At 42.8% G+C, this 72,089-nt stretch overlaps 2 protein-coding genes across 2 annotated transcripts; one reads left to right on the top strand and one right to left on the bottom strand.

Moving 5' to 3' along the window:
* Positions 1-15,493: 15,493 nt before the first annotated feature.
* LOC103164259 (lipocalin Cav p 3.0101-like) lies at positions 15,494-24,034 on the bottom strand. Its single transcript, XM_027432698.1, has 5 exons — positions 23,922-24,034; positions 20,727-20,797; positions 19,564-19,674; positions 18,373-18,474; positions 15,494-15,558 (listed from the first exon to the last, which is right to left on the bottom strand). The coding sequence occupies exons 1-5, from the start codon at positions 24,032-24,034 to the stop codon at positions 15,494-15,496; spliced, it is 462 nt and encodes a 153-aa protein (XP_027288499.1).
* Positions 24,035-53,089: 29,055 nt separating this feature from the next.
* Anhx (anomalous homeobox) lies at positions 53,090-69,596 on the top strand. The gene is made up of 9 exons (XM_035449748.1): positions 53,090-53,338; positions 57,051-57,178; positions 62,066-62,189; positions 62,953-63,160; positions 63,451-63,571; positions 64,350-64,642; positions 67,165-67,279; positions 69,129-69,213; positions 69,471-69,596. Exons 1-9 carry the CDS (start codon positions 53,090-53,092, stop codon positions 69,594-69,596), a joined length of 1,449 nt encoding a protein of 482 aa, XP_035305639.1.
* The last annotated feature ends 2,493 nt before the right edge of the window (positions 69,597-72,089 follow it).

Genomic DNA, 72,089 nt, shown 5'->3' with positions numbered 1-72,089 from the left:
CCCTCCAAAGAGAATGGGCTCCAAAACACCAGTTCAAGCACTGGGGATAAATCCTGGTCTCACTGCCGGTAGCCTTACAGACTGCCCAAACACAAAACGGTCACCCACGTTCACAGGGCCCAGTTCAGTCACATGTAGGTTTGCCAGCCATCAGTCCATAGTTTGTGAGCTCCCACTAGCTCAGGACAGCTGTCTTTGTGGGTATCCCCCAAAAAGTCTTGACCCCTTTGCTCATATTATCGCTCCTCCCTCTCTTTGACTGGACTCTGGGAGTTTGGCCCCATGCTTAGATTTGGATCTCTGCATCTGCCTCCATCAGTTGCTTGATGAAGGTTCTGTGATGGTAATTCAGATAGTCATCAATCTGATTACAGGAGAAGGCCAGTTCAGGTACTCTCTCCACTAATGCTTAGGGTCTTAGCTGAGGTCATCTTTGTGGATTCCCAGGAATTTCCTTAGTGCCAGGTTTTTCACTAGCCCCATAATGATTTCCTCACTCAAGATATCTCTTTCCTTGCTCTCCATCTCTGTCCTTCCCCATCTCAACCATCCAGTTCCCTCATGTTCTCCTCCTTCCCTTCTCCCCTTCACTGCCCCTCATGCCTTCCCTTCTACCCCCCACTCCTCTCCCAACTTTCTCAGGAGACCTTGCCTATTTTCCTTTCCCAGGGGGAATCCATGTACGTCTCTTTTAAGGTTCTCCTTGTTAACTAGCTTCTCTGGGGTCACGGACTTTGGGATGGCTATCCTTTGCTCTACATCCATTATCCACTTATAAGTGAGTACATACCATGTTTATCTTTCTGGGTCTGGGTTACCTCACTCAGGATGTTTTTTCTAGTTCCATCTATTTGCCTGGGAATTTCATGATGTAACTGTTTTTTTTTTTTTTTTTGTTGTTTTGTTTTTTGGTTGGGTTTTTTTTTCTGCTGAGTAGTACGCCACTGTACGACATTTTCTTTTTTCCATTCTTTGGTTGAGGGGCATCTAGGTTGTTTCCAGGTTCTGACTATTATGAACAATGCTGCTATGAACACAGTTTAGCTAATGTCCTTGTATGGGAGTACATCATTTGGGTATATGCCCAAGAGTGGTATTGCTGGATCTTGAGGTAGATTGATTGCCGATTTTCTGAGAAACTGCCATGCTGAATTCCAAAGTGGTTTTACAAGTTTGCACTCCCACCAGCAATGGAGGAGTATTTCCCTTTCTCCACATCCTCTCCAGCATAAACTATCATTGGCGTTTTTGATCTTAGCCATTCTAAAAGGTACAAGATGGTATCTAAGAGTTGTTTTGATTTGCATTTCCCTGATGGCTAAAGATGTTGAGCACTTTCTTATGCATCTTTCCTCTATGTGAAATCGGCTCCCAAAGTCCACACCTATGCTAGGGATAAGTACTGAACTACAGGAGGTCCCATAGATTTCCGAGGTTTCCTCACTGAAACCCATGTGCTTGGGGTCTAGATCAGTCCCATGCTGGTATCCCAGCTATCAATTTGGGGAGCAAGAGTTTAGGTCAGCTGTTTCTGTGGGTTTCACCAGCCTGGTCTGGACCCCTTTGCTCTTCATTTGTCCTTCTCTGCATCTGGATTCCAGTTCAGTTCAGTGATTAGTTGTGGGTGTCGGCTTCTACTTCCACCAGCTGCTGGATGAGGGCTATCAGGTGGCATATAAGTAAGTCATCAATCTCATTATCAGGGGAGGGCATTTAAGGTAGCCTCTTCTCTGTTGTTTAGATTGTTAGCTGTTGGAACCCAGCCCCCATGGGGTCTCTAAGAGTTGTTTTCCAGCATAACCACAGGTACCTCCTGTTTTCCTGACCTCACCCCACTGGGATCAATATTATGTTGTGAACCCGTTAACCTGGGTTTTCGTAAGTTTTGTAAGTTTTCATAAGCATAATTTTGATCCATTGATGGATGCCAGAGGCGATCTGCGGCTGATTTTCCTGTAGCATCATACATGAGGAAATTTAGCACAGACAATGCATGGTATAGAATTCCTCCTCCTTAGGCAACCTGGTGGCTGCCCGCTCTCTGGAGGTCACCATATTGATGCTGAACTTAGTGCGGTCACCTGATCGGCATACCGCACTACAACCCAGAACTCCTGGACTCAAGCGATCCTCCAATCTCAGCCTCCCGAGTAGCTGGAACTACAGTTGTGCGCCACCGCGCCTGGCTTGTGGGCTAGCCTCATGTCTCGCTGCCGCTAAGAAGCGCGGAGGCAGGCGTTTCACTTCCCCAAGTCAGCAGCATGCTGCATCCCCAAAGGCCCAAAGGCCCAAAGGCCCAGCCGTCCCTGCCACTAGCCCGGGCTCGGTAGGCAGGTCCACGAGCGCTGGGCGGGACTAGGCCACAAGGGCTGTTCCAGTAGCACCGGTCTCGGGAATTAAGCACAAAATTGCTAGAAAGCTTTGCTACTATATCCAGACCCATTATCTGTTTTTATAACTTTTGGCATTCCCATGTAAGCAAAACATCTTAAACAGTGACTTATAACATGCCTGGTGGCTTCTCCTGTTTGTGGAATGGCACATTTTTAACTTGCCAAACTCTGTAATGTGAGTCACATCCATTCGCCATAAATGGTTGGGGAGCAGGCCTTGAGGATTTATCCTTAAATAAGCCATAGCCATATTGTGGACATATTCCACATTGTTTGATGATTTGACCAGCAGTCTCTCTGGTTAAGCCAAATTTCTTACTTAGACTTTTGCTATTATGAAGAAAGTTATAAGCCTGTCGAGCCTTTTCCATTTGAGGCAAATCAACTGATTTTGTTAATCAGATAATTCATTCCATTTGGCCAGTAATCAGGGAAAGGCCTATTTAATAGGTTCCCAGTGTGACCCATAAACATGATAATTCTCTTAGGTGAATATCATTTTGAATTTGCTTAAATAACATTTTGACTTGGCTATTACCAGATCCTGTGCATGGGACTGTTTCTGTTACCTCATAAGCCTTAAATACATAGTGACTGTCAGTATACAAATTAAATGAATTATTTACCAGGATTTAAAAGACCATTGTAACAGCTTGCAGTTTGATTATTTGAGATGAAGCCAGAGCTGTCTGCTCTATCTATTTCTTTCTATTTATAACCTATGTAAGTGACTCTCCCAATAGAACCATTGGTAAACATTAACATAGCATATTTTTATAGGACTGCTTTTTACAATTTTGGAAATACAAAGGGATGCATAGTGCAAATTTGTAAGGGGCCGTGGGCCCAAAACTATGTGGCTTAAAGCCCACCTTTGTAAGACTTTTAATGACCTTTAAGTTTGCGGTTTAAAGCCAGCTCTGTGAGCCTCCTGTAACATGTAATTAGATACGGTTTGGCCAAGTGGAACTGCTAACTGTTTCTGTTCCGAGAAAGGGTCTGGAGCTTTTCTGTTCGCTGTTCCAAGAAAGACCACTAGATATTCCGGCTGACAAGAAGAATGTTCCAGTCCCAGCAAATACCTGATGTTCCTTCTATTATTCCCCCCAATTCTATTGTTGCAGGGCTATTTAAGCCCACTTTAAGCCCCAGTAAATCGAGACCTTGACATTGCACAAACGGACTCTTGTCCTTTCTTGCGCCGCAAGGTCTCCTTTTCTCTCTCGCCCCCATGACCCCCTTAGGTGACAACCGCCTCGAGACCCGCAAATAACCTGGCCTGCTGGACGGGTCAAGTGGCGCCAAACGTGAGACTCGAGGTACGGTGGTCTCCGGACTGTGCCAAGAGAAGAAGAGACTAGTCGACCCAAAGTGGAGACGCCCTGCATCGCTCGTGCACAGGTCTGTCTCGAGGTAAGTACTGCTGTCCCATTATAGTCATGGGCAATACAGCCTCTAAGGAGGTCCTCTTTATCAGAGAAGTAAAGAGTAGTCTTAGGGAGAGAGGAATAAGAGTTAAAAAGAAAGATTTAGTTCATTTTTTGTTTTATTAATAAAGCTTGTCTATGTTTGATTTTAATGGGACCAGACATAGCTCCCCAGACCTGGGAAAAGGTTAGGAGAGATTTAGGTAAGATGTATGAGTTAACCCCCCCCCAAAAAATGTTCCTGAAGTTATTCTTAATTATTGGGCTCTTCTCAGGGATGTCATTCAGAGCCTTGAGCTCCTTGGTGAGAGGTCTCGCCTCTTGCTGACTGTTAAAGACTTCCTTCAGAAGTCGTGAATATTGTCATGTACAGAAGCCAATGACTGACCTTTCCCCATTCCCTCAGCCTGTGCTCTCACCCTCCTGGGGCTCTGCATACTTGCAAGCCAAGGAGGACTCACTGGTCTGCTCGTTGCTGGCAGCATTTCTTAGAGGCGGTCAAGCTTGGGGGCTGCAACTTACAGCCTTGGGAGATGCCACCATGATTGATGGCTAATTAATGTATATAAATGCTATTGATACAGCCAGACAGAAACTGTTTTTGAAACTTATAGAAAGGGCAACATATTTAAGCTTAGAATTGTTCAAATTTTGGATGCTCATATTTCAATGATTGACTATAAGCTACTATGTTAAAAATTTCAATTAGGATTTTTCTTTTCTACAAGCTGATCATAACCTAGGCAAAAGGAGAAATGTGAGACGTATGCAAGTTATGAATGAATGGTGTGGCCACACCTGGATGCGTGATGTGATTGTGAATTTATGAATGCGGATGAATGGAAATGCCTAAATTGCCTTGGATATGATTAGAGATATTTACATTGCCTCGGATATTGTTTAAAAATATCAAAATCACTTTAATAGAGTCAAAAAAAGCATCCAGTTAATTAGTCAATGTCTTAACAGGAAAAATTATGATTTGAGCCCTAGGAGATAGTCAATTAAAAAGTTAGCAAAAGTTTATAGCATTAGCTTGGAGATATGAGGAATCTATGATACTATAAAATTTGGCAGATGAGAGGATGTAGGTCTTACTAAAATTTTTATGGTTAAAAAAGGACATCTAAAAAATAAGGGTTGATGCATGAATTTGAGAAGGATTTATGAGAGGCCTCAAAAAAGAGCCAACCTGTTAGATTCACAGCTTGACAGGTCAGCTAACATGCAAGTGAGGTCTTATCAGCTTGTCAGCCTCAAAGATTAGATTAGAAAAGGCTACTCAAAAACTCTAAATAAATCTAGAGAACTGTTAAAGACATATGTTATATTCTAAAGAAATTGGGGCTTAATAGATAACAATTAGAAAAGATAATTTAAAAATCTTTTAAATGAGTTTTTTAGAAATTGTTATAAAATATTCATTGGTTAAGTATTTCTTTGGACATCTAATGATGATTTAAATCCTTTAAGTAAAATTCTATAAGGAAATAATGATCCAGATATACCTAAACAATTAACTAGAAAGGTAGACAAGTTCATATCTCTCATTCCCTGATGGGGACGCTGGAGAGACAACAATTCCATGATTACTCTATGCTGCCCTAAAAGAGGAGTGCTGTTTCTATGTTAACCATTCTGGAGTTATTAGGGATTCCATGGCCAAGCTCAGAGAAAGACTCAACCATCGGTGAAAGGAACGGGAGTTCCAACAAGGCTGGTTTAAAGGAATCTCCACCCTCTTAGGACCCCTACTTATTCTTTTACTGCTGCTTACTTTTGGGCTATACATTCTTAATCACCTACTCCGATTTATTAAAGAATGCTTATCCATAACCCAAGCCCTAGTTCTTAATCAGCAATATCAGGCTCTCAGGCAATAAGCAGGACCATGGGTTTTAGGATTAAAACCTCACAAAAAAAGATGGGGGAATGAAATATTTTAGTTTGCTGAGAGAAAAAGTTTTAAAAGATTTTAGTTCACAGAGAGAAAAAAGTTTCCCACAGGCCTTGGCCCACTACAAGGGGGTTGGCCCCAACCTCGGGCACATCCTATGGTTTAGACAGGGGCAATCGCCAAGACAATCCTCTTTGGGTCACACCTGGCTGGCCAACAGACCATCAAGGACTTCCCAGGGTACATTCTATGGTTTTTCCTTTGTAGAAAAGCAAGTCACACCTGGGTGACCACTCTAACATGAGATCATACTTTGTAATCAATCACTTTATGCCCCTTGTCTGTATGCTGATCTGTGGTTTTCTTCTGTATAAGGAGCCTGTAACCCTTGCTGGGATGTGCAGTTTTCCCGATATTGCTGACACCCGAATGCGTATTTGTTCAATGTTTTAGAAAGTATTTTAGAAGAGAACGAAGTATGATACATGTCTCCTACTCTAAGCAACAGTTTAATTGATGGTTTCAGAACAATGATTTATGGGTGATTGTCTTTGCTCAGTTTTCAGGAAGAATTAATAATCAGTTTCTAGCTCATGAACTGTTACAATTTGCACTAATGCATCTTTGTATTTCCAAAATTGTAAAAAGCAGTCCTATAAAAATATGCTATGTTAATTTTTTACCAATGGTTCTATTGGGAGAGTCACTTATATAGGTTATTAATAGAAAATAGAAAGAAATAGATAGGGCAGACAGCTCTGGCTTCAGCTCAAATAATTAAACTGCAAGCTGTTAAAATGGTCTTTTAAATCCTGGTAAATAATTCATTTAATTTATATACTGACAGTCACTATGTCTTCAAGGATCTTATGGCAATAGAGACAATTCCATACATAGGATCCAATATTAGATTAATTTGAGCAAATTCAAAATGTTATTCACCTAAGAGAATTATCATGTTTATGGGTCACATTGGGAACCTATTAAATAGGCCTTTCACTGATTACTGGCCAAATGGAATGAATTAACTGATTAACAAAATCAGTTGATTTGCCTCAAATAGAAAAAGCTTGACAGGCTTGTAACTTTCTTCATCATGATAGCAGTCTAAGTAAGAAATTTGGCTTAACCAGAGAGACTGCTGGTCAAATCATCAAACAATGTAAAATAGGTCCACAATATGGCTATGGCTAATTTAAGGATGAATCCTCAAGGCCTGCTCCCCAACCATTTATGGCGAATAGATGTGACTCACATTACAGAGTTTGGCAAGTTAAAAATATGCCACTCCACAAACAGGAGAAGCCACCAGGCATGTTATAAGTCACTGTTTAAGATGTTTTGCTTACATGGGAATGCCAAAAGTTATAAAAACAGATAATGGGTCTGGATATACTAACAAAGCTTTCCAGCAATTTTGTGTTTAATTCCTGAGACCGGTGCTACCGGTGCTACCGGGACAGCCCTTGTGGCCTAGTCCCGCCCAGCGTGCATGGACCTGCCTGCCGAGCCTGTAGCAGCAGCGGGGATGGCTGGGCCTTTGGGGATGCAGCATGCCACTGACTTGGGGGAGTGAAACGCCTGCCTCCGTGCTTCTGTAGCAGTGGCCAGACATGAGGCTAGCCCACAAGCCAGGCAGTGGTGGGGCATGCCTTAGTCAACTGAGGATAGCCTCTGGCATCCATCAATGGCTCAAAATTATACTCAAGCCTTATGGAAAGATCCCCTAACTTACAAATGGCACAGACCAGATCCAGTCCTCATTTGTGGAAAAGGACATGCATGGAATTTTGATACTCAGGCCAATGATGCTAGATGGTTGCCTAAATGCCTTTTAAAACTAAATAATCCACCCAGGGGAAGCCCCTGAGAAGCCTTCTAATTCTGCTTAATTCTAGATAAAAGATGCTGTCTTTTTGGCTACTTGTGTGTTCCCACCTTCAATTGCCATTGCCTCTGGAAGCCCTTATCAGATCTACAACTACACCTGGATGATCCCCAACCAAGCCAGTGATGCTGCCAATGCTTCCACAACTATTACTACCACCCCCTCCTATTCCCCCCTGATAGTTGATTTATGTGCTTTAGCCTTAGGGGCCTCTCCAGACTAGGGAACCCCTGACCATTTTTACCTTATTTTCTCCTTAATTAACCCTACTGTTTAGGCCCTTCATCAAGCCAACCACTCCCTTATAAAGGACTGTTAGGTCTGTTATTCTTCCACCCCTCCCCTTTATCAGGGAATTGCAGGCACTTACTAATTCCTACCTTGCCTGTTCTACTAGATTAACTCCTTAAATTGTCACCTCTACCTTTTCAAAAACTAACCAGATTCATTAAGTCTCAGATTGACGCCATCCTCAAAAAACTGGTTTTAGTCCACTACCACCGCCTAGAGGCATTAGATTCTGAGATGCCTGACGACTATAAAAACCCCCACAGTCCTAAAGGACTGGAATTCTCAGGCCTTAAATCCATGGTAAATGCTTCTGCCTTAGCCTTACAGTCCCTTAATAATTCTCGCTATCAGGAATGCTGGATTTGCTTTTCCCCTAGGCCGCCCTTCTATGAGGACATGCTAACTTTCAAAAATCTTCTCTTCACTAATGAGACATCCTCAATAAGATGGTATTCCGTGAATCATGAGGGCTTGACCTTAAGTCAGGTCTCAGGCAAAGGCTTCTGTATTAGAGGACCTGAACTCCATTTCCCAGAACCCTTACAGCCAATGTGCAGCCAAACTATCATTATTAGCCAATCATCTACATATGTAGCTGCACCTGATGGAACTTATTTTGCTTGCTCTCAGGGACTCACCACCTTTTTTCCACCTTTCAGTTTCTAGAGAGTAAAGATTATTGCATTTTGGTACAGCTTTTGCCCCGCCTAACAGCACAGGTCCCGGAGGAGCTGCTCCCTAGCTGGGAGGAAAGGCCCCGTCATAGGAGAGAGCCCATTTCAGCCATCACCTTAGCTGTCATGCTGGGCTTAAGGGCAGCTGGAGCCGGAACAGGAATAGCTTCCCTAATAACTTCCAAACAGCAATATGCACATTTGACTCAATTGTCCCAAGCAGTAGATAAAGATATAAAAGAACTAGAAAAGGACTCCAAAATCTAAGGAACTCTCTGGTCTCCCTGTCAGAAGTGGTACTGCAAAACAGGAGAGGACTGGATTTAATTTTCCTCAAAGAAGGTGGACTCTGTGCAGCTCTTAAAGAAGAGTGCTGTTTTTACAAAGATAAAACTGGGTTAGTAAAAGATAGTATAGAAAAAATAAAGAAAAATCTAGAGGAGAGAAAGAAACAAAGAGAGCAACAAGAGTTGGTTTTCAACCTCCCCCTGGCTTTCTACTTTGCTACCATTTCTCCTGCGACCTCTTATAGGACTATTGCTGCTGATTTCTTTTGGCCCGTGGGCTCTCCAAAAAATGACTCACTTTATAAAAGGTCAGATAGATTCACTTCTCCCTAAAGATTTTGTCTCCGTACAGTATCACCGGATCCAGAACCCAGGTGATGAGCAGGGTGGCGAGCAGAGCGAACCAGGCAACCCCTTGGGCCATCAAGAGAGGCTTAATTTTTCTAGACTGTTAAAGGTCTAGTCACAGGCTTTAGAGCCATACTTGCCATCCCTAGGCATGCAACACTAGTAGCCCCGGGTACAAATGGCCGCCTCAACGACGGGCAACTTCCTTCCCTCCTTGACTAACCTAAGACATGGGACCACCTGGATGGCGGGTTTTTATCACCAGAAGACGGGTAAAGTCAGTGAGGTGGCAAGGTCGAACTAACCTAAGACAGAGACGGCCATGAACAAAGACCCCCTAAGAATGCTACCTGTGGCCTAGTCCTCACCTCCCTCCTTTGTAAAGGAAAAAATAAGGGGGAGATGTAAGGGGCCGTGGGCCCAAAACTATGCGGCTTAAAGCCCACCTTTGTAAGACTTTTAATGACCTTTAAGTTTGCGGCTTAAAGCCAGCTTTGTGAGCCTCCTGTAACATGTAATTAGATACGGTTTGGCCAAGTGGAACTGCTAACTGTTTCTGTTCCGAGAAAGGGTCTGGAGCTTTTCTGTTCGCTGTTCCAAGAAAGACCACTAGATGTTCCTGCTGACAAGAAGAATGTTCCAGTCCCAGCAAATACCTGATGTTCCTTCTATTATTCCCCCCAATTCTATTGTTGCAGGGCTATTTAAGCCCACTTTAAGCCCCAGTAAATCGAGACCTTGACATTGCACAGACGGACTCTTGTCCTTTCTTGCGCCGCAAGGTCTCCTTTTCTCTCTCATCCCCATGACCCCCTTAGGTGACAACCCCCTCGAGACCCGCAAATAACCTGGCCTGCTGGACGGGTCACAAATTGTAACAGTCCATGAGCTAGAAATTGATTATCAATTCTTCCTGAAAATTGAGCAAAGGCAATCGCCTATGACTCACTTTAATTTTCTAGATTTTCCTTTTTTAACCATAAAATTTTAGTAAGACCTGTATCCTCTCATCTGCCAAATTTTACAGAATCATCCATAGAATCCTCATGCCTCTAAGCTAACGCTATAGGCTTTTGCTAACTTTTTGATTGACTGCCTCCTAGGGCTCAAATCATAATTTCTCCTGTTAAGACATTGACTGACTGACTGGATGCTCTTTTTGACCATATTAAAGTGATTTTGATATTTTAAAACTATATCCGAGGCAATATAAATATCTCTAATCATATCCAAGGCAATTTAGGTGTTTCCATTCATCCACATTCATAAATTCACAATCACACCATGCATCCAGGTGTGGCCACACCGTTCATTCATAACTTGCGTACGTCTCACATTTTTCCTTTTGCCTAGGTTATGATCAGTTTGTAGAAAAGAAAAATCCCTAATTGAAATTTCTAACATAGTAGCTTATAGTCAATCATTGAAATATGAGCATCCAAAATTTGAACATTTCTAAGCTTAAATATGTTGCCTTTTCTTTTCTATAAGTCTCAAAAACAGTCTGGCTGTTTCAATAGCATTTATATATATTAATTAGCCATCAACCGTGACGGCATCTCCCAAGGCTGTAAGTTGCAGCCCCCAAGCTTGACCACCTCTAAGAAATGCTGCTGGCATTTCTTGCTGTGGGCAGCTTGCAAGTCCCCCGCTGTGGGTGAAGTAACTCTCCCAACCTTTTTCCAGGTCTGGGGAGCTATGTCTGGCCCCGTTAAAATCAACCATAGACAAGCTTTATCAATAAAACAGAAAAAAAATGAACTAAATCTTTCTTTTTGACTCTTATTTCTTTTTATCTTCTCCTTTTTAACTCTTACTCCTTTTTATCTTTCTTTTTAACTCTTACTCCTTTCTCCCTGCGGGCTACCTTAACTTCTGTTATGAATTTCAATTCTTTACCCATAGCATGGCCCATGGCATTGGGACGGCAATGATTGGTACCTTACCTCCACCTGGAGAGAGCTCGAGTCTGGCTGTCTGCAGGATCCTCTTTGTCCTGGGCTGTCTTTCCGCCGTCCAACAGCTTAAGGGTACTTTGGGTCCCCTATTCCAGTGCCACTTGACCCATCCCGTGAGTCCAGTCAGTCATTCAGGGTTCCGAAGGGGCTGCCTGAAAGAGTCATGGGCAACAGAAAGGAAAGAGACCAAGCGGCGCAAAAGAGGGGACCAGAGTCCATCTATGCAATGTCAAGGTCTCGATTTATTGGGGCTCAGAGTGGGCTTATATAGCCCTGCAATGAGGAAGTTAGGCAAGCGGGGCGGAATAGCAGGAAGGAATGTCTGGTATTTGCCTGGGCTGGGACATTCTTGCGATATCTTCGAAACAGCAGGCAGAAAGGCCCCATTCCTTTTCTTGGAACAGCAGTCGTTAGCAGTCCCACTTGGCCAAATTGTGTCTAATTACAGGTTACAGGAGGCTCACAGAGCTGGCTTTAAGCTGCAAACTTTAAAGGTCATTAGAGACTTACAAAGATGGGCTAAAGCCCATAGTTAAAAAAACCCCATAGTTTAGGGCCCAGGACCCCTTACACATCCCTTCATGATAAAGATCTTGGAGAGAACAGGAATAACAGGAACATATCTAAACATGATAAAAGTAATAAACACCAAACCAATAGCCAACATCAAACTGAATGTAGAGAAACTCAAAGTGATTCCTCTAAAATCAGGAACAATACAAGGCTGTTCACTCTTCCCATATCTCGTCAATATTGTACTTGAAGTTCTAGCTAGAGCAATAAGACAAGACAAGGAAACCAAAGGGATACAAATTATAAAGGAAGAAGTTAAACTTTCACTGTTTACAGAATCTACAGATTCAACGAAATCCCTATAAAAATCCCAACACAGTTCCTCACAGACCTTGAAAGAACTATACTCAACTTTATATGGAAAAACAAAAAAAACACAGGATAGCCAAAACAGCTCTTTACAATAAAGGATCTTCTGGAGTCATCACCATCCCCGACTTCAAGCTCTACTAGAGAGCCATAGTTCTGAAAACAGCTTGGTATTGGCACAAAAATAGACAGATAGACCAATGGAATCAAATTGAAAACCCTGATATTAATCCACATCCCTATGAACACCTTATTTTTGACAAAGATGCTAAATATATACAATGGAAAAAAGATAGCATCTTCAACAAATGGTGCTGGCACAATTGGATTCGTACATGCAGAAGACTGCAGATAGACAGATCCATACCTGTCACCATGCATGAAACTTAAGTACAAATGGATCAAAGATCTCTCCATAAATCCAGCCACACTGAATCTTCTAGAAGAGAAAGTGGGAATTACCCTTGAACAAATTGGCGCAGGAGACTGATTCCTGAACATCACAGACACTGGGCTCTGCGATTAATAAGTGGGACCTCCTGAAACTGAGATGATTTGTAAGGCAAAGGACACAGTCAGTAAGACAAAACGACCACCCACAGAATGGGAAAAGATCTTCACCAACCCAACATCTGACAGAGGGCTGTCTCCAAAATATACAATGAACTCAAGAAGCTAGCCACCACAACACCAAACAATGAAATTAAAAAGTGGGGTACAGAACTAAATAGAGAATTCTCAACAGAGGAATCTGAAATGGCTGAAAGACTCTTAAGAAAGTGCTCAAAACCCTTGGCCATCAGAGAAATGCAACTCAAAACAACTCTTAGATACCACCTCACACCTGTCAGAATGGCTAAAATCAAAAACACCAATGACAATCTATGCTGGAGAGGATGTGGAGAAAAAGGAACACTCCTCCATTGCTGGTGGGAGTGCAAACTTGTAAGACACTTTGGAAATCAGTATGGTGGTTGCTCAGAAAAATGTGAATCAGTCTACCCCAAGATCCAGCCATTCCTTTCTTGGGTATATACCCAAATAGTGCATGTTCATACAACAAGGACATATGTTCAACCATGTTCATAGCAGCATTGTTTGTAATAGCCAGAACCTGGAAGTAACCTAGATGCCTAGACAAACATGGTATGTACTCACTCATTTATGAATTTTAGACATAGAGCAAAGGCTTACCAGCCTACAATCCTCTTTACCAAAGAAACTAGGAAACATGAAGGACTCTAAGGGAAAAATGCATGAACCCCAGGAATGGGAAGTGGCAGGAACTCCTGAGCTAATTGGGAGCATGAGGGTAGGGGAGAGGGAGCTGCCAGAATGAGAGAAGAGGAGAGGAGAGGAGGAAATGGGGGAGCAGAAATATTGAGTTGCGGGAAGAATAGAGGAGAGAGAGCAGGATGAGAGATACCATATTAGAGGGAACTATTACAGGTCCAAGGAGAGATCTGGCACTAGGGAGATTTCCAGAGACCTACAAGGATGACATGAACTGACAATATAGGCAATGGTAGAGACGATACCCTAAATGCCCTTCCCCTAAAATGAGATTGATGACTACTTTTTATGCCATCCTACAGCCGTCATCCAGTGGCTGATGGAAGCAGAGGCAGACATTCACAGATACACACTTAACAGAACTCTGGAACTTAGTTGCAGAGAGGGAGGAATGAAGATCAAAGGGGTCAGTACCAGGCTGGTGAAACCCACAGAAACAGCTGGCCTGAACACGGGGGAGCACATTGACCCCAGACTGCTGTCTGGGAGGCCAGTACAGGACTGATCCAGACCCCTGAACATGGATGTCAATGAGGAGGCCTCTGCACTCTAGGGGGGCCCTGGTAGTGGATTAGTATTTTTCCCTGGTGTAAGAAGGGACTTTAAGAGCCCATTCTACATGAAGGGATCCACTCTTGGCCTGGACACATGGGGGAGGGCCTAGTCCCGGCCCAGGATGATGTGGTGGTCTTTGGGGAGCCCCTGTTGAGGGCCCTACCCTGCTTGGGGAGTGGAGGGTAGATGGGGTGCAGGGTAGGTTGGGGGTGGGGGAGGAGGAGTGGGGGTGAGGGGAGGGAGAGGGAGAGGGAGAAGGGATTTACATGTGAAACAAGCTTGTTAAAAATAAAGTTTTAAAATAAAAAAGAGAAAAAAATAAAACTTGAGTACTTATAAATTAGATAAATGTATCTTTGTTCATTTATTATATTTGGATTCATATAATGAGTATAATGCCTATAGTACACCAGGAATTACAGAAATATTGACTTAACAGATTGATTTCACATATGTATACTGAAATACGACAGCAACCTTTTCAGGCAGAATACATCATTTAAAGTCTCTATAGAGAAATGCATTTTCAAAGGCTCTTTATAAAACTTCAGTCCAATAGATGAACAATTATCATAAATACTGCATTCATTGGTCATAGTAAATGATTGGGCAAAATTAACATTCAACACATAATTGACTTATAACTGTTCAAAATGCTGAGAATATGCAAATGCAGGTGCTTAGAAAAATATAGAACACCTACAGCAACCATCCTCCACATCCTCAGACACTCATGGAACATTCTAGAAGCTTGTAAGGGGCAGAGGAGAGAGAGGACTGCTGTGATGTGTTGGCCTCTGGGTTAGACATGGCTCAGAGACTCATGAACTCAAAGTGGCTTCAGTTATGTGCATGAGGTCAAACCATGCAATTATACCAATATGTGTGGGGAAGGGCTCATGAGGCCCACTCCCACTTCAGAAGCCTTAGGTGGTTGGCAGCTGCTAGCAAGCACTGACTAAGCCATCTCCCCAACCCCATAATTATTCTTTTTTTTGCATTTTTTATTAAATTATTAATATTTTCACATGTACTTTCCCTCTCCCTCTCCCTCCCCCCACCCCCATTCCTTCTCCCCCAGGCAGGGTAGGGCCCCCAACCAGGGCTCCACCAAGTCCACCAAATCTTCCTGTGCTGGGCCTAGGCCCCTCCCCATGTGTTCAGAGACAGAGCGAATCCCTTCAAGTGGGATGGGCTCTCGAAGTCCCTCCCACCCACCAGGGCAAAACGCCAGTCCACCTCCAGAGGCTCCCAGGAGTGCAGGGGCCTCCCCATTGGCATCCATGATCAGGGGGCTGGATTAGTCCTGTACTGTCCTCCCAAAGAGCATCTGGGGTCGATATGCTTTCCCTTTTTCAGGCCAAATAATTATTCTTTTAAATAAAATTCTCATATTTGACAATAGACACTGATCTTTTTAGTGGTTGTGTGTGGCTAAGTATTTCTAAGCACTGAATATTTTAAGAGCACGCTTCCAAGATGTGTGTATGCATATAGTATCAATTTAATCAGGAAGTGAGGAACATCATAAAGGGATACATGCAGAAATGAAAGGAAACAATAAATCAGGGCTTATGTCTTCATAGGATAGTAAAAACAATTAGATAGATGAGTCAATTGCCATGGAGAATTCCCTATTGCAAATATTCTTGATCTTATCATTATCTGTGGAGATGAAAAGGAAAAAGTTTAAGTTAGGTGAGCTGTTTTTTTTGCCTTATCTAATAGTTTATTGATGGACACAGGCTGCTTTCACGCCTTGGCTATGAATAGGGTTTCTATGAAGGTGGGGTTACAGAGAAGTAACTCAAGGCAGCAGTTCCATCCCTTTGCACTCTTGAGATCAAACATCTGACAGGAAGCAACTTAATGCAAGAAGAATTCATCTGGTCTCATGGTTCCAGGGTATTGGTCTATCATGATGGCAAGGCATGATGGTGGGTGGGGCCTCATACCTGTAATGTCAGGGCCTTCTTGTCCACATCTCACATTGCCCAGGAAACAGACTGAAATCTGCCTGGAACCTGAGCCAGGATATAGTCCTTAAGATCTGACTCACTTCCTCTGGCTAGGACCCATCTCCTAAAAGTTCCACAGCTTGGCAAAACAACATGTAGGTGAGCTGTTTTTAGCAGCATACTGTACTTAACTTTTCAAATGAAGACCTGAACCAAGTTGGACCAATCATCATTCCCTGGTGGAATTGGTGGGGATCATAAGGCCTTATCCCTTCTGATTCATCTGTCTTATAGACAGTTAAAAGTTGCTGTGTGGTTAAGGATACTCACTCACAAGGCCCTGTCCATTCCTGAGAAGCTATAGGCAGTTAATGGTTGCTGGGAAGAGGGGACAGAGACTATTTACAGTGGTGTAGGTACTGATGAAGGGCCTATACTCCTGTGAATAAGTCTGTACACATGTGTTTGCAGGCAATCTTAATTAAAATTATTGGATCACCAGAAACTTAACTTTATATATAATATAAAGCATAATATATAATATATAATAAAAATTAATATAGAATACGTTTATATATATAATATATATATAATGTGTAAGAAAGTAGAATGTAGTCTCATCAGTTGGGATGAGGAAGATGACAAGTGTGGATGAGAGGGGTGTAAGGGAGTTGGAATATGATCACAATATATGATATATGTATGAAAATGCCATTATGGGACTCATTGCTATATATAAATGATATATTCTATTAAATGTAATAGAGTGAAGTCATGTCAAGGTCACTTCATGGGATACCATCTGTGTAAATCAGGCATGAATGTTAATTTGAGTAATTTAATGGAAAATTATATTAATTTTGCAAAATTCTGCATAACCTGAGGCAGGTGAGAGAACTGGTCCTGAGGTCAGAAGGGAAGGAGAGCTACCCCTGCCTGCCACCAGCTGCAACACTCAGGAGAGCAGGCCCTGCACCTTGTCTGGGCAGTACGACAGAGCCAATCCTCTTGGTGGAGGTGTGGGTTAGCCAGCCCTAAAGTTGTGAGCATGGGAGAGCTGTCCCTATAACCTACCTATCATATGGCTGCATGTGTGGGAGAGAGATGCCTGCCCCACCCAGCCCATCAATGCCTGAGGCAGGTGGGAGAACTGGCCCGTGGTCATACTAGCAGGAAAGCTGGCTCTACCCTTCATCAGCTGCAGCACTTGGGAGAGTGGCCCATACTCCTCACTAGGTCAACAAATAGAGCTGGACCTGAAGGTGTAGGTATGGAAAGGTTGGACCCTGAGAACATGAAAGCAGAACTGGCCCCACCCGTTGCTCATTGCTGCAAAGGGTGAACTCACCAAATCGGTGTAGTAGAGCTCACTCTGGTGGTGAGGAAAAGGGAAAGCTGGTGCTATGACCAACCCTGCAACTACTCAGTCCCAGCACCAAATGTGGGGGTTGACCCACCCCAATTTCCATCCTATCTGATCTGCTGGAGCACATGAAGGACCGGACCTGCAGTCACAAAGCTGGAGGATTTCCATGACACAGGGCAAAAACAGAATATCCAGGAGGAGTTTCAGTGAGGACACAGCATCGATTGTGTGGCAGAAACTAGAGGCCTCAAACCAAACCAATGTCTCTCTGCAATGAACACTTGCAAGTAAAGATATACAGACACAAGGGTTTACTGTGTGATTCACTATGTCACACTACAGCTTCCATGATGAGATTTTTTTCTCTTTAATTTTTTTGGGGGGAGGGCTGCAAGGGTAAGGGCAAGAATGAGAAATTAATTGGATTGAGATGCGTGATGTGAAAGACACAAAGAATAAATAAAAAGAAATTTAAAAACTCTGCATAAATCCTGAGAATTCATATTTCCAAGGTCAATACTGAGGTCTATACCACAGAGAAAACTGCATCACATAAAGCTTCAAAAAATATTTGGCTGTTTAAAATTCACCCTAAAATTCAGTATCTCAGAGTTCATGGATTTATTTGTCTCCAAAGCTAAAAATTTAACTGTTTATCTTGAGGGAGCAAAACAAGTAGAGATCCTTAACATGAAGGCTGATAGGAACAGTGCATAAGAGCCATCTCTGCTCTGTTGCAAGATCTGGCTCCAGTTTCAGCATGATGTTAATGCTATGGGATCTTCTGCTATCTTCTGTGCATCAAGGGTACTGCATCCACACCACTGCCATTCCCACCCATACACCCACCCACCCACATACACATCGGTATTTGTAAAAGTATAACAAAACCAAAAGCATCGATTTCCATAAAAGTGGGAAATATATGTCTACTCACCCAAGGTATGCATGTCTTTATTTAGGACAAATATCTGCAAAATAGGGCAGAACACAAGAATGCATGCTTTGTAGACATTTTCAATAGTTGTAAAGATTATAAGTTAAAAAAAGGTGTCAATAGTAAATTTGAATCAAATACAATGCTGTATTTTAATTTTTAATTTCATATAAAGTATCAGGGGACACCTAGTGTCCCCTCTATGGCCACTTGTTTACCTTTCTCAAACATGTATCTGATTTTTTCCTTTGGAATGCGCATCTTGTCACACAGCTCTGCAAATTTCTGTTGCTCTTCTCCACTCACACTATCTCCTTTCCCTTCATTGTGTGGAAAAAAGAAGAGAAGCCTGTGGAATGTTTTTCAGAGTGGAATGCATCCCCCAGGCTGCCCTACCATGTGTCCCACCTTGTGCATCTTCTCCCAGCTCCCACCTGTCTTTCATGGTAACTTGACAAGTACTCAAAATGGGGAACATCATTTCACATTCACAATTGTAGACCTACAAAATTCACAATTGTAGGGCTACTAAGCACACTGAGTTCCTTGCTGTAAATTTGAGCACCCCCACTCCCACTGGGTATTTTTTATTCTCCAAAACTAACAACTTTGGGCTCCGCTAAGACTTAGGAGGTTTCAAAGTTATTGCTTTTTGTCTCCCACTATAACCTCTGTCATTATCATCATACCCATTCCTTCATAGTATAGGCCCCTGATGAAAGAGGGGGGTATAAATAATGTCAGCTTTCCACAAACAGGATGATGAAAAAAATTTAAAATCTCCCCTTTTACATTTCTCAAACCTAAGTTCAATACCCATTTTCTCTTAAAGTATCTGAATTCAAATTTTAATTCTTGGATTATAAGGTAAGGTAACCCATCTACCAGTGAGTGAACCTTGACAATTTGATGGGGCATCTTATTTTCTTGTATCACCAGATTGTATGTGTCCAGTTTAATGAAACCCTTCTAATGGCAGCCCCTAGTGGATATGTCTTTATTTTTAATAAAAAATCTTTCTGCATCCTTGATTTCATGAAGGGAAATGAACTTCCTCTGTGGATACATCTATGAACAAATGCATTTTATGTAGATAATGTATGCATACATTTCTCTTTTTAATTAAAAACAGACATGATGTAGCTATGTTCTGCATTGCAGAAAAAGACTCATGAGGATCTGAAAAGATGGCCCTGTGGTTAAGGACACTGGCAGCTCTTCAGCGGACCTGGGCTTGAGTCCCAGCACCAACATGGTGATTCACAACCCTCTGTAGCTCCAGTTCAAGGGATCTGACACCCTTTTCTGGTCTCCGTTGGCACTGGGCACACACATAGTGTGCAGACATATATGCAGGCACAATAAAAGAACAATAACAACAACAACAATGCAAGAGTCATGATACTTACCAACCAAAAACAGCACTTTTATCAAATTCTCATCAGGGGTTAAATAGTAATCAAAAATGACCATGATTGAACTTGATACATACAGAATACGGAACTGATGTTTGCCTGCATCTGTGGTGTGAAAAGATAGGTGTCAGAATTCAAACATTTTAACACTATCTTTTTTAATTTGACCAAGCACAATTCAAGGACCACACAGTTATTTCTCCTTCCTTCATCAGTGCTGCTGATTCATTAATAATCCCCTCCACATGTTAGAGTCAGGTAGTCAGTCACATTTAAGTTCAAAATAGAGATTTTTCAGGCTGAGATGAGAATAATATATTGTACATTTTCTCCACAAAATAAATTACTTACACATTTAGCCATTGCATTCTGTAAGGCTGATTATTGCAAATTATTGCCAACCATTACAAAATTATTGCAAATGAAAAACTATAAACTTTTGTTCTCATTGGGATTGAAGTTTAAATTAAGTACACTTTGGTATGAATATTTTAATCTGTTCTTTTTAATCACTGCCATTATCTTTGTGATGTCAGCTAATCAGAATACATGCATTAAATTATTTATAAATGTCTTTTTACAATCAATATACTCATTTAACTGTTATTAAATATCTTTTAAACACTTGAATATTTTATTGTTTTTAAAGGTTGATATTATTTTCATTTATACGTACATATGTACCTTTGTTTTTATGGATGTGACCAGGGTGCTCTCAGCATCCAGAAGAAAACTTTGGATCCCCCAAAGTCAGGGAACTACAAATGGTTTTGTAGCATCATATGTGGGTGCTGGGATCAGAGTAAGCTCCCCTAACTGCTGACCATTTCTCTTGCCCTGAATATTTATTTTTCATTGAAAAACTTGATTATTTACTGACTAGTCAAGATAATATTTATAGTAAACATGATATTTAAAGTATTCTACATAAAAGATAATCTCATCTGTTCTGCATGTGAACATCTCACAATGAGATTTTGGTTTTTTTTTGGCAATTTAATATGACATATGTGATGAGATAAAATGACTTCTTCAAAGACACAGTGACAGGTGTAAGGCCTGGTGAGGAACTGGAAAAACAAATTCTTCCAGGCTTGTGTTATAGGATGAAGCCAGCACCAAGGACTTGAAAATTTCCAGAAAGGTCACATACTCACAGGTACAAAAAAACTCCTTTGAGAACACTTGTTTTGCTTCGATTTCAAACTTTTCACATTCTTCATCCACCCTAAAAGGCAAACAGACAAATGCCATGTATTGTGGTCCTGTGTGACCTGAATAATGGCAAAGACACTGAATTTATCACTATATCTGTGTGTGTGTGTGTGTGTGTGTGTGTGTGAGAGAGAGAGAGAGAGAGAGAGAGAGAGAGAGAGAGAGAGAGAGAGAGAGAGAGGGGGGGGGGAAGGGAGAGGGACATAATTTTCAAGACAGGGTTTCTCTGTGAAGCCCTGGCTGTGCTGGAAATCTCTGTAGAATAAAATAGGCTGGCATCAAACTCAGATTCTCCTGCCTCTGCCTCCCAAGTGTTGGGTTTAAAGGCATGTGCCACCACTGCTTGCCTGAAATAATCATTGTTAAACACTTTGACTTCTGTTAATTCAACTTGCATTCACTCACCAAGAAAATTCATGTAGACATCAGTGATTATAGGCACAGATGGACATACAAACCTGAGGGGGGATGCACAAGCAGAGATAAATGTATTTGCATGTCAGAAACAGATCTGAGGAATACAAAACCATCACTGATAATGTGAAACCTAAAATTAATGTGTCTTTGTTGTTACTGGATTATAATGGTATATTTTAAGCCTTTCTTTTTTCCTTTTTAAAATATTTTTAAATTTAAATTTTACATATCAATCCCAGTTCCCTCTCCCTCCCAACCTCCCATATCCCCCAACCCCCCCATCCCACTCCCCATCCACTCCCCAGGGAGGGTATGGCCTTCCATGGGTGATCATCAAAGTCTGTCACTTCATTTGGGGCAGGGCCTAGACCCTCCCCTGTGTATCCAGACTGAGAGAGTATCCCTCCATAGGGAATGGGCTCCCAAATTCCATTCATACACTAGGAATAAATACTGGTTCCATTGTCAGACGCCCCATAGACCGCCCAGGGCTCCCAAGTGACACCCACATTCAGAGGGCCTGGTCTGGTCCTATGCTGGTTCCCCAGCTGTCTGGCTGGGGTCCAAGAGCTCCCCCTTGTTCAGTTCAGCTGTTTCTGTGAGTTTCCCCAGCATGGTCTTGACCCCTTTGCTCATCACTCTTCCCTCTCTGCAAATGGATTCCAAGATTTTGGCTCAGTGTTTAAACCATTTTTCAATTCAGATTTTTGGTATTACTATCTTAACTAATAACCACTTTGAAAGAAGCAAGGGATGGACTATTAAGGTCTCCAGCTAGATTCTAACTATATTTGTAAAATGGGAAACTTACTCATTTTCATATGTATTATTCAATGGCTAGTATTTCTAGAAAGTTCTTCCTGGTGTACAATCTCTTACTTACTGTTATCTGAGAACAAGTGATTGTACAGAAAATGAATCATATCATTCTTTCCCCTCCACACCAGATCCACTGTAATTTCTCTGCTGATAAACATGAAATTCCATTTATTATGTGTCAAAATTTCATTCAACTTTTCATTTACACTTCCAGTTAGGTATTTAAAATCATCTAAACCAATGTTGCACATGGCAGCCAACACTTCTTGAAGTCACAATGAGTTTTACTGTAATTTTATTTTTCTTTACCCTAGTCCTAATTTTATTCTGATTTTATTTTACTTTTTTATATTCCACATTGACATTTTTCATAATAACATACATGCACACAATAAAATTTGATCATATCTAGCTTCCCCCCATTTTGCCCTCCATTTCCTCTTTATGCCCTGAACTTACCCCTACCCAAATTCATATGTGCAGTCACAGCTGTGCATGAGAATTCTGTACATGCAAGAATGCACTTGGATCCTACCTATCTCTGTGCAGTCCAGTCCTCGTAAGTCCCTTCCCCACATCCTCCTCCCAGCTTTTCTTTCTTTCTTTCTTTCTTTCTTTCTTTCTTTCTTTCTTTCTTTCTTTCTTTCTCTCTCTCTCTCTCCCTCTCCCTCTCTCTCTTTCATAACCTGCTAACTCCAGTTACTGTTGAACATATGAATGTAAGACCCACCAGTGACTACATTCTTAAAGAAATGTGACTATTCCTTCTCCAGGAACCATCAACTGTCAATCACTCCATCCAGGAGTAGGCCCTTGTGAGACTCTGCTCCATCAGATCTGAAATGCTGACTGTCTTGGTCATGTGCTGCTTAATGATGCAAATGCTATTTTTCTTTCTGAAATACTTCCCACTTCCATGACTAGAATTCATCATTAATTATGTCTGAAATAATTTCTAGATCCTTGATATAACTAAAACTCATCTTTTTTAAAATTAAAAGTAGATTATTTATATATACTCTGCTCTGATTAGTACCCTCCTGCAACTCCTCCCAGATCCTCCCAACTTCCCCACCCACTCAAATCCACACCCTTTCTTTCTTTCTCTTATTAGAAAATGAACAGGCATATTAAAAAGGAAGAAAAATTATAAAACAAAACAAAACAAAATAGGGCAAAGCAAACAAACTAAAAAAGAGGCAAAGAAAAAGCACAAGAAACACATATAGATGCAGAGACCCACATTTTCACACACATGGAAATTCCCTAAAACACAAACCTGTAACAATTATATACCATATAAATATAATCAAATACAAAATTTAATATGTGACACATATAATTATTGTTATATAGTGACATATACATCATAAAATAACAGTGTTATAAATAAATTTAAAAATTACTTCACCCCCTGAGCAATCTTTCTAGTCTCATATAGTTATTTTAACATAATTGCAGTATATTTAATGCAGTATTCAGTATGATATATGATATAATCATTGTGAAATATATGATACAAAAAGATACAATATTGTAGAAATGCACATTTATGTATGTGTTTTAATACACATGTAATGTGTAACATCACAATTTATATTGTAATCATATATACTACAATAGATGTATCACATGACATACTATCCAGTATTACTTGTATATATTACTTGTAATTATAAGATGCCTGCTGCTTTAAATAATTTTAATGTATATGTAACATACATATACACATTTTAAACATTCATATTAAGTATATTAAATTACATTTTAATTCCAATGTGGAACAATATCTCAGTGTTATTCACTATTTCATACATATTTATGTCTTGTGAGTGGCAATGTCATCCACCTGTCAGACAAGTGTCTGACCTTTTACCCTGTAGCAAGGAAGGTTAACTTACTCGCCATAGAACATCAGGATCATTTCCTTGCATCCTCTGATACACTCAAGGTGACGGAAAAAGAGTTTCAGCATTCCATAATCGGTGATCATATCAATTTCTTTGGCTGCCATGGCAATGGTGTGCCAGTCACCTGAGATCTGAGAATGAAGCCACTGTTAGGAAAATCGATGGATCTTTTCCCTCATCCAACAAATTTTTTTAGCTTAAGTGGGGGGAAAACCCTGATTTTATTGAGTAGTGCATAAATTTATGTTTTTCTTGTTTTGTTAGGGAGAAAGAACATGTATTAGAGTTTGTAGGGAGGTGGGAAAAGATCTGAGAGGAGTTGGTGGAGGGGAATGAATATAAACAAAACACACTGTAGGATAACTTCAAATTTTAACAAATGCAATCGGAAATATCCTATTTACTATATATTGCAATTTATAGTAAGTAGCAAAATTTCTACATATATAGTAAAATTTCTATTCCCTAGAGTGTGTAAACATAAAGTGACATAATTATTCAAATCCACCTCTAGGCCATGATGGTGAAAGTTTTTTTAACATATTTAAAACTTAGCCAACAAATATTATGGAAAACCTAAGATTTCGTTTGGTCTCTGGATTTTTTATCACTTAGAGTCTGATCTTAATGGAAATAGGAAAATACAGAATTGACAGAAATTTTTTTCAATGCAGACATATGTGTATGGACCAATGTTTTACAGAATCCAACATATTCATGTAAATCTGTGTGAGAAAAACAGAGGGAAAAATAGACATAAGTGATGAGATGCTTATAATTATAATTATATGCGTGTGTAATTAATAAAATGACATGTAATATTGTATTTTAGGCAGTAATTATATGTACAACAACGGGCATGTAATATGACAAACATTCTATCTGATATTTTAATAATATTTGTAATTATACTTTGCATATTTAAATAGTTTATATGTGTATATGTAAGAGAAATGTCTAAAATTAAAATATTAATTACATATTAAATAATATAAAATTAATATTAAATTATATTTTACTTAGAATATTGCATATCTCTCAAGTTGCTCCCTAAATGAGTGCTTTCTGAAGTACATAAACATTTAGTAAATATTATTAAGATGTGGTTCAGCATTTAAAATAAAGGAATAATGCAAGAAGGATTTTATATCTTATAATAGTATTATTTCATGGTACCTGGGTTGCATTGAGCTGTCCATTAGACCAACTTCTTGAACAAATCCAAGCAAATGTAATAACCAGCAGCAGAGCCTTCATTTCACTGTTTTCTGTCTTCTGCCAATGCTCAGGAAATGAAGCTTCGTTTTGTAATCTTGTCTGCAGAATATGCAATGAAGGAATAGTTCATCATCACAAGATGTGGAGTAATCTAGAAATTTCCTGGTGGGAGTCACTAGGCTCAGTAAGATGATCTGTTATTTTATTGATAAGATTGTGTTTGAATGACGCTGGGCTTCAGTGCACAATTGAACTTTATGGGAGTAAGGAGAGCACAAAACACATGTTTTGTTTCGTTGATCACAAATATTGACTTAGTCTGAAGTCCCAATTATTGAAAAGGGGAAATATGCATAAAATATCTTGCTAACCATTCATTTTATGTATATACATGTAATATATTTCCAAGGCTTATATGTATATGTTTATCATATCCATGAAATATATTTCCAAGAGACTTATATATATATTATATAAAAAGCATTTATTTCCAAGAATTATTGTTATTTATTTGTTAGACTTCATGTGCCCAATTTAAACTAATATATAATATGTACTTGAGTATTTGGTCTCCATATTCTTGGAAATAAATATTTTCCAAATATATATATGTGTGTGTGTGTGTGTGTGTGTGTGTATACATATATATATATATATATATATATATATAGTTTATTAAAGACCTATATTGCAGGTTTATTTTTTTAAAGATTTTATTTATTAAGTATACAGTATTCTGCCTGCATGTGTCCTGCAGGCCAGAAGAGGGCACCAGATCTCATTCAAGGTGATTGTAAACCACCATGTAGTTGCCGGGAATGGAACTCAGGATCTTTGGAACAACAACCAGTGCTCTTATCTTAATCTCTGAGCCATCTCTCCAGCCACTATATTGCAGGTTTAAACTTGATTTCTCAAACTAAACTTATTACCTTGTCATTTAAGAAAATTCAAATATGGTATCTGCCGGTCAAGAGATATGAACACTCTCAACTACATTAGAGAAATTAGGAAAATAAAACATGAATATTCTACTGAAAATATTTTCTCTCAGCACTGACTGTTAAAACCTTATTAACTGCTTATTCCTTTGAAACTGTTGATTCAAGGTCAAAATAAAAAAAAGAAAGAAAGAGAAATTTAATCAGTCACAACATTTGGTTTAAATGTTGTAAAACAATTTTATGTATGAAATGTAGAATTTAAACTTTAGTCATATAATTATTTAGTTTGTACTGAAAACACAAAGGTATGAAATACCATCCTAAAAGAATAAAAATATTAATTTGGGTATTTCATATATCATATTTTTGCCTTTTTTATAACTTTAAATTTTTACTTGTGTATATGGAGTATATATTTGTATGTGTGAATTCACTCATACTTGTGTGCATATAAGAGGTGAAAGAGTGACTTTGGGTGTCTTCTTTGTCACCTTATTTTTCTGAGACAGGATCTCTCACTGAACCTGGAGCTCATGATGTAGAGCAGCAAGTGCCTAGGACCCTCCTCTCCTGCCTCCCTGAGTGTCTACCACCCTGTCTGACTATGCCATGGACGCTGGGGATCCATGCTCACATCCTCCTGCTTCTTTTCATATATCGTATTTTTACACATCTTAAAAATGTGAGATATTTTTGTTATTCTGCACTGGAAACAATTACTTTTTCCAGACCCTTTCCCAAGTGCTCAAATTCAGTATTTTGATACTAATGAAATACTAGGGATATTTAGAATTTTCCACAATTTGAATGCTAGAATTTGAGTCATTCAAAAATCTTGGTTTAAGTCCAATTAAAAATACTTAATTTTATGTGGATTTTGTCTTCTGTCTCTATTCGTATATGAGTAATATGTGTGCAACTGATGCCTGAAGATGCATCAGAAGAAAAGGGCATCAGGTTTCCTGGAATTTGAGTTACAAATGTCCAGCACCAAACTCACTTATTTTAATAGGTGAGTTTGCTTTGAATAACACATTATAATTTATTATATTGGCAGGTAATATTTTTTAAATTTATTTATTAGTTCTTGTTAGGGAACTTGTTTCACATGTAAGTCCCTTCTCCCTCTCCCTCCCCTCACCCCCATCTCTCCTCCCCCATCCCCAGTCTACCCCCCACCCCATCCACCCACCACACCTGAGGCAGCGTAGGGCCCTCAATGGGGGCTCTGCAAAGTCCACCAAATCTTCCTGTGCTGGTCCTGGGCCTTTCCCCATGTGTCCAGGGCCAGAGTGTAACCCTTCACGTGGGATGGGCTCTCAAAGTCCTTTCTTGCACCAGGGAAAAATACTAATCGACCACCAGAGGCTCCCTGGAGTGTAGAGGCCTCCTTATTGACATCCATGTTCAGGGGTCTGGATCAGTCTTGTACTGGCCTCCCAGACATCATCTGGGGTCGATGTGCTCTCCCTTGTTCAGGCCAACTGTTCCTGTGGGTTTCTCCAACCTGGTACAGACCCCTTCGCTCTTCATTCCTCCTTCTCTTCAACTGAATTCCAGATTTCAGCTCAGTGTATATCTGTGGATGTCTCTGCTTCCATCAGCCACTGGATGAGTGCTCTAGGATGGCATAAAGAGAAGTCATCAATCTCATTTTAGGGGAAGGGCTTTTAGGTTATCCTCTCCACCATTGCCTGGATTGTCAGATGTGTCATCCTTGTAGGTCTCTGGAGATCTCCCTGGTTCCAGATCTCTTCTCGAACCTATAGTGGCTCCCTCTGATATGGTATCTCTCATCCTGCTCTCTCTCCTCTATTCTTCCCCCAACTCAATATTTCTGCCCCTCCATTTCCTCTCCTCTACTACTCTTCTCTTGCTCTTATTGTAGCAGCTCTCTCCCCCCTCCCCTCATGCTCCCAATTAGTTCAGCAGTTCATGCCACTTCCTTTCCTGGGGACCATTCATCCCTTAGAGTCCTTCATGTATCCTAGTTTCTTTGGTGATGACGATTATAGGCTGGTAAGTCTTTGCTCTATGTCTAAAATTCATATATGAGTGAGTACATACCATGTTTGTCTTTTTGTGACTGGGTTACCTTACTCAGGATGGTTTCTTCTAGTTCCATCCATTTGCCTGCGAATTTCAAGATTCCATTGCTTTTTTCTGCTGAGTAGTACTCCATTGTATAAATGTACCACATTTTCTCAATCCATTCTTCAGGTGAGGGGCATCTAGGTTGCTTCCACGTTCTGGCTATTACAAACAATGCTGCTGCGAACATTGTTGAACATATGTCCTTGTTGTATGAACATGCACTATTTGGGTATATACCCAAGAGAGGAATGGCTGGATCTTGAGGTAGACTGATTCCCATTTTTCTGAGCAACCGCCATACTGATTTCCAGAGTGGTCTTACAAGTTGCACTCCCACCAGCAATGGAGGAGTGTTCCTTTTTCTCCACATCCTCTCCAGCATAGATTGTCATTGGTATTTTTGATTTTAGCCATTCTGACAGGTGTGAGGTGGTATCTCAGAGTTGTTTTGAGTTGCACTTCTCTGATGGTCAATGATTTTGAGCACTTTCTTAAGAGTCTTTCAGCCATTTCAGATTCCTCTGTTGAGAATTCTCTATTAAGTTCGGCACCCCACCTTTTAATTTCATTGTTTGGTGTTTTGGTGGCTAGCTTCTTGAGCTCCTTATATATTTTGTAAATCAGTCCTCTGTCAGATGTGGGACCAGTGAAGATCTTTTCCCATTCTGTGAGTGGTCGTTTTGTCCTACTGACTGTTTCCTTTGCCTTGCAGAAGCTTCTCAGTTTCAGGAGGTCCCATTTATTAATTGCAGAGCTCAATGTCTGTGATACTGGCATAATGTTCAGGAAGCGGTCTCCTGTGCCAATTTGTTCAAGGGTAATTCCCACTTTCTCTTCTAGAAGATTCAGTGTGGCTGGATTTATGGAGAGATCTTTGATCCATTTGCACTTAAGTTTTGTGCATGGTGACAGGTATGGATCAATCTGCAATTTTCTGCATGTTCGAATCCAATTGTGCCAGCACCATTTGTTGAAGATGCTATCTTTTTTCCATTGTATAGATTTAGCACCTTTGTCAAAAATAAGGTATCCGTAGGTGTGTGGGTCAATATCAGGGTTTTCAATTAGATTCCATTGGTCTATCTGTCTATTTTTGTGCCAATACCAAGCTGTTTTCAGAATTATGGCTCTATAGTAGAGCTTGAAGTTGGGGATGGTGATGCCTCCAGATGATCCTTTATTGTAAAGAGTTGTTTTGGCTATCCTGTGTTTTTTTTGTTTTTCCATATAAAGTTGAGTATTGTTCTTTCAATATCTGTGAAAAACTGTGTTGGGATTTTGATGGGGATTGCATTGAATCTGTAGATTGCTTTTTGGCAGGATTGCCGTTTTTACTATGTTAATTCTACCTATCCAAGAGCATGGGAGATCTGTCCATTTTCTGGTATCTTCTTTAATTTCTTTCTTTAAAGTCTCAAAGTTCTTATTGTACAGATCTTTTACTTTTTTGGTTAGTGTTACCCCAAGATATTTTATGTTGCTTGTGGATATTGTGAAAGGTGATGTTTCCCTGATTTCTTTCTCATTGGATTTATCATCTGTATATAGTAGGGCTACTCATTTTTTTGAGTTAATTTTGTATCCTGCTACCTTGCTGAAGGTGTTTATCAACCTTAGGAGTTCCCTGGTAGAGTTTTTCGGGTCACTAATGTAGACTATCATGTCGTCTGCAAATAGTGAAAGTTTGACTTCATACTTTCTTATTTGTATTCCTTTGATCCCCTTTTCTTGTCTTATTGCTCTAGCCATAACTTCAAGTACAATATTGAAGAGATATGGAGAGAGTAGACAGCCTTGTCTTGTTCCTGATTTTAGAGGAAACGCTTTGAGTTTCTCTCCATTTAGTTTGATGTTGGCTATTGGTTTGGTGTATATTGCGTTTATCATGTTTAGATATGTTCCTGTTATTCCTGTTCTCTCCAAGATCTTTATCATGAAGGATGTTGGATTTTGTCAAAGGCCTTTTCAGCGTCTAGTGAGATGATGATGTGGTTTTTCTTTTTTAGTTTGTTTATATGGTGCATTACATTGCTGGATTTTCGTATGTTGAACCATCCTTGCATCCCTGGGATGAAGCCTGCTTTATCATGGTGGATGATTTTTTTGATATGTTCTTGCATTCGGTTTGCCAATATTTTATTGAGTATTTTAGTATCAATGTTCGTGAGGGATATTGGTCCGTAGTTCTCTTTCTTAGTCATATCTTTGTGTGGCTTGGGTATCAAAGTGATTGTAGCCTCGTAGAAAGAGTTTGGCAACATCCCATCTGCTTCTATTGTGCGGAACAGTTTGAGGAGTACTGGAATTAGCTCTTGTTTTAATTTCTGGTAGAATTCTGAAGTGAACCCATCTGGCCCTGGGCTTTTTTTGGTTGGGAGGCTTTTGATGACTGCTTCTATTTCATTAGGGGTTATAGGTCGATTTAAACTGTTTATCTGATCTTGATTTAATTTTGGTAAGTGATATTTATCCAAAAAGCTGTCCATTTCCTTTAGATTTTCCAATTGTGTGGAGTACAGGTTTTCAAAGTATGACCTGAAGATTCTCTGGATTTCCTCAGTGTCCGTTGTTATAGCCCCCTTTTCATTTCTGATTTTGTTAATTAGCATGCTCTCTCTCTGCCTTTTGGTTAGTTTGGCTAGAGGTTTGTCTATCTTGTTGTTCTTCTCAAAGAACCAACTCTTTGTTTCATTGATTTTATGTAATGTTTTCCTAGTTTCTACTTTGTTGATTTCGGCTCTCAGGTTGATTATTTCCTGGCATCTACTCCTCCTTGGTGTGTTTGCTTCTTTTTGCTCTAAAGCTTTTAGTTGTTTTGTCAATTCTCTAATGTGACTTTTCTCCAGTTTCTTCATGTGGGCACTTAGTGCTATGAACTTCCCTCTTAGCACTGCTTTCAGAGTGTCCCATAAGTTTGGGTATGTTGTGTCTACATTCTCATTAAATTCTAGGAAGTCTTTAATTTCTTTTTTTTTTTTTATTTCTTCCTCAACCCAGGAATGGTGCAATTGGGTGTTATTCATTTTCCACACGAATGTAAGTTTTCTGCAATTTGTATTGTGTTGAATTCTAGCTTTAATGCATGGTGGTCTGATAAGATACAGGGGGTTATTTCAATTCTTTTGTAACTGTGGAGGTTTGCTTTGCTGCCAACTATGTGGTCAATTTTTGAGAAGGTTCCATGTGGCGCTGAGAAGAAGGTATATTCTTTTGTGTTTGGATGGAATGTTCTATAGATATCTGTTAAACCCAGTTGGGTCATAACTTCTGTCAGATCCTTTGTTTCTTTGTTAAGTTTCTGTCTGGTGGTCCTGTCTAGTGGTGTAAGGGAGGTGTTGAAGTCTCCTACTATAAGTGTGTGTGGTTTTATGTGTGGTTTGAGCTTTAGTAATGTTTCTTTTTACAAATGTGGGTGCTTTTGTATTTGGGGCATAGATGTTCAGGATTGAGACTTTATCTTGATGGACTTTTCCTGTGATGAGTATGAAATGCCCTTCTTCATCTCTTTTGATTGATTTTAGTTTGAAGTCTGATTCTTTTGATATTAGGATTGCTACACCAGCTTGTTTCTTGAGCCCATTTTATTGGAAAATTTTTCCCATCCTTTTACTCTGAGGTATCACCTGTCTTTCAAATTGAGGTGTGTTTCTTGTAAACAGCAGAAGGATGGATTCTGTCTTCGTATCCATTCTGTTAGCCTATATCTTTTTATGGGCAAGTTAAGACCATTGACATTTAGGTATATTAATGTCCATTGTTCATTGGTCCTTCTTTGTTTTGGATTTATTGTTGGTGGTGTCATTGTGTGTGGATTTCGCCCTCCTGCTTCTTTTTGTGTTTGGTAAAATTAGATTATCTATAGCCAGTGTTTTGTGAGTGTAGTTATGTTCGTTGGGTTGGAGTTTTCCTTCCAGAACCTTCTGTAGTGCTGGATTTGTGGATAGTATTGTTTAAATCTGTTTTTGTCATGGAATATCTTGTTTTCTCCATCTATAGTGATTAAAAGTTTTGCTGGGTACAGTAGTCTGGGTTGACATCCATGCTTCCTTAGTGCTTGTAGGGTATCTATCCAAGACCTTCTGGATTCAGAGTTTCCATTGAGAAGTCGGGTGTGATTCTAATTCGTTTGCCTTTATATGTTACTTGGCCTTTTTCCTTTGCTGCTCTTAATATTTTCTCTTTATTCTGTATATTTGGTGTTTTGATTATTATGTGTTGGGGGGACTTCTTTTTGTGGTCCAGTCTGTTTGGTGTCCTGTAAGCTTCTTGTACTTTCAACGGCATATCCTTCTGTAGGTTGGAGAAGTTTTCTTCTATGATTTTGTTGAATATGTCTTCTGTACCTTTGACCAGTGTTTCTTCACCTTCTTCTATACCTATTATTCTTAGGTTTGGTCTTTTCACGGTGTCCCATATTTCCTGGATATTTTGTGTTAGGGATTTGTTGGACTTGAGGTTTTCTTTGGTTGATGAATGTAATCCTCTAGCTAGTCTTCAATAGCTGAGCTTCTCTCTTCCATCTCTTGGATTCTATTGGTTATACTCACATCTTTAGTTCCTGATTGTTTATCCAGCCTTTCGATTTCCAGCATCGCCTCATTCTGTGTTTTCTTTATTGTGTCTATTTTAGCTTTCATGCTTTGAACTGTTTCAAGAACTTCCTTCACTTGTTTGGATGCTTTTTCTTGGGTTTCTTTAGATTCTTTAAGAGATTTGTTTATTTCTTGAATTTTTTGGTTTGTCTTTTCCTCCATTTCATGTAATTATTTGTTTGCTTTTTCTTCTATTTCTGCAAGGGATTTTCTTGTTTCCTCTTTAAAGGTCTCTATCATCTTGCTGAGATAATTTTTGAGGTCCATCTCATCTTCATGGTCTGTGTTGGGCTTTTCAGATCTTGCTGGAGTGAAGTCCCTAGATTCTGGTGGTGTCATATTGGTCTTTCTGTTGTTGAGTGAAATCTTATTCTATCTTCTTCCCATATCTTCTTTTAGTGGGTGCAGGTGGGGTCTCTCTATCTCCTCTTGTGACCCAGTGGTGTGTGGGGGCCAGGAATTCATTGTCCACAACTCTGGTTGGTCTTGCCTCTCCTGGTAGTCTCCTCACTCATGGATCGGTTGGCGGAAAGAGATGGAAGAGTGGGGTGTTTCCAGGTTCAGGGAGCTCCTCCTTGTCTGTGCATATCTACCCCAAGCAGGCGGGCGCAGGCCCGGGGTGGTCGGGGTGAGTGATGGTTTGGATGGGGGTTGGGTAAGGGCAGAGGCTCACTCACCTTGTTCCTGGGTCTGTTGGCAGAAAGGATGGAAGAGTGGGGTGCTACCAGGTTCAGGGAGCAGGCAGCTCCTCCCTACCTGGGAGTGTCTACTCCGAGCCAGCAGGCGCAGGCGTGGGGGGTGGGTGTGGGGAGGTGGTCCGGGTGAGTGATGGTTTGGGTGGGGGTTTGGTAAGGGCAGAGACTCACTCACCTCGTTCCTGGGTCGGTCAGTGGAAAGGGATGGATGAGTGGGGTGCTACCAGATTCAGGGAGCAGGGAGCTCCTCCCTGCCTGGGTGTGTCTACCCCAAGCCGGCAGGCGCAGGCGGGGGGTGGTTGTGGTGGTAGGGGTGAGTGATGTTTTGGGCGGGAGTTGGGTAAGGGGAGAGACTCACTCACCTAGTTCCTGGGTCGGTCGGTGGAAAGGGCGGCAGGTCATATTTTAATGTATTTTTGTATAATTAAATATTACTGAACATTTGTTAGTCAGTCTTGGGATAACAAACAAAATTGAACATCAGTGTATTTTCTCACAAAAGTATCTTTATAAAGTGTATCCCATTGGGATGTGATTGTATTCAATTTTGAGTTCTATTTTTAAAAAAATATTTAATTAAGTATTATTTATGCATCGTGTGTCTGTGTATATGTACCAGGTGAGTACAGTACCTGTAGTGTCCAGAAGAGGGCAATATATTCCCTTGCAGTACCCAAAGCTCTCAAAAGAGTGATAGATCTCCTTGCAGTACACAAAGTTTCCAGAAGGGAGCAGTAGATTCACTTGCAGTATTCAAAACACCCAAAATAGGATAATGGCTTTCCATGTAGTACACAAAGCATCCAGAAGAGTATCATAATTACTCATAATTACTCATGCATTAACCACAGTTGCCAAAAGAGGGTGATAGCTTCTGATGCAATACCTAAGGCATCCAAAAGCGAAAGAAAACTTCCCATGGAGTACACACTGTGGCCAGAAGAGGGCAATAAAGACCTACACAGTACCCAAAGCATCAAGAAGAGGGCAATAGTGCCCCATTCAGTACCCAAGCATCCCAAAGGGGATAACTTCCAATGCAGTATCTACAGCAGCCAGAAGGGGGTGATAGTTTCCCATGAAGTACTAAAGCATTAAAAAAGGGAGATAGATCCTTCTGCAGTACTCAAAATATCCAGAAGGCAATAGCTTCTGATGAAGTACCTGCAGAATCCAAAGAGCCATAGTTTCTCATGCAGTACTCAAAGCAGCCAGAAGAGGGAGATAGTTTCCCACACAGCATGCAATAATAACTTTCCATGGAGTACCCAAAATATCCTTGAAGTAGCCAAAGCATCCAGAAGGTGATAGCTTCCCATGCAGTATTCAAAGCATCCAAAAGAGGGTGTTGCCTTGCCAAGAAGTCCCCACAGTGGCCAGAAGAGGTCAACAGAGCCCTATGCAGTAACCAAAACATCCAGAAGAGGGTGAGAGCTTCCCAGCCTGAGCAGCTTTGTGAGATCCAGTCTCAAACTAAAAAATAAAAAGAAGGGTCTGAGATTCAATCCCTAATATCAGAAATGAGAAAAATCTGTGATTAAAGTCTTGGCGAGATTTAGGGATAAAAGGAATATAATTCAACAAAATAAAGGCAGTTTACAGCAAACCTACAGCCAACATGAATTTAAATGGAGGGAAACACAACTAGATTCCATTAAAATCAGGAACAAGACAATGTTGCCCACTCTCTCTATACCTATTTAGTATAGTCCTTGAAGTCTTAGCTTGATTAATAAGACAGATTATAGAGATAGAGATAGGAAGGGAAAGGTTGGTATTTTTATTTTCAGATGATATGATTCAGCCTAATTGATCATCCACAAATAAATGAGTAAAGCAAATCACACACACACACACACACACACACACACACACACACACACGATTTATCCTGCAACAAAGAAGACTGAAATTTTTTCATTTTTCAGACAATAGATAGAACAGGAGACCACTATGTTTAGGGGCGAAGCCTGCCTGAGAGAAGTATTATCTAAGAATTTGGTAGCACAGTGTTTTTTATTTTTATTTTTATTTTATTTTAGAAGCACTCTTATTTACATATCCATCCCCGGACTTCCCATCATCCTCCCATGCTTCCCATCAACTCCCCCCCCCCGGCCCAGAACCCGCCCCCCAGCCCCCCACCTCCTCTCCAGGAATAGTGAGGCCCTCCACAGGGGACCTTCAAAGTCCATCATGGAAGTTCACAGACCCCAGTCTGACAGCTGGGAAACCAGCATAGGACCGAACCAGGTCTTCTGAATGTGGGTGTCAGTTGGGAGGCCTGAGCAGTGAATGGGGCCTCTGGCAGTGGAACCAGTATTTACCTGAAAATGTAAATAGAGGCAATAAAGAAAACACAAACTTAGGGAATTCTCTAAATGAAAATCTAGTTAAGCTAACAGGAACTACAGAAGCAAGCATCACCAACAAAATACAAGAGATGGAAGACAGAATCTGAGTCATTGAAGATACAATAGAAGCAATAGGTACATCAGCCAAAGAAAATGCTAAATTTAAAAATTCATGACACAAAACATCCAGGAAATCTGTGACACTATGAAAAGACCAAACCTAAGAGTAATAGGATTAGAAGAAGATTCAGAAAACATTTTTAACAAAATTATAGAAGTAAAATTTCCTAACCTAAAGATGGATATGTCTATAAATGTACAAGAAGCTTACAGAACACCAGCTAGATTGGACCAGAAAAGAAAGACTCCCTAGCCACAGAACACACAGAACAAAGAACATTAAAAGCTTTAAGACATAAAGGCCAAAAAACTCATAAGGCAGAACTATTAGAATTACACATGACTTCTCAAAGGAGATTCTGAAAGCCAGAAGGGCCTGGACATATGTGCTGTAGAATCTTAGGGACCATAGTTTCCAGCCCAGACTATTATATCCTGCAAAACTTTCAATCACCGTAGGTGGAGAAAACAAAATATTTCATGAGAAAGTCAAATTTAAACAATATCTATCTGTACATCCAGCCCTACAGAAAGTACTAGAAGGAAAACACCAACCCAAAGAAATTAACTACACCCACAAAACATAGGCACTAGATAATCTCAAACCAGCAAACTTGAGAGAATGGAAACACACACACACACACACACACACACACACACACACACACACACACACACTTCAAGCACCAACACTAACAAAAAATAAAAGGAAATAACAATCAGTGGTCATGAATCTCAACATTGGTGGACTCAATTCTGCTATAAAAAGACACAGACTAACAGAATGGATACAAAAACAGGATCATTCCTCCTTCTGCATACAAGAAACACACCTCTACAACACAGACAAACATTATCTATGAATAAATGGTTGGAAAAAGATTTTCCAATGAAATGGACCTAAGAAGTAATCTGCTGTAGCTAGTCTAATATCTAAAGAAAAATAGACTTCAAACAAAATTAATCAAAAGAGATTGGGAAGGACATTTCATACTCATCAAAGGAAAAATCCCCCACGATGGCATCTCATTTTTCAACATGTGTGCCTCAAACACAAGAACACCTAAATTTGTAAAGAAAACACTACTAAAGCTAAAACCACATATTGACCCACACATGTACATAGTGGGAGACTTCAATACTTCATACTCACCAGTGGACAGATCATCCGGACAAAAACTAAACAGAAAAATACTGGGACAACAGACATGACCCTAATGGACCTAACAGATATCTACAGAACATTTCAACAAAACACAAAAGAATACATCTTCTTCTAGCACCTCATGTAACATTCTCCAAAACTGACCAGATACTTGATCATAAAGCACGCCTCCACAGACAGTAGACAAGTGAAAATAACCCATTGTGTCTTGTCCCATTACCATGGATTAAAGCTATATTTCGGCAACAATAGAGACAACAGAAATCCTACAAACTCATGGAAACTGAACATCTCTCTACTTTTACCACTGGTTTAAGGAAGAAATAAAGAAACTAAAGACTTCCTAGACTTGAATGAAAATGAGTGCACAACATATACAAAGTTATAGGACACAGTGAAAGCAGTGCTTAGAGAAAAGTTCATAGCACTAAGTGCCTACATAAAGAATTTGGAGAGATCTGATGGTAGTGACTTAAGAGAACACCTGAAATCTCTAGAACAAAAAGAAGCAAACACACCCAAGAGGCGTAGATGTCAGGAAATAATCAAACTGAGGGCTGAAATAAATGAAACAGAAACAAAGAGAATATAAAGAATCAGTGAAACAAGAAGTTGGTTCCTTGAAAAAGCCAACAAGACAGGCAAACCCTTATTCAAACTAACTAAAAGGCAGAGATAGAATTTTCACATTAAGAAAATCAGAGATAAAAAGGGGGACATAACAACACACCAAGGAAATCCAGAAAATCATTACATCATATTTCATAAAACTGTACTCCATTATTTGTAATAGCCAGAACCTGGAAACAACCTAGATGCCCTTCACATGAAGAATGGATACAGAAAATGTGGTACATTTACACAATGGAGTACTAATCAGTGGAAAAAAAACAATGGAATCCTGAAATTCGCAGGCAAATGGATGGAATTAGAAGAAACCATTCTGAGTGAGGTAACCCAGTCACAAAAAGACAGGCTTGTATGTACTCACTCATATGTGGATTTTAGACATAGAGTAAAAGATTGCCAGCCTGCAGCCCAGGCTGCTGGAGAGGCTGGTAAACAAGGAGGACCCTAAAAGAGTCATACATGGTCCCCTGGAGAAGGAGAAAGGAACAAGATCTCCTGAGCAATTTGGAAGCATGGGGAAGAGGAGAGGGAGCTAGGAGAATGAGAAGGGGAGAAGAGGATGGGTGAGGAAGACATGATGGGACAGGGAGGTTGAGTTGGGGGAAGAACAGAAGAGAGCAAGGTAAGAGATACTATAATAGAGGGAGACATTATAAGTTTAAAGAGAAATCAGGCACTAGCAAAATGTATGGAGATCTACAAAGATGACACCAAGTAGCAGTCGAAGCAACAGAGGAGAGGCTACCTTAAATGCCCTCTCCTGATAATGAGATTGATGACTAACTCATATGCCATCCTATAGCCTTCATCCAGCAGCTGGTGGAAGTAGAAGCAGACACCCACAGCTAAACCTTGAACTGAACTGGAATCCAGATGCAGAGAAGGAGGACTGATGAGCAAAGGGGTCCACACCAGGCTGGTGAAACCCACAGAGACAGTTGACCTGAAAAAGGGAGAGCTCTTGGTCCCCAGACTGATAGCTGGAAAACCAGTGTGGACTGATCCAGACCCCCTGAATGTGGGTGTCAGTGAGGAGACCTTGGAAATCTATGGGGCCCCTTGTAGTGGATCAGTACTTATCCCTAGCATAGGAATGGACTTTGGGAGCCTATACCACATGGAGGGATACTCCCTGAGTCTAGACACAAGGGGGTTGGCCTAGGCCCTATCCCAAAGAATATGACAGACTTTGAAGACCCCCTATGGAAGGCCTCACCCTCCCTCCCTAGGAGAAGAAAGGGTAGGGTATGGGATAGGTAGGGTGTTAGTTGGGGGGGAGGGGAGGAGGGGAGGGAGAGGGACCTGCGATTGACATGTAAAATAATTTTCTTTCTAATTAAAATAAAATGCAAATAGAATGATATGTATCACGCTGCACAAAACTCAAGTCCAAGTGGATCAAGGACCGTTACATAAATCCAGTTACACTAAACCTGATAGAAGAGAAAGTGGGAAATAGCCTTGAATGCATAGACACAAGAGACAACTTCTTGAATGTAAAGCCAGTAACATAGACACTAAGATCAAGAGTTAAGAAATGGATCGTCATGAAACTGAAAACCTTCTGTAAGGCCAAGGTCACTGTCCATAGGACAAACTGACCACCTAAAGAATGGGAAAGATATTCACCAACTTTCATCTGAGAGAAGGCTAATTTCTTTTTTTAAATAAATTTTTATCTAAATTACAAACTATCTTGTTTTACATACCATTCTTAGTTCCCTCTTTTTCCCTCCCATTTGCCCACCATCTCCCCACCCCACCCCAATCCACTCCCCAGGGAGGATGAGGTCTCCCATGAGGGATCATCAAAGTCGGACACATCATTTGGGGCAGGACCTAGGCCCTACCCCATGTATATAGGCTGAGAGAGTATCCCTCCATAGGGAATGGCCTCCCAAGATCCATTCATGCACTAGGGATAAATACTGGTTTCACTGCCAGAGGCCCCATACACTGCTCAGACCTCCCAAATGACACCCAGGTTCAGAAGACCTGGTTCGGTCCTATGTTGGTTTCCCAGCTGTCAGACTGGGGTCAGTGAACTTCCACTTGCTCAGCACAGCTGTTTCTGTGGGTTCCCCCAACATAGTCTTGACACCTTTGCTCATCACTCCTTCCTCTCTACAACTGGATTCCAAGAGTTTGGCTCAGTGCTGGGCTATGAGTCTCTGCTTCTGCTTCGATGAGGCTGGTTTCTAAAGTATAAACATAACTCAAAAAACTAGTCATCAAAAAACCAAATAATCCAATTAAAATGGGGTACAGAAGAAACAGAATTTATTAGAGAAGAATCTCAAATGGCTGAGAAACAAAAATATTCAATATCCTTAGAAATCAGAGAAATGCAAATCAACATGACTCTGAGATTCCATCTTAAACCTGTCAGAATGGCTAAGATCAAAAACACAAGTGGCAACCCATGTGTGTGAGGATGTGGAGCAAGAAGTGACACTCCTCCATTGCTAGTGGGAGTCAAAACTTGTACAGTGACTATTGAAATCAATATGGTGCTTTTGCAGAAATATGTGAATTGAACTGCCCCAAAACACAGCTATACCACTCTTGGGCATATATACCCAAAGGATGCTCAATCATACCACAAGGACACTTGCTCAACTACATTCATACAAGCTTTACTTTTAATACCTAGAAAGCAGAAACAACCTACATGGCCCTCAACTGAAGAATGGATTTTGGCACATTTACGAAATGGAGTATTGCTCAGTTGCTAAAAAATGACATCATGAATTGATGGAATTTGAAGAAAAACATCCGGAGTGAGGTAACCCAGATCCAGAAAGTCAAACATTTTATGTACTCACTTGTAAATAGGTGTTATCAGTAAGTAAAGGATAACCACGCTATAGTCCACAGCCTCCCAGAGGCTGGGTAGCAAGGAGGGCTCAAGGGTGTGTGTGTGTCTGTGTGTGTGTGTGTGTGTGTGTGTGTGTGTGTGTGTGTGCTCATTTACATGTCTCTGGGAAGGGGAAATAGAATAGATAGCATGGGTAGACTGGGGTGGGTGGGGCTAGGAACATGGGAGATAAAGTGGGAGAGGGATGGAGGGTCACAGTACTCAATGAGAGGACTGGAAAGAGGGAATTTTGGGGTGAGGTAGAAAACGTGTAAAAGGGGAACTCCCAGAAACCTACAAGGATGATTCCAGATAAGACTCCAGGAAATGGGAAATAGGTAGCCTAAACTGGTCATCTTGAGTGACCAGACAAGAGTCCCAGTGGAAGTACTGGGACACCAACCCAGCCACATTAAATTTCAAACTACAGTGTGTCCTGACTATGGAATGTGCTGGAGTAAGGGTGGCACGGAGATTATGGGAATGACCAAAAATGACTGGTCCTACCTGAGACCCATGCCAAGAGAGTGCGCCCAGTGATGACACTGCCTGGAGACCCAGGACCCAGAGGCTGCATGACCCAGAGACCTAGGGTAGAACCAGCGATGACTGGACAAAAATGCCAATATAATGATACCTAAGGATATTCTGCTATGCTCACAGATTGGTGTATATCCCAATTGTCTTCATACAGGCTTCATCCAGCCACTGATGCAGATACACAGAAACAGATGCAGAGACCCACAACTAAACATTAGGCCAACCCCGGATACTCTTGCTGAAGAGAGGGAGGAAGGATTATAGGAGCCAGAGGAATCAAGGACAGCAGAAGAAAAACAACAGAACCAACTAACATGGGCTCACAGGAGCTAACGGACAGAACAAACAACCAGGGAGCCTTCATGGGAACATCTTAGGCCCTCTGCATATATGTGACAGTTTTGTAGCTTGGTCTTCTTGCGGGAATCCTAACAGTGGGAACAGTGTAGGTCTTTGACTCTTTCTGGCTCTTGAGACCGTTTTCCGCATACTGGGTCACCTTGCCTAGCCTTAATACAAGGGGGACAGTGCTTAGTCTTAGTCCAACTTGATATGCTATGTTTTGTTGATAACCTGGGAGGCTTGTCCTTTTCTGCAGAGAAATGGAGAAGGAATGGATTCAAGGTCGGGAGGTGGGGTGGAGTGACTAAGAGGAGAGGAAGGGGGAGAAACTGCAGTTAGCATGTAAAATGAATAAGTAAAGTAAAAACATTTTTAAAGAAAGAAAAGAAGCTGCACACCATTTTCAGTTTCTTCTCTCTGGATAATGCTTCCATTTGAAGATGTGAAGTCTCAGCTTCTTGTCTCTGCTGCTTGCTGCAATGCTTCCCTGCCATGGTGAATTTTAATTCCTTTGGTACCATAAGCCTAGATAAACTCTTTCATGTATGTTTCCCTGGTCATGATGTTTTATCACAGCAACTGAACAGTAACTAATACACAGGCCAAGGTTTTAAATACTCCAACCTGTTTTCATGTGCATGCAATGTAAAACTGAAAGACCCCCAGACCCCTAAGGGCCTCAGGATCCCAAGGAGCCCCTGAAACTCAGAAACCAGACCAAGAGCTGCAAAAGCAAGAGGGTTTATTGAACGAATGCGCATTCGGGTGTCAGCAATATCGGGGAAGCTGCACACCCCAGAGTGGGGTGCAAGCTCCTTATATAGGAAAAAATAGCAGATCAAAATACAGGCAAGGGGCACAAAGTGATTGATTACAAAATATGATCTCATGTTAGAGTTGTCACCCAGGTGTGACCTGCTTTTCTACAAAGGAAAAACCACAGAACTACCCTGAAAAGTCCTTGATTGTCTGTTGGCCAGCCAGGTGTGACCCAAAGAGGGTTGGTTGTCTTGGCGATTGCCCCCGTCTAAACCATAGGATGAGGCCGGGGTTGGGGCCAACTCCCTTGTAATGGGCCAAGGCCTGTGGGAAACTTTTGCTCTCTGTGAACTAAAATCTTTTAAAACTTTTTCTCTCAGCAAACTAAAATCTTTCAAAACATTTTTTTTCAGGCATTTTGGTGCAGCTCAAGACAAGTAATTAATAAATTAGTTTGTAGAAATACAAGAGCTTATAAATATTAGTCTGGCAAATTCCCCTCAGATGGTTCAAGACAAAAATGTTTCTTTAGAAAACTTTTAGTTTGTTATCATTTAAGGGAGAAATAGACACAAGCGCACTTTTAGTTTGTTACTATTTAAGGGAAAATAGATACAAGTGCTTGTTGCCTTAAAGAACTGATTCCTACTTTTCATGGGAACAAATTGGTTCTATTTACCATAATATAATAGCTACACAAAGAAATGGAAAACACAGACCCGGCAAGCAGAGCTCTTGGAAAAAGGTAAATAGTGAAGGAATTTTCTACACCAAATAGATAAAAAAAAAATCAGTGTCAAACCTGAAAAGCTGAATCTGTAGGATACAAGGGCCAGGAAGGGACACTCTGACTCTGATTTGACCTCCTAGACTACAAGATTCAGGTGTAGGAAAGTGTTAGTTCCTGCCCAACTAGTCTGGTCTACGATTGAAAGGAAGAGATTGGATGGAGAACTGGCAGGCATAAAATTAATGATATTAAAGAGAATACAGAGACACAGGATAGAGTCAGGTGGCATTCCAGTGACTATTGGATCCACCTCAAGTTTATTTTTTTCATAGCCCGTTTATACTCCAAGGCAAAGAGGAAGGCAAAGAAAATTTTTTCCCCATGATACAAAGAACACTCAGAACATCTAGTAGCCCAAATGTCCTCTTATTTTGCTTTAGGGAGCAAAACATCCAACAGTCACACCCTTAGCCAAACATCCTGTTATCTAAGAAAGATATACAGCAACTACACCTTAGGCCAAACATCCTGTTGTTTGACCTTGAAGGAGTGCAAACAAGTTTGAACTCTCTAACCTTAAGTCAAGATGGAAACAATGCACAATATGGAGTCACTATGGGCTCCCACAGGAAAGGACTTCATTGATAGGATTCTATTTGTGTAAGAATTAATGTTTAGGGGAAGGAGTGAGAAAAAGAAGGTAAAAAACAAAATGTGTAAAGTCAGAAAATGCAAAATAAAATGAAACTGAAGATGAAGACATTATGTTATAAGTATACTTGCCTATTTGTTTAAATATGCATCAAACATTTATTAGAAATTTATAATTTAAAGAGAATTAATGTCAATTGATAAAGGTTTCCTTGTACATTAAAGAAGCTCTGTATAACAAATGAAGCAGCCATTTCTGTGAAGATGATGCCCACAAAGTGGGAGGCAATCTTTGACATTATTTATGTGATAAAGGATTAAGATCCAAATATATAGAGACCTCAAAGACAAAGAGCCAAGAAAACAAAACAACAACAACAAAAAAACTCATTTAAAAATGGGCTATGACAGTCAGGTTTAGTGGTGCATACCTTTAATCCCAGGATTCCAGAGGCAGAGGCTGGTAGATCTCTGTGAGTTGCATACCTTTAATTTTCATCACTCAGAAGGCAGAGACAGGTGAATCTCTTTGTCATGTACACCTTTAATTCCAGCACTCAGAAGGCAGAGGCAGTTGGATTTCTATGAGTTGGAGAACAGCCTGGTCTACATAGTCAGTTCCATGACAAGGAGGGCAATGGAGAGAAACAAATTTGCAACAAAAAATTACCTATCAATCTGAAGTTAATTCTCAAAAGAAGTATTTAAATGTCTCAGAAATGTCTAGTGTTCATTATCCATAGAAATAAAATTAATAAAAATTAAAACAACTTTGAGATTTCATCTTAGAAACTACAAAGTGAGTAAAAGCAATTAAACTGTCAGCAACAAAATGCTGATGAGGAGGCAAGGAAAGGGAATCTTTATTCATTGTTGTTAGGATTACACATTGGTACACTCTGGAAATCATTGTGAATAGGCCTCCACAGGTACACAAACGTAGTACATAAGGCAGCTATCCAAATAGAATCCTGCTCTACAGATACTTGCTCAGAAATGTTCATTACTGCTGTATTCAGAATTACTAGGAAATGGAAACAAAGTAAATGTCCTTGAAATGAATAGATATTGAGAATGTGGTACATATATACCATTCAGCTGAAATGGAAAATGAAATGAAATTAACAGGTAAATGAATGGAACTAGAAAATATATCAACAGGCAACTGGGACTCAAAAAGACAAACAACAAGTGGTCTTTCTCAAATCTGGTTCCTAGCTCCCATCAAGTATACAACAGGAAGTAACTGCTAAAGTAGGAAAGGAAAAAGGAACCACGACATGGTGAACTCCTGGGAGTGAAATAGCAGGACAGTATATAGTATGAATAATAAAAACCCAGAGACAGATACTGGTGTTCAAGCTGAAGAAAAACTATATATTGTAAGTACAATATACTCTACATAGCATATGCAGGCAATAAGTACATCAATAGTGCCTATTCCATTTGCATTCAACAAATTCAGAGAAAATACCCATCTCTCCTGTCTTGGTAAGTCCAAAAAGTTGTAACTAATTCAATTTCTATTCTAATTTGCATTATGAAATTATCTTTTAATGTTGATAAACCTTTTACACTTTACACCTCTTTACTGAGTTTCTTTTCTAACTCTGGTAAACAGGGAAAACTATAACGATAACACTAACCATCTAATCTTTAACTCCCTCAGACCACAAAAAGGAAATAATACTAGCTGAGTAAGCAGGAAGTGCAAGCAAGTGACTTCCAAAAAAAATCTGAGAAATGACAAAACAGCTGGCTGTCTGGATGGTCACCCCATGTTCTGCAGCAACATTGGGAAATCCATATTTGACCTATAGGCCTAGAATATTTGACAGGCTTTTCTTTTTTTATTTGAACTAGAAACAAGATTGTTTTACATGTCAATCCCAGTTCCCTCTCCCTCCCCTACCACCCCCCCAACTAAAACCCTACCTATCATATATCCTTTTTGCTCCCCCTGGACGGTGAGGCCTTCCATAGGGTTTGACAGGCTTTTCTATGAAGCAGGATTTTTAAAGGACTGCACTACCTCATCTTGGCAAGTTTTGACACTCTCTTTTGTGTCTTGCTTGTCCAATTTGGACAGGATACTGTCAGCAGTCAAGGCAAGGGCACTTTCTTGCCCAGTGGCTTACTTTGGTCTCATGCAGGTTCCCCAGTAGTCAGTCTGGACTCAGTGAGCTCCCACTTGCTCAGGTCAGCTGTTTCTGTGTGTTTTCCCATCATGGTCTTGACTGGTTTGCTCTTGTTATATCACTCCTCCCTCTCTACAACTGGACTCTAACTGGAGTTTGGCCCAGAGATTAGCTGTTGATCTTGGCATCAGTTCACTGGATGAAGGTTCTATGATGGCAATTAAGTTAGTCATCAATTTGATTACAGGGGAGGGGCAGTTAAGGTACCTTTTCCACTATTGCTTATATTCCTACCTGGGGTCAACCTTGTGGATTCCCTTTCTGCCCTTCCCAATCTATCATGTTCTCCTCCCCCTCCCCTTCTTCCTCCCATACTACCCTGCCACTCTTTCCCCACACTGCCAATTTAATCAGCAGATCTGGTGTATTTCCCCTTGCCATTTATAGAAGTTTTCCAAAGTATTCACTTTATGGTCTCTCTTGAATTTTTCATTCTCTCTTCTATAGCTGTTCTATGATGCAGAGCAGCATGTTTTTTTTCTCAATAGGCATTCTTTAATTTCTCTGGGAAGGTGTTTCCATGGTGACTGGAAATGATTGAAATGAATTTGGCATAGGTGCCTGCAAGAGTCCCCTCTAGAACTTTCCTGATGGCAAGGGGTTAGCTTGAAGGTCTCTTGTTGACCTATATTCATTAGTCCAATGCCTGCCTTTGCTACACCTTCTGCATAATTCAGAAGGGAGGGGTGTTGTATTTGGATTATGCTTAGCAAACCAATGTTTCTAGCAAAGCCCTGTTATAGTCCCTTTTATGGTGACTATAATTGTTTTTTGACAATTGAAACATTTGACATTTCTCTTCAAACTTCTTGAAATCAACTCTCCTATCTATGCATCCTCATGGTCAAGAGATTCAATATTGATTGTATCTGAGACCCATTCCTCCAAGGGTGCTGATCTTCCCTTTAGCAGCCTAATTTCCCTTTCGAATTGAGAATTAGAGATTCAATTATTATTTGTCTAGCTACTGAATTTGGTATCATTCTGTTACTGCTGATGTCAATCTTTGTAAAAAAAAATCTCTGAAGGCTTCCTTTAGGACCTGTGTAACTTCAGTAAATGATTCCATTTTCTTTCCTAATTCTCCAATTATGTCCTAAGCGTTCAATTTGCAGCATAAAGTAAGGTGTGGCCATCATATGGAGATTGCCTTACTATAGTAGCATAATCTTCTCCAACAGGTGGTCTTGGGAGATTTCCATATCTCTAGCTTTTCTCCATTGTTCAATATTCTTAGCCTCTTCTCTGTACCAGGTACTTCATTGTAATTGTGAACCAGGCTCTAAACGAGAATTTCCCAAGTCTATCCAGTGTTTAGGGATAATTCTATTACCAACTGACCATGAGTTTAACATTTTCCTCTCAAATGGTGAATGCATACCAAATGAGACCATCGATTTCTTGCATCTCCTTAAATCTAACATTGGCAAAGGAGTCGTTTTAGATCTTAAGAGCCACTATCTTTTGATAATTCCTGTAAAGTTACTGGATATATTAAGTTCGATTGTTTGAAAACCTTCGGTTCTTCCTCTCTAACCTTGTAATGCAATGCTAAAATTGGTTCTCCTTTAAATTCCTGTGTCTGGGTTTGAATATCACTATGACCTGCTTTAATAAGTTTTTCTAAGGCTTGTATCTTGGCATTCATGTGAGCCAACTTTTTTAGAGACAGAAGAGGATTATCACAACGACAACCAAGATTATCAAAATGATAATCAACAGTATGTCAATCCCAGTTAAATTGATCCTCTCTTCATTTAATTGTTTCAATTTTTTGTTTTGTTTTTCGAGACAGTGTTTCTCTGTGTAGCTTTGGAGCCTATCCTGGCACTTTCTCTGTAGACCAGGCTGGCCTTGAACTCACAGATATCCGCCTGCCTGTGCCTCCCGAGTGCTGGGATTAAAGGCATGGGCCACCAACGCCCTGTTTAATTGTTCCAATTTTAAAGCATCTATTGTGCAATCATGCAGAGACCTAACTCTATCCATTATAATAGTGTTTCCCATTTTTATTGTGGGAAAAATCTCTGTCTTTAAACTAATTCCTCCCTTTAAGAATTCCTAATTGTCTTAACAAATCTGCTGACAGTGTCAGTGAACTGTAAGGTCTAGCACATCTGATCAGAGAACTAGCATGTGTCTATGGTCTGAGAGAGTCAGCCCTAGGACAGGGGTTAGGAAAAGCCCACAACCCAAGTCAGGGGTTGGAGAGAGAGACAGACAGAGAGAGGGAGAGAGGGAGAGGGAGAGGGAGAGAGAGAGAGAGAGAGAGAGAGAGAGAGAGAGAGAGAGAGAGAGAGAGAGTCAGGTGTCTGAAATAGTGCAAACGGGATTGTGGGTGGCAAGAACAGCCTGAATGCAAAGCCAGATGGTTTAGAATACATTTGAAGCCCAGGTGTTTCTGTAGTTTATGTGGCAGGTAGAGACTGTTTTAGAGAGGCTACAAATCCCAAACTCATTCAGAGGCTTGGGGGAAAAGAAACAAAAGAAAACTTAGCTATATGGGAGTGATTCCAGTGGGAGTCTGCTCCCAAAGCCACAAGCTTTTTCATGAATTTGTACCCCAAAAGTTGGGCACCAGGCATAGCAAGAATAATAAAAACTCAGAGAAAGATATTGGGGTTTATTCAAGCTGAAAATCAGAAAAAGCAAAGTAGGCAACCACTAGAGAATTCATACCTCTACCTGACCTTGCCCTCAGTGTGACTGCAGACTGACTCCCATCTCCTTCCATCTTATATTCCTCTCAAGTGCTGATATTAAAACCCTGTGCCACCACTGCCTGGCCTCGTGGCTAACTACTGTGGCTGCTAGGATTGAAGGTGTGTGCCACCACTGCATGGCCTGTATGGCTGACTATTGTGGAGTGCTTTACACTCTGATCTTCAAGCAAGCTTAATTTGTTAGGTCATAAACAAAATATCACCACAGACACTAGTAATATGAAGCAGAAATGGTAAAACTGGGGAAGGACATTAAACTGAGGAGAGGAGAAGGAGAACAATATTGAATGAGATAGAGGAGGGTTAACTAATACTAGAAATACTTGAAAGAGACATGTGGATTCAATATTTTATTTTTACATAAAATTATGTTGTATGTGAGTATGTTTGTAACAAACCTACCTGGTGGACATTTCCAGAATACTCACTTCCAATATCCCCATACATCATATTTCCATATAATCTACGGGATATGCCAACCTCATCATGAATAATGGATCACAAAAGCTGGAAACCCAGAAAACACAGCACAACTAGGAGGCAGACTGCAGATTGTAGAGTCCCAGGACTTCTTACTGCTTATATAAGCTTGAGGAGGGAGGGCCTAGAGAATCTGGTAAACTTCAGGGACTTCTTGAAGAGAAGGATTGCTTCTTAAGATCAGCAGCTTCCCTGCAGGATGGAATCTTTGCACCTCCTCTTAGAACATACTGGGGTTTTTTTTTTTTTGGTCTTTTGAGACAGGGTTTCTCTGTGTAGCTTTGGAGCCTATCCTGGCAATGGCTCTGGAGACCAGGCTGGCCTCGAACTCACAGAGATCTGCCTGCCTCTGCCTCCCGAGTACTGGGATTAAAGGAGTGTGCCACCAATGCCCAGCAGAACATCCTGGTTTTAATGAGCTTTCCTCAAAGATGGGATGTTTTATCTTGAAGGACATTGATACAGAGCACTTCAACCCTCCCTGCAGCTTTGAACTTTCTCAGTTCCCTCTTTCACAATGTCCCCTGAGCTTGGGAGGAGGTGATAGTCTTCTGAGTTGAATGTCTAATTCTAGAGCAGCCCTGAACCATTGTGTCTCTATGTTTGCCCCCATTTCCTGAGTGTGGATAGTAGTGATTCTTGGTGGTAATTCATTTGTCATGAAATACAAGTGATGAAAATGCAGGTGACAAGAAAAAAAAAGCGATCCAAAGAACAACACCAGCATGTCGTGAATATACCATGGTCGTGAATACACACACTGGGAAGCACCTTAGCCAACATATCATAGGCATTTATTTATGCATTAACAGTCATTTCTCCACTGAGGCCTGTGAATTTCATGACAGCAGACTGTGTCAAAGTTGCCAGTACCTGAAGTGAAGTCCCGTCTGTGGAGCAGGCCTTAACTCCGATCAGAAAGTTGACTAACTTAAAGGGAGAGGACATTCAGTCCTAGCCTTATTTCTCCAAATCCTGCAACCAAAGCAATAGGCTTATCTTCCAGGTTTAGGATGCAAGCCACATCAGTGACAATAGCCTTTATTATTTGGGGGAAGTGTCCCATTCCTAGAACCTGGAGTTTCAGTCTTCCTATGTAGCCCTGGCAGGCCTGCACTTGCTATTTAGATCAGATTAGTCTAAGATTCATACAAAGCCCCTTGCCTGTGTCTCATTCTCTGGTATATACTTTATTTTGCCTATGTTTGGAAAAATTCTGTGATGCTGAATTAAATAATAGTGGACTTTTAAAATAATTTTTGAGAATTAAAGCTGGTAGAGGTTTATGATTAACACTGACCTTAGGTACTGAAATATGAATTGTTGTGGTTGTTGTAATTTGCTTAAAACAGCACCTTTTGAAGGCATGCCTGAAAGCTTATATTGACAAATCATAAATCCTGGTAGATGTGTGTTTATCAGTCTAATTGAAAGAACAAAACAGAAGACACAATATTTAGGTTCCCCTGCAGAATCTTACAAGTTCACACTTAGTTAAATGAAGGCAGAGATGTTATAAGTACCCCAAGACAAGGATAATAATTGCCACTGAGTCTGCACTGGAAAAGTTTCGGGAAGTCAGAACTTCCTTGCAGACTCTAAATCATCCCTATGAAAGTCAGAGCTTCAAAAGCAAGCAAACAAGCAAAAAGTGAGGGAGCAAGGCTCAGCAATGGAGCTGCTTGCTGCCCAGCCTGACAACCTGAATGGATGGGGACACATGGTGGAAGTGAGAGCTGAGTCCTGCTTGTCCCCTGACCTTCAAACACACAGCAGCATGTGTACCCACATGACAGACAGACACATACCCACACACCTAAAGGAAACTTAAGAAGCTCTATTGATTAGAGTTCTGTCCAATGTAGAAAGAAAAGGTATAGCATGTGATGCATATATTCTTAAAAAATAGACAACACCGATGGAGCATTCCTCCACTGTATTCCCAGCAACTGGGAAACACAGGCAGGAGCATGAGAGCTCCAGGTTATCCTGTCTAAATAGTGAGTTCAAAGTTATCCTTGTCTATATAGAGAGGTGAGGGCCAGCCAGGTCTACAATGAGGCACTGTCTCAAAAAACCCAAATCCAAACTCTAGCAATTCAGAAAAATAAAACAAAACAACAACAACAAAACAAAACAAATTATGTTTCTCCAAGGGCAATGTGGTTTAATGTGCTGTACACACAAATTCCAAATGGGTTCAACTCTCATCCATTTGGGTGTAGCATATGGCATGGCCCAATGTCCTGATTAGGATCTCTAGTCACTGGGATCCTGCCCTCAGGATGATATTAAGCATGTTTAAATATACACCATGGGTTAAGGAGAGTCTCACGGGGTTGTGAACCTATAGCGTGCCTGGGCCGGGATCTCCAGGGCACTGGACAGGTCATTTTTCTTCTCCGGACTTTTGAATACCATTTGTGTACTTGTCAGACTATCAGAAATCTGCTTATCTCCCATCAGGTTTAGTCTGGTCTTAAAAAGAGTGCCAGGCGACAGTTTGCCCAGAACCCTAAGCTCCCTGCATTTCACAGCCATAGAAGTTGAATTTCTACCCTCGGTGCACATGAAGAATCCTAGAATGGGCTCTGTTACAGCCCTGCCAGGGCCCCCAACATGCCAGTTGTCAGGGTTTGTGTCAGAAGCACCCACAGTCCCATATGGCCAGGGACAAGTCAAGGAGGACGGGGACCCCAGCTTTGCTTCAAGTACAGGCACCAGGAGGATACTCCAGGTTGTGTCCTGGACCAACTTCACCTTCACCATGCTAATAAGAAGGTGTTTTTGCATCTTGCAGCCACTCCCCACTCTTTCTTTGCAGGGGCCTCTGGTGTGGGCCAGCAGAGTCTGAAGCTTCGATACTTTGTAGCGATAGCTTGCAGATCAGTGGAGATAGCTGTAGGAGTAACAAAAGTCTGAAGGGGGTCTCAGGGAGGAGTTGCAGGAAGAAGATAGGTGGGGCAGTGTTGTGGGGAGGCGCCTCAGGAGGGCATGTGGGGTGGCGGTGTTCTGAAAGTCACAAGTGCTGTGTCTCTGACTGCTGTGCCTCTCTAGGTCTGCATCCCCTGTTTGGACTCGAGCGTTTGCCAGCGTCTTCCTCTGAAGGAACAGCGTTTTGGAAAGGTACCTGGCATCATGGGCTGGCCCTCTGGTTCCAGTCTGAGTGAGGTTTCAGTTGGAGCCCCTTTCTTCCTCAGATAAGGGTCTCATGAGGCACTGAGCCTGTCCCTGACCCAGCAGGGGGTTGCGGTAATAAATGAAACCTTGGCCTGAAACAGACTTGTTCCCTATCTGTGAGAGCCTGAGCCTTCTGTGGAGGGCTGGTGAGGCACATGGAGTAGACCGCAGGGAGTGAGGGAATCAACCCTGCTCGGGGAGGCTCTTGTTAGCAGGTGTCACAGGCTGGGCTCCCCACAGGCGACCTGTCCTCAGCCTCACTTTTGGGGTATATTCCAAAAAAATGGGATCAGGGATATTAGGTTTCACTCCTGAAAATCTGTCATCAACATGCCTCACCAATTCGCTAAGGTGGGAACTATTTCTCCCCTAGCATTTTCTCCTCTCAGCATTTTGTCCTGGAAATCTGTGTCCCTAGCTCTGTGAAAAGAGCACCTGCCCCTGGTTAGGTGAATGACTTGTCACCCATGGGGCAGAATCCAGGGACTCCGGGGCACCCACAGATGCCACAGCAAAGAGCAAATGGAAACATTATCATAGCCTTCCCAAAAGCCTGGATGATAAGAAGGGAAAAGACAAGGAAGGCTCACGCCTTGGGAAAGAGTTAAGGTTCAGAAGGGAGGGACTAGGTGGTTGCAGGGTGCCTTTTCAGTTGTCTGTGCACAGCTGCTTCCTTGAGGACACACTATTTGGGGGATTTAGAAGAAGGATGTGGGAGACCACCATACCTTTCCTCAGGTGAGTTTCCCTACCTTGGAAGTGGTGTATGTAGCCTGAGGCTCTCATGTCACCTGACTTCTGGTATTGGTCTGAAGACACATGCTTAGAACACGGTTGGTATCAGTGTTACTCTGAATATTCCCTATTGGCAGAGCTGCTCCTGCAAGATGCAGAACTTCCTCAGGCTGCTGAGGGAGCAAGGGGACGCTCAGCCTCTGCCACCAGACCTGGTGATCCTCGCAGGCAAGCTGTGTCAGGACTTCCAGCAGAACCCTGCTCAGATGATACATCTGGTGGAAACCATTCTGGAGAGCCAGCATTGTTGGGAGCTGCTAAGCAATGAAGAGGTGGCCCTGGTGTGTACCCAGGTCCTGATCCAGAAAGAGCAGTGGCTTTTAGCCCTCCAGATTCTAAAGGTATGAGAAAGGTATGGTGGGCGGTGCAGAGAGAAGTGGGGACACAGCAGCCTCCACCATAGCCATGTTGTCATGAGCTGAGGCAGGATGGCCCTTTCTGACTGAAGCAAGTAACCTAGGCAACTCCCATTTTAGAAAATCCTTGGTGGAGATCAGGTGAGAAATGCTGAGCACAGGTGCCCTTGAAACATATTTGTGTGACAAAACTTTTTTGGAGGTGAGAGAACACACTTGTTAGTCACCCGGGACGGGGAACCCACAGTAGACCAAATGAAGGGTAACAGCAAAGCCCAGCTTGTTTGAAATCTCAGAGTCCTCTGTGCATTTGTACTTGTCAGCTCTGCTCCGTTTACCCTGAGGGCAGGGGCAGAGTGAATTCTTGAAACCACTGTTTGTTATTTGTTTACCGCCCTGTTTAAGGAGCTCCCCTCAGGGTGGATGTTTCAGTCTAGGAGGCAACTGTTACACAACACTCTACCCTTTGCTGTGGCTCTTCCATTTTTTCTCTCTCCCTCTTCTGCAATGATCCCTGAGTCTTGGAGGAGGTACCTCATTATAGACGTCCTCCTAAGGCTAAGAAATAGGTTCCCATGCCACGGAAACAGTCACTTGTTCTGAGTAGCTTTACCAGTGGTCATGAGTTGAGGCTGATTCTAACATTGTATTTGTGGCATAAGCACACAGAGTTCACTACTGGGCAGACCATCTCCACCATCAGCATCTCCTTTTTATTGAGTGAAATTGACACTTGCTAGTCTGGGGGCATAGTTGCCAACCCATGGGCCAGACTTGATCATCTTCACTTGTCTTGTTCTGTCGTGGGTGGCCTATGTGAACTGCTGCTTGGGCTTTAAAGACTTCCAGGGGCTGCAGAGCACACAATTTGGGTTTTTCCTCAATCCTTTCCATAGGAACTCCAGTCCAAATCAAACCCAGCCACATTTGTCTTGAGGAACCCAGATACACCTTTTCCTCTGCACTACCGTTTTCTTATCTCCTCTAGGTTGCTCTTTTACTTCACAGTCACCCTTTAACTGCAGGTCTAAGTTACTGGGATCTGTCTGCCAAAGCCTTCCCCACTTTATAAAGATCTTCCCCAAACAAGGGGATCACCAAAGCTGCCAAATCTCCATACCAGTGGCCTCAAGGTCCCTGCTGGGTCAGCCTTTTTCTTAACTCTTTTGTGAACATGGTTCTATCTGGCCCGGTGAATCTGGCTTCAAACACAGCTCTCTTTGCTTGTGGGTTTCCTCAATACCATCTGTGCCCTCCCCCCTCTGTGTCCTCTAGCCCCTGCTAGTTGTGGAGACTTCAGAAGGAGATAACTAGGTATTCCTAATGGCTTTGCTATGCCGGGCCATCACGGATATTTTCTTTCATAAGGTCTCACATTGTGCAGCCTTTCCCTTAAGGAGGTATGGCTAGTTATATTATTCAGTTTTCCTGCTTCTAGGGCAATCAGACTGATTCCATCCACTCCCATGTTCCATGGCCTCACAAGCCAGGCTGGATGGGCTGTTCCATCACTTACTTAAAAGGCTTCCCTCATTCCAGCAGTTCAAGGGCTGAGTATTTTCTGACCACACTCACTTTTGCAATGGACCATTGTTCATGCCCTATCTGCATTCTGGATTACAGATTCTCCCTCTTTTATACTAAAGGTAGGACTTGAGGAGTATCTTCTACTGCTTTTACCATCTCCCTGTCTTCCTTTTATTCAGTTTAATTGCCAAATCAGCAAGTATATCTGAGGAGGCTATGAGCATCTGTCTTTCCTGCTGCCATTCCCCCTTTACACAAATGAGTTTCTGCTTGGCTGCCATCTCAGCTTCAGATGCATTTCTGCTGCACACAGCAGTCAGGCAGACTCTGCAGCTTGCTAACCGTCTCCACTCTTGTGCACCAATCTCAAACATTGCAAAATTTCCTCTAAGCATTTAAGTGTTTCCAGCACTTCTCCATATTCGTGTTTTGAACCCCACTCTTCCATGAGGCATACTAACCCCTACCACACATGCAGAAATACCCTCCTGGTACTCCTCTCACATACTCTCTTAACCCAGATGATGTAGCCTTAGTTGTATGTCTCACTGCCCACACCAAAACCATGCAAACTGTTTTCAGATCCCAAAGGCACACTACACCCGAGACACAGGAATGGACGACTGTATAGAAATTTCCTTTGTGTGTGGCTAGAGAGATGGCTTAGCAATTAAGAGTACTGGCTGCTCTCACAGAGCTTCTGAGTTCAATTCCCAGGAACCACATGGTGGCTCCCAACCATCAGTAATGAGATCTGGTGCCCTCTTCTGGCTTGCAGGCACACATACAGGCTGGACACTGTGTATATATTAAACAAATGAATCTTAAAGAAATTTGCTTTGTAGATACTCACCCCTCAGGCTTTGCTGCCTCAGTTGCATGGCTTGACTGCATAGGAGATTCATGTACACACTCCTCCCAACTATCCTTTGGCTCTGTCAGATCTCTGTTTGAGCTCCACTTAGGTTGTTTGAAACCAAGTTTTGTTCCCCCTAGGGAGGTGAAACAAACTCATTTACTCACCCAAGAAAGGGAGTCGATGACAGACCAAAGTATGGATACTACTTGGAATCCATCTTGGTGAACCAAAGAATTTTGTAGACGTTCCTTACAGGAAAATGTGGACAGGGATTACTTGCAGGTGCGAACCCCCACAAAGACAGGTGCATCACCAAGGTCCACCCCACTGACAACTCTGCTGGTTAGAGGGTGTCTGTTCCAGGTGCCTTTGGTGGTCTGAACATCTTCCAGGAAACTTGACTCTATTCTCCTCCCAGGCGGTTGGTCTGGCCGCAGGCTTTTTTGCAGCTTTGCTTAGCTAAGAGTGTTGTTCTTTGTATCTGGGCTCTACTGTGTCTCAGGGCTTCTTTGCAGTCGGGCTCTGCTTCCTCCTGCAGGGTGGGCCCCAGGGAATCTGGTGGGTTTCAGAGAGTCCTTGCAGCTATTTCTTAGTAGTTGGGAACTGTCCTGCTTAAGGAGCTCTCCCGAGGATGGAATGTTTTAAACTGACACGACAGACTCGGTGACACATTTGGTATGGACACCTGACCTGAAGCTTAACACAGATGGCTGTAGGTGTGAGCTCAACACTCAGGAGGCGAGGAAAGACAATGGCGAGTTGCAGGACAGCCTATGTCAAAATGATAACACAAAACCACTCAGAAAGAACGTAGTGAACAGACAGGGAGTACATGGCTCAGCTGAGGTGACTACAGAATGGCAGTTAGTGGCATTGGCAATTAGAAACCCTGGAGTGGGATTTAAAACTCATGGAGGGAGTGCTTGCCAGAGCAAGATAAGGAGAAGAAGGTATCATGAAGGTGACATACCTTGTTCTCTGTATTTGTGTGGTTGAGGGGGGCGATGGGCTTACTTAGTTCTTTGGAGGATTGAGGGGTTTAAGGTTGGGAAATAGGCCTCTCTGATCTATGCATGACAGGCATGAGATGTCTGGCAGGCGTGTGTGCTTACTGGCTGGCCAAGCATGGAACCTTCCCATGCCTTCTGGGATTGAAGAGCTTGCATGTTTGGCTGACATGGGTGGTTTCTGGACCTGTGGGTTCAGATCCCAGTGATTGTCTTTAGCATAGGCTGGGTTGGTGTACACGTCCAATTCCCACACACTCCAGTGTGTATGGATTGAGGGGGTTTCATCAAGCTTTTCCTACAGGGGTGTCAGGTGCCAGGAGGCAGCCAGGAGCTGGTAGAACTCTGGAATGACATCCACTACCACCTGACCACGAGGAGGCTGAGTGTCACCAAGCTGAACCCAGGGCAGAGGTTTCGCTGCAGGAAGAGGTACCTACTGATTGTCCTGTGTCCTGACTCCATGTGCCTTGCAGGGTTGGCATGTGCCTTCCAAACCCCAAGGGGCTGAGGAAACAAGTGCAGGAAGTCACTTTACCAGTATTTATTACTATATAATGAATGTCATGACTTCAGTGTTTGTCAGACCCTGGTGTGCCCATCACCAAGTCACAGCTCCACCTGACCCCTGTCATGTGGTGGCTAGAAGAAGATGTGTGTATGCAACTGGCATCCTGGCTGTCTCTATTTCCAATCATCAATGGACAAGGAACGAATAGGAACAGTGAGTGTGAAGGACAACTGAGTTGTGCTTAACTGTTTCTCACACCATCTAATCCTTATGTCTAGGCATCAGTCTAGACCCTGGGGGCTGCTGGTTGATAAAGTCATCGATATTAGTCTCACCTTCATCATTTATAGATGAGAAAGCTAGTGTGGAACAACCAGGTCACATGACTGAGGTTTTGTGTGGGAGATACAAGGCTAGGGTTCCCTAGACACTGAGACTGTGGAACCTTTGTTCTTCATCCTGGGCATCTCACTTGAGAAAGAGGACTGAGCTATGATGCTCAGAGGATTAGAGGCTTCCTGAGTCACAGGGTCCACTCACTGCAGAAAGAAGAGGTTTTATTTTTCCCTTTGACCAGAGAGCATACCAAATTTTGACAGTGAGAGACAGGTCCTCAGAATCTCAGTAAGGAATCAGCCTTGAGACAATGGATATGATCATGCCACCCCAAGGCTCATAGTCCAGCAGACTACAGATAAGCAGTCATAGGATCTTGTCCCTGTGTTTGTGAACTGTTCCCTCAGTGCTAGGTGCTTGGAGGTTTTGGGTAGTGGCAAAGTCTCAATCTTTTACTCTTGGCCAATGGATAAAGGCAGAGGTCAATAGAGAAGAAATAGATTGGAGTTCTTCATGTGTGGTTATTGAGACAGTAAGATGACTGAGAGAATAGGTCTATGTTTTGGGGTGTGGGGAGGTTCTTTTGACCAAGTCATCTGTGCAAGCTTGGCCAGGACTTGGATGACAGTGGAGAAACTGTAGGGAATTTTAAAGTTGGTTGAAGATACCCCAAGTTCAACTTCTCAGTTTAAAGGAGATTTATTTGCCCCAGAGGGACAGAGGAAAAGAGAATAAGAGAAAAAGATGGGGGTATAGAGTTCAAGGGAAAGGGAATAAGGGAAAGAGGCAGGGGCATTTGTCCTGGAGGGACAGAGGACCACCTCTGGATAGAGGGGAGACAGACAAGGCACATAGGAAAATGGCAGTTTGTAAAGGTACTTGGGGAAGCCCCCTATTAGGATGAGGTGTTTCATTTTACTGGGTGTCTTAGATAGGGTTTCTACTGCTGTGAAGACACACCATGACCACAGCAACTCTTATGAATACTTTTAATTGGGTGGGGGTTCAGTTCATTATCACCATGGCAGGACATGGCCGCATGTGGGCGGACATGGGGCTGCAGAAGGAGCTGAGAATTCTATATCTGGATCCACAGGCAACAGGAAGTGAACTGAGATAAGTGTAGCTTGGGAATAGGAGACCTTAAAGCCCACTCCCAAAGGGTCACACTTCTGACAACAAGGCCACACCTCTTAATAGTGCCACTTGCTGTGAACTAACAGGGGCCACCTGCATTCATACTACCACATTCCACATCCTGGGCCCCATAACCTTGTAAGTATATCATAATTCAGATTGCACAATGTCAAACATTCCCATCAAACTCCAAAATAGACAACATACTTCCAACATATAATGGCACAGGATATACATTACTATTCCAAAATGTAGGGAAGGGAGCATAGTGAGGAAATGCTGGACCAAAGCAAGACTGACACCATCTGGGCAAATTCCAACTTCTGTATCTCCACACCTAATGTCAAAACACTCGTCACATCTCTAATTTCTTCCAGCTTTCTTGACTGCAACCCACTTCCTTCTCTTGGGCTGGTTCCACTCCCTCTTAGCAGCTGTCCTCAGCGGCTATCCTAGGGCTCTGGCGTCTTCAACATCTTGGGGCCTCCAGGGCATTCCAGACTTCAGCATCACAGCTTCACAAACAGCCTCTCTAGGATTCCATTCAGGGTTACCCCTGATGCATGCATGTCCTCAGCAGGTTTCTTATGCACAGAGGCAAATTACATAACTCCCTTTTTTTCTGTCCTTGAATCTAAATCCAGAACCATGTCACTGAAGCTGCCAGCATCTGCTGCTTGCTGTGTGTGGAACATGGCCCCGTCAATCAGTTAACATCTTCACCTGCTTTTCTGGTTTTGATGTTTTTCTTCACTGCCTAAGCTTGGCTGTCCTGGAACTGAATCTATAGAGCAGGCTGGCCCTAAACCCAGAGATTTACTTGCCTCTGCCTCGGCAGTGCTGGCTTTAAAAATGTGCACCTCCACACTGCTAAGATTTTCTTTAATTCCCTTTCACAGATTGGAATCTCAGCTGGGTCAGCACACCTTGTATTCCATTTCTTAGTCCGTTTATATCCTTGAACACAGGACATCACTCCATTCTGTTTCCTGGTGCTCCTTTCCTCCTCAAAGTGCACATTTCATACTTTTCCTTGCTCAACCTGATCATTTGCATTATAATGCCTCACTGGAGTTAACACTATTAACCACATGAAAGAGTCTATACTAGTCTGTTCTGAAGTTTCCTCTGCTAGTAGAATTAATGAAAAACTCTTCACTTCAGTGCCCTTTTCAGGCAACTGCAAAAAACAGCCACGTTCTTCACCAAAATATCACAAGACTGGTCTCTAGGCCACATACTGACATTCTTCTCTGAAACGTGTTGATCCAGTTCAAGTCACATTCTGCACCCACAGTCAAGTGACATTCAGCACCACTGTCTTCCATGTTCATCCTAGGATGGCCCATGAAGCAGCACTTAAAGCGTTTAACTGCTTTTCCAATGCACAGTCCCAAGGTCCATGTTCCTTCAAACAAAAGCATCTTAGGACCAATCACAGCAACACCCCAGACCTGGTAAAAACTTCTTAGTTAGGGTTTCTGTTGCTGTGAAGAGGCACTATGACCACAGCAAGTCTAATAAATGAAAGCATTTAATTGGGGGGCTTACATTTCAGAAGTTCAGTCCATTTTCATTATGGTGGGACATAGTGTTGTGGAGGCAGACTTGGTGCTGGAGAAGAGCTGAGAGGTCTCCATTTTGATCCAAAGGCAACAGAATTGAACTGAAATAGGCACAGCCTGAGCATAGGAGACCTCAAAGCTGCCCCGATAGTACACATTTCCTCCAACAAAGTCACACCTACTTCAAAACCTACTCCTGGTGGTGCCACACCCTGTGAGGTTATTGGGGGGCACTAACATTCCACTTATCACTTTGACATGTTAATAAGATTAGTCAAATGGAGTTTTGGTCACTTGAGTTTTACATTTTGGTAGCTGGACCTTGGTTAGTCAGCCTCAGGAGGAGGACGTTGTCAAATAAGGAAATAGAAATTTGTGGCTAGCTTTAGGAATGTAACCTAATGGTTTTTAGTCAGGCTGAGGGAGTGGGAGAGAAGAGCAAGGCCTGCTAGAGCCATGCTCACCACGGTTGAACTGGCCAGAGCTACTTCAGAAACCACAAAGGTACAGTTGCTAGGCAGGAAGACGGCCAGGTCAGAAGCAGGGATTGAGAGGTACCTGGTGTCCTGAACAGATAGCAGATGTCTCAGAGAGTTTGTCTTCAGCCCTTCACAAGTATACATCTGTCCTCAGCCTGTGGCCATAGGAAAAGGTGATGGCATGATTCACCTGTCCCTTCCAGTGGCTTCCAGGGAGACAGTCAGTGTCAGCAGTATGTGGGCAGTGGCCAGAACATGGTCTATGTTGTAAATAGGCTGGCCAGTTCTGTAGTGTCTTGGAGGCCAGCTGTGGCCCAGGACTGAAGTCTAGGCAGGAGCAGCTCTCTGCTAAGTAGAAACTGTCAGGATCAGGGCCCTTTGTTCTGGGGCTGTCTGGGTCTGTTTGGGTTGGAGAAGGCTCTGGCATCCCAAGTGGATTACAGTTGGGATGTGTTAGATGAGGTGTTCTTGGGAAATACATCTATGCACAAGACTTTGGGAAGTACAGGCATGCCAAATACCTGGATTTCACCCGTTCCCCCAGAGAGATATTTTTCATTCATGCCATGTGTCCATATGAAGAAATTCAAATATACAGCAGGAAAGATGGGCCTAAACACAAGAGAAGAATGGCACCACCAGGGGTCCCTTTCAGTGACCCTGAAATCCCAGTGCAGTGTAGAGAGGAGAGGGAGAAACACCTGTGCGTTTCCTGCATGGTGCAGGGGCTTCCCAACATGAGGCATTACAGGGGAAGAGAGGCATTAGGAAGGGAATGGAGAAGATAAGGGGCTGAGAAGCTAAGTGCAGGCATGAGTGAGACCATCCATGAGGAGGCCAGTGGCAGTATATATGGTGTGCTGGGGCCATGATCTTGCTTATACTCTGAGAAGTTGTGCTATCACAGACAAGGAAGGAGGGGCAGCTAGAAGGATCCATGTGTAAGGTGAGAGATTCACGGTTCGGTCAGCTTGTGGGGCTGACCTGATGAAGAGATGCTGCTGGTGGTGAAAGGCTTAATAAGCTTGCTGTAAGCTGGGAAGTAGGGGGAATCAGTGTACTGCATTGGGCTCTGTGAAGGCGGGGTCTTGCTCGCTCCCTGGGTAGCTGCAGTGTGTGGTGGACCACTGGGCAGCATCCCAGAAAGTAGGGATCAGGCCACCTGAGGTGACCAGGACTGGATGCAGGGGTGGGCTGGAGAATGATTCTCAGAACTCCTTCCCTGTGAAGGGCCAAGCCCTAAGCCCATGGAACCTGTGTTCTATGGCTCCTCCTGGTCCTGTTTATCTAGGAATCCACCACCCCCTAACATCTGCCCTGAGGGCCCAAAGAGCCGGAACTTCCTCCCAGAGGTTCGCTACCATCTGCAAGACTTTGCTACAAGTGTGGGTGCTTATCCCAAGAAGGCCCACCTGGTAAGGACAACAGCCCACACAGGGTGGCTTCTCTGCTACTATTCCTGAGCCTTCTGCCACCCAATAACTGGGTCTCCCCCACCATCTCCTGAATAACTCTTCTCTCTTTATCACGCAGCTCTTCCCTCCTCCTCTGGGCTGATCTTCCTTCCACCTTCCCCTTGTTTCCTCCTGTCTAGGTCCCCCAAATTTTAGCGAGCTCTCCCTCTACTATGTAACTACTTTAGCAGTCTGTGTCTCCTTCTGTGCTTGCCGGGCTCTCCAGGCCCCTCCCAGGGTGCTGTTGGTCCCCACCTCTTCTCAGCTCTCCTACAAGGTTTGATTTTCTCATGTGGGGCTGCCACGTTGTCAGTCTGGTCAGTTCCCAGAGGCTCCTTGGTCCTCTGCTGTGTGACCACCAAAGTTTTGAAAGGCACAGAGGTTCAGAGAAAGTGGCTCCTGCTTGGGGACAGTGCAGACACTGATCCAGGGGTTCATGGCCCCTTTCCTGTTTTAAGGACTTGGCTGCTCAGAGCATCATCAGCTGGCCCAGGGAGTGGGTTCAGGAGGTGGGGCATGTGTGTATGGCTCTCTCATCTCCAGCATGAGCTCAGGAGACAAACTGTTCGTCACTGCACCAGTTCACCATCGATCACCATCTCTGGCATCTATGCAGGGGTTGTACTGGGCAGTGCTCTGTTTCCTATGTAGACATGAGCCATCTGAGCCACCTCGGTGTCCCCTTATACTTCAATTATCATTGTCTTTGGGGGGTGGGGATCAGGAGAAACTGGCTTTGGAGACCGGCTTGACTACTGAGCAGGTGTACAACTGGTTTGCCAATTACCGGAGGCGTCAGAGGGCTCTTCTCCTGCACATGCCAAGAGCCCAGGAGGCCTCATCAGAAGTCTCCAGTGCAAAGGAGAGTGGTCCTCAGCCACTCCAGCTCTCAGGATACCATCACAAGTCTGTGGCTGTGTCTCCAGGGTCAGGTGAGTACCCCAAGGGCATCTTAGGGTTGATTGCTGACAAGATCTTGCTGGCTGAGAAGTGACCCCAGCATGGCTGTGTGGTCTGGACATAGCCCTCAGGAAGGACGATGAGTAGATTCAGGAAGTGAATTAATCTGCAGGCTTGGAACTCTTTGTTTGCACTGAAGTCACACCAAGGGATTAGAATATTGGGATGACTAAAAAGTCCGCTTCTGCTTCCAGTCTGTGGAGCTGCTCTCTGCTGGGCAGGAGGTGGGCTCTAATGCACCCTGTCCTGTTCTGCTTTTCAGTCAGAGGTGAAGGAAGTTGGACTCTACAGTCCTCCGAGATATCTCCAAGATCTCAGGGGCCACAGTACCCAGCCTCGAGCTTTTCTGGAGACTACAAAACTTCACAGCCACTGGCTTTCAGGTAGTGTCATTCCTTCAGGCCACAAGGCATGTTTCCTCTTTAGTCCCCTCCTCTGAGGGCAGAGTAGAGTATAATTTACCCTTAACTCCAGGGCTGCCTGTGCTGGGCCCTGACATAGTAGATTGCTTTTGTTTTCTTTTTGCTGAGTATTGGTTGGTTTTTATTTCATGGAGTGAGCAGCACCCTGTATGTACCACACTGTCTGGGACTCCCCATGCACTCTGCTCCCCTGTGGCTAGACATGAGCCTTCTGCATGCAGTCCCTTGCTGGTTAGTCATGGGGTCATTGCCAGGCTGGACAGTACCCAGGTGCGTGACCCCAGGCAGGTGCATGTGACATGGGGATGAGACAGTACGTGCCAGTCAGGCTATAGCAGAGGTTGAGAGGACGTTTAGCAAAAGCTCTGATCATGTTTGAGGTGCATTAGCCCTGAATGAGTGTACTCATTAAACTTTTGTCAGCTTCTGCCTAATTCATGAATGCCTTTAACAGTAACCGCCCTTTATTTCTTTGATAGTAGGGTCATGCAAAACATTTTCTGTTTTCTGGTTCTATGCAATAGACACTTTTAAGGGTCTGTGACTCCAGGCCAGAGGCCAGTCCTTGACAAACCCAGGGAAGAGCAAGCAGGGTGATTAGCGGTAGTCATATGCAGCCTTCCACAGCTTCATTGGCTCTTGCCCATATTGCCAACGCTGGCTGAAGTCCACGCCAACATCCACCCACTACACCCTGGCCTCTACCCACCAAAGCACATTGTTTGGTTATATTCCCCAGGTCACTATACGGATATGAGAGTTACCAGGAGTGGCCAGGTCACCATTCTGCTGGCCTCACATCCATGGGCCTCACTCCTGGCCTCTGCCCTCTGGCTAGTGTCAGCCCCATGGTTGATTCCTCTGTGGCTGCCCCTGAGTCTTGGATGATGCCCCTTATGCTGCCGTCCTTCAAGGAAATTTTCCTCCCAATGGAGCAACTGGGCTGTAGACAACAGCTTGACTCTGGAATGGATCCTGCAGTCGCGCCCATGGCCATGGCCATGGCTGCCCTCAGGGGACCCAGGCATGCAGGTGAGTCCACCTCACAGAGACTGGGATATTCAGACAACTACTCAGGTCCTCAGGTGCTCTGTTAGGGTGGCCACCACCTGTTTGAATCTGAACTGGGGTCATGGAAACCCCGAACCACTCTAGTCAGAGTAGATTCTTGCCACAAATATTCCAGATTATTTCTCATGTACGTATCTCATGGGAAAAATAAAAAAACACCATGGATGAAAAAAAAAGCAAGGCAGTTAGGAGAGAGTGAAAATGGGAGGCAATATATACACGCACATGTCACCACCCCCAACTTTCCTACATTACCTGTGAGTACCTGTGCAATGCAGGAAGGCATGATCCTTAGACATGCTCCTAGGTGCCCTGCACCTGTCACTCCAGGGTAGAAATGCCATGTGTTTGTTTCTCGGTTATCACTGTTGCATTTGTATGTGCAAGTTTCCACCTTGCAAGACCAGTGGGTTTGCCTGTGTTTCTTAACATTCTGGGAGCATAATGCATCTTTTTATTTCTTGCAGTTTCTAATGGCTTCTTTTTTTTTTAAATCGTATATTGCCTACTTTTATTTATGTTCTTAATACGTTCCAGTATTTCAAGCCTGCCATTTGAAAACTCACTGGGGGGGGGCGCTTTTTATTCCAGTTTTGGTCAGATGAGTACTTCTCAGGTCTGGGGTTGAGCATTCATCTCAAGTCCTCCCTTACTTGCCTTCCCACAGCCCAGTTGGTACCAGTGCTCCTTGCATTGCAACTTTTGTTCTCTTGGTCAGAGCACGAAGTGGCTGATCACCTTTGCACTTGCATGCAGGGCTAGTGGAAGGTGGGCTAGCAGTTGGACAAGGCAATAAACTCTCAAAGGCCACCCCAGGAATACCCTTACTCCAGCAAGCCTCCAGCACCTTAAGATTCCATACCCCCTAGCACATGCAAAAGCACCACCAAATTGGGACAAAGTTTTCAAATGCCTGGACTATGGGAGACTATCTCATTTAAAGCTCCACAAGGTCCACATGTTAAAAATCTCTCCCTCTTCCTCTCCATCTCCCTCCCTCCTTATATCTATCCCACCTTCCCCCTCTCTCTGCTTCCTCTCTCTTATCTCTCTCTCTATGGGGGGAGGTACGTTTGTAAGTGTCAGCCTTGGTTCTGCAGCTTTACTCCATTTATTAAGAATGGAGTGTTTCAAGTTCAGCAATGAGGACTGAGCAGAAACAGTTGTAGAAGCCCATAGGAGGTAGCCAGAATGGGCTCTTTGATCTCAGGAGGTCCTGAGCAGCTAGCCACTATGGTAGGTGAGCACTGTGGTGGTTAGGCAGGAGGCTAGAGCAAACCTTGCTACAGGTGCTTTGTTCTGGCCTGAGACCAGGCTATGTTAGTGCTGGCTGTGCTCCCACATGGATTCAGGGCAGCATGAATCCTACCTTTCACCTGCCACAGACAGGAAGAAATACAGAAACTCACAACCAGATATTACACACACACACACACACACACACGAGAGAGAGAGAGAGAGAGAGAGAGAGAGAGAGAGAGAGAGAGAGCTTGGAACACATAGCTCTAAACGAGAAGTCTCCATCAAATCCTCAGAGAACCTCAGGGAAGATGAGGCTGAAAGACTGCAAGAGCCAGTGGCGATGGAGGAAACCAAGGCAACAAGGCCCTCTAAATCAATTGAGCAAAGCTCATATGAACTCACAGAGACTGGAGCAGCAAGAACAGGGCTTTCGGGTCTGCACCAGGCTCTCTGTGTGTATATTATAGCTTTCAGTTTAGTATCGTTATAGGACTCTTGAATCCGTGAAGGAGTGGGTCTCTGTGCTTGCTCTTAGGACTCTTTTCCTTCTGTTACTTGGCCTTGCTCAATTTGATGTGACGGTTCTTACTCTGTCTTATTATATTTTATTGTGTCATGTTTGGTTGTTAACACCTAGAAGCCTGTCCTCTTCTAATGAGGGACAGAAAGAGAATGGACTTGGATACAAGGAGAGATAGGGATGAATGGGGAGAGGTGGAGGGAGGGGAAACTGTGATCATGATATATTGTGTGAGAAAAGAATCTATTTACAATATGAGCAAGGGAGTCAAACATCTTCCAAGATGCTCTGTAACCAAGGTGTAGAGAAAGGAAAAGGTGAGAGTGAGGTAGCAAAAGCTTCCACCTCCAGAAAAATCTCAGTGAAACCTGAGATAACTGAAGCAGGCATGTGCCTGAAGGCTGAAGAGCAAGTTGCATGTCCTGATCAGTTGGGGGTGGCTGTGTGTGATAGACTGACTGGCATCAGACAGGTGTGAAGCCCACAGTGGCAAAGCCTGGCCTACTGTCAAGAGAAACAGAGTATGACTTTGGCTCTAGAGGTCTGATAGGTGGTAGTGCTGATGGATCTATCCATCCTTCTCTTGGGAAGGAGGCTGAGTCTCAGGGCTTGTGAACTGGTTTCTTACAGTGCACTCTGTGTGTTGGGCACACTGGCTGTGCCACACATGTGCTGTGAGCCTTCCTTTCACCTGTGGTTTTCGGGATTTCTTTATCTGCAGGATTTACTGGCCTGCCTGGTAGTCGTCCTCAGAGCCTGTACCCAGAGGAGGGCCCAGGACCAAGGAGTGGGCAGGGAGCTTCCACCCCAGACTGTAAACTTCATCATCTCCAGAGGTAAGCCTGAGGCGTCCTGGGCTTTCTGTGGGTCACAAGATAGCCTAGGGCTTAGTTTACAGACTCACTATCTCAGAGTTTGATGATCAGTATCTTTCCTTATGTGTGTTTCTAGAAACCTGAGCACTCCTTCTTAATAAATGAACACACTAAACATAGGCACATCCGTGGGCATCCTACACCTCCGATAGTCATCAGCTTGTCATCAGCTGGAGGTCTCTTGTCTCTACCACCATCTTCCTCATATTTGTTCCAAAGACAAAGATTAAAGATTGTTGGATTCTGAGAAGCATCATGGTTTTACATTTTAATGTTCCAAATTGTTGTTTTGAAAGGGCTTGAAAAGCCTAATAGATGCCAAGGCATAGGCAGTTAAGAAAGATGACAAGGCCTTCTGGGAAGACGGCAGTGACTTGGGTGTATGGTGCAGCAGAGGGTCCTGTGGTAGAGATAATGCCCAAGGCCTCAAGGGACTTCAGACAGAAAGATGCATACTGTCCAGTGTGGTCCAGGCCTCTGTGATTGAGAGAAGTTGCCCAAGGTTTTGGTGAGGTTCATCTGCCTTTGGTCATGCCTGCTCTAGTTGCATACTGCAGATAGGGGCAGTGTATGGAGTGGGTGGAGAAAAGATGTCAAAAATCTCCAGGTTGGCGGAGAGGTCCAGAAGGTGGGAAGTGTTGTGTGGGGTCTTCTGGTCGAGAGGGAATTGCTAACGCTCATCCTGTTTTAGTGGACACTTGTCCTGTCTATAGTCGGGGTAAGCAAGACCAGGTTTCCAGGTCATGATGGAACCTTCCTCAGCTTACCACCCAGGTCTCTGATACTCCAAGACCAGGGATGTGCTTCTGTTCTGTAATGATTAGTTGCATTTCTGAGTGTGATGCTATTCCTGGTGGTGGTAGGAATAAATGCCTACTCACCCCAGAGAGGCAACAGATGGCAAAGTAACAAAAAAAGCCCATCTTCGTGAATGGATGAGTTTCCTAAGGAGTTGCATACAGAGCAGACATGACCAAAGGCAGATGAACCTCACCAAAACTCACCCCATGGGGGTGGTGCCTCGTTCAGGCTGGAACCCTGGAGCTCTCTTGCAAGCAGTTTGACAAGTGCGGCATCATCCCTAGGCAGCTTACCTCACCAGAGAGGGAGTCTCCTCAAGGCCCCTTAGCTGGTCAGAATCCCTGCCTTCAGCAATTACTTTCTGCTTCTATAACCTTGGGGAGGGACCTTTGTGAATCTTAAAAGTTTCTGCTTTATTAGATGTGATCATTGTTTAATTCCCGGGTCTTATACGCCTCCATCCTTCTTTCTGGAGGGGACGTTTCAACTCAAAAGAAACGACCCCTTGAGAATTCTGTAGGAGTCCAACTAAATAGAAACAGACACTTGGCAGGACGGTTTGTTTCTCGTAAATGGCATGGGGTCTATTTGTATAGATCTTGCTGCTTGTGAATCCTAGCTGTCCTCTCGCCTTAGTCTGTGGAAGGCTGTGATTGTAGATACAGGCTCCATGCCCAGCCTTGTGCTTTCCTATTTTTATGCTTTTATTGGCTTTGCTCTGTTGCCTTGTCTTAGTGCATCCACCGTGAGATTTGTCCTTCCAGGGCTGGGTTAGCATCAGCGAAGGTCTCCTCAGCTGACCAGCTGTATGAGGTTCGAATGTTTCCCTCCTGGCTAACTCTGCACAGAGTGCCTTTTCTGAACATTTCACATTCCCATCAATCACTCAGAACAGCTTTGATGCACAGATTTAGGACTGTGAGCTTCACAACACCCAGTGTCCCCTAGAGACAAAACCTGCTCTGATGCAAGAAGTAGAATTGTGTAGGATAGAGCTCTTCACTTTCAGTTCTCTGGAGGTGATGTCGGCCTCATCTGCCATGCAGCTACCTGTGTCTACCAGGGAACAGAGTCAGCCCTTGCCTTCCAGCCAGGTGATGCCTTCTGGGGTTTGCATGCTTTCTTCTTAGATCGAGTGTTTTTGTGTGGCCAGTGAGGAGCAGAATGACTTGCGGGTGAATGTTATTTTATTCAGAACTGGGCTGGGTGGTATGGGGGGCGGATCCCTTTCCTAAGTCTAGTAAGGGTCTGATGGGGCCTGGCAGAACACAGGTGGGAATGGGAAGGCAGGGGTCCCAAAGCCTGGCAAAGCGTACCCCTATGTGTAACACTGTCTTGTTTTGTCCCCCAGGTGCAATGGCCTGGTGGCCAGGCCTCCTGGAATGCTGTCTGGAGAGCCACGATGCTCCTTGAGTTTTCCGAGGGCAACATAGGTCAACATGCCCGTGTGGGGATGGGTGGCCAGCACATGGAATGAGCAAGTGTGGATTGTGCACCTACCTCTTCCACACCGGTTTCAGAGATTCACCCCGAGTAAAAGTCTATGCTCCCAGAATTCCCCAAGAGAGTCACACCACACACACACACACATACACACTGAATAGTTTGGATGGTAATTCTCTGTATTGTCAAGGTTTCTGAGAAATGTTTGTAGTGTCTTAAGCCCAAGGTGGGTCTGCTCCACTCAGACAGTGATACATGTTGAGTTGAGCCACTGACAAGTGCTTGGAAAGAAAGTTCGCTAGGTCAAAGAAGAATGTTCCAGTGTTGAGCCTCCTCCCCCTTGTGCACAGGGCCACCCTCCCACTCATTAACATTGTGAGTATGTTGAGTGGTAAGACATTCCTTTGTTCATGGGACCCTCCCCAGGGTGCTGAGCAGCAGAGTTAACTGTAGATGGCTAGATTGGGTACAGCCGACTGAGTTTAATTTGTAATATTTCAGAACGAAATGTGTTATTAAACTACATTCAGGTTCTTGTATCAGACTTTATACTGTACCCTGGCATATGTTCTTATCTATGCAAATAGATTAACACCAGCATTTTAGTCCCAGACCAGAATTTGCAGTGGGCAGGTGGGAACTGGTCCCTATCCATCCCTTCACTCCTTCTGGATCGATGTGACTGTTTCCTAGGCTAGTTTGTAAGCACCCTTTGGTTGGCATCTGTTTCCTCTATTCTTTGTTCATTCCCATTTGGTTGGTGTTTTCTTCATCGTTATTTCCTGGAAGATGTACTTCTTGGTGAGTTGCTGCTGTCTGTGTGATTTGCTGTAGATTCTGGGCATCTGGTAACCCTCTGCTCACCTACTCGGTCGGGTGTCTGTTGCAGAGTGGAAACCACGTATGGATGAGGAGCTGCTGCTGGGATACATGAAAGTCAGGTTCACAAAGCATGGGAATCTTAACTGAAACAGGAGAAGGGTATTGTGGGAGAGTGAGGAAGGCAGGGGCAGCAAATGGAACACGTGTTTTGGAATTATGGATGAAGGCAACTGCACTGCTAAGCTGGGCACTAGGCATTTCCCAATCCTGGAAGGGGAGGCAGGCACCGACAATGGCCTATCCGGAGCCAGTAACCACTTGTCTGATGGTCCTAGCAGTACTGGGTCCCTAAGCCCTCTCACCAACCTCAATACCCTAGATGCAAGATGATTGGGGGGAGGCAATGTCGGTGACCTCTGTGCCTTGGGTTACTGTAGAGGAATGCTGTTCCTTTCAGGAGGCTCACAATGTTCTCAGCATATGACATTTGCTATGTGCATCAGGATATGATCTCCAGTGTTTTAGTTCCTCTTCCTGTGGCCAAACACAGTGTCCTCTCAGGACATCCCCACAGCAGTTCCAACACTGCCACACATTGCTTGTCCTTGGCTGCTCTCTGAAACCATGGAGCCAGCCTTCCTGAATCTCTAATCTTGCATCTTCCATGCTTGCAGATGCCAAGTTCTGCTGCCAAACCCAGATCCAGGTTCCTCTGGATCATGGCAGCATCAGCTTCTGTGTCCTGGCCTTGGGATAGACACTTCCCTAGACAGTTGCCTTAGAGGAGCAGGGAACCCTTCCTTCCAGTTTAGGTTTTCTTCCTTGAAATGCATTTGGACCTTCACAGAGTGGCACCTCCAGGGGCTTGTCCTCAGGACTCTGTCCCCATTGTCCCACTACAGCACAGGAGGTTTCTCTTTAGTGATGCTGATCTCTGACAGCTGGTTTCTCAGCACCAGCCTGATGTTTCCCCATCTTGAGATGTTCTCTATCAAACTAATGATCCTGTTAAATTCAGATTTGGATTCACTCGTTCTCAGGGCACAGGAAAAGGGAAAGCATATTCTTTGCCAAATTATCACATAAGCACAGGAATAGTTTAGTGACCCTGAGACGACTCTTACACACACACACACACACACACACACACACACACAGTGTTGTCAATTCACTTGGCAACCTTAGAACCCTACCTGCATGTAATGTACTTAGAAACCTGGGATCCTCACCTGTACTGAGCTAGACATGCACCCTTCTGAACAATGGAATACGTTTCTTCTCGATCAACCACCAAACTTGAATGTGTTCCATTTGGACACATGCCAAGCCATGCCTGGGTCAGGGCTAAGGAGAGGCCATCTGATTTGAACTGGTTTGGATTCATGTGTGGTAAGAAAAACAGTTGTCTCAAGAAAACTGAGAAAGAATATCTTATCACTGCCCTAGTTAGGGTTCCTTTTGCTGTGATGGAAAACCACAACCAAGGCAACCTGAGAATGAAAGGGATTCCCTGGCTGCACTCTCACAGGCCTTGGTTCCCCAGGGCCAGGAAAGGGATCCCTGAGTAGCCTTTTCTCCAACCCTGCCCTCCAGTCTGGCACCTCCATTTTGTTCAGTCTCAGAGCCTTTCTGGAGAGATCCTGGGCCCAAAGAGAAGTTGAAGGTCCTGGGCTAAGGGTTGGGCCACCCATCCAAGGTTCTGTGT

This window comes from Cricetulus griseus, chromosome X, assembly GCF_003668045.3.
Source record: "Cricetulus griseus strain 17A/GY chromosome X, alternate assembly CriGri-PICRH-1.0, whole genome shotgun sequence".
NCBI classification, from domain to species: domain Eukaryota; kingdom Metazoa; phylum Chordata; class Mammalia; order Rodentia; family Cricetidae; genus Cricetulus; species Cricetulus griseus.
Note: the sequence above shows the minus strand (reverse complement) of the source record. Positions and strands in the feature narration are given on the sequence as shown.

Excerpts from the sequence above, each read along its gene's own strand:
- LOC103164259 (XM_027432698.1), bottom strand. The coding sequence starts at position 24,034 with ATGGCAGCCAAAGAAATTGATATGATCACCGATTATGGAATGCTGAAA. Across the intron at positions 19,675-20,726 it reads AAAGGAGTTTTTTTGTACCT|ATGCAGGCAAACATCAGTTC; the intron begins GTGAGTATGTGA and ends TTCACACCACAG. Across the intron at positions 15,559-18,372 it reads CAGATACATGTTTGAGAAAG|ATAATGATAAGATCAAGAAT; the intron begins GTAAACAAGTGG and ends TCATCTCCACAG.
- Anhx (XM_035449748.1), top strand. The coding sequence starts at position 53,090 with ATGCAGAACTTCCTCAGGCTGCTGAGGGAGCAAGGGGACGCTCAGCCT. Across the intron at positions 57,179-62,065 it reads AGGTTTCGCTGCAGGAAGAG|GAATCCACCACCCCCTAACA; the intron begins GTACCTACTGAT and ends CTGTTTATCTAG. Across the intron at positions 63,161-63,450 it reads GGCTGTGTCTCCAGGGTCAG|TCAGAGGTGAAGGAAGTTGG; the intron begins GTGAGTACCCCA and ends TCTGCTTTTCAG.